This window comes from Apodemus sylvaticus, chromosome 5 (genome assembly GCF_947179515.1).
Source record: "Apodemus sylvaticus chromosome 5, mApoSyl1.1, whole genome shotgun sequence".
Taxonomy (NCBI): Eukaryota; Metazoa; Chordata; class Mammalia; order Rodentia; family Muridae; genus Apodemus; species Apodemus sylvaticus.
Window position 1 is genome coordinate 94,390,743 of NC_067476.1, and position 72,089 is coordinate 94,462,831.

Below are 72,089 nucleotides of genomic sequence, written 5' to 3' on the forward strand. Positions count from 1 at the left end.
TAATCTAATAAGTTGGTTATTTATAAATTGTAAAATGTATGGATAGATTCCTGAGTCCTATTACAAACTCGTTCCATTGATCCTCCTGCCTGTCACTGTACCAATACCATGCAGTTTTTAACACTATTGCTCTGTAGTATTGCTTGAGGTCAGGGATACTGATTCCCCCAGATTTTCTTTTGTTGCTGAGAATAGTTTTAGCTATCCTGGGTTTTTTGTTGTTCCAGATGAATTTGATAATTGCTCTTTCTAACTCTGTGAAGAATTGAGTTGGGATTTTGATGGGTATTGCATTGAATCTGTATAGTGCTTTAGGCAAAATGGCCATTTTAACTATATTGATTCTACCGATCCATGAGCATGGGAGGTTTTCCCATTTTTTGAGGTCTTCTTCCATTTCCTTCTTCAGAGTCTTGAAGTTCTTGCCATACAGATCTTTCGCATGTTTGGTAAGAGTCACCCCAAGATACTTTATACTGTTTGTGGCTATTGTGAAGGGGGTCATTTCCCTAATTTCTTTCTCAGCCTGCTTATCCTTTGAGTATAGGAAGGCCACTGATTTGCTTGAGTTGATTTTGTAACCTGCCACTTTGCTGAAGTTGTTTATCAGCTGTAGGAGCTCTCTAGTGGAGTTCTTTGGGTCACTTAGGTAGACGATCATGTCGTCTGCAAATAATGATAGTTTGACTTCCTCCTTTCCAATTTGTATCCCTTTGACCTCCTTATGTTGTCGAATTGCAAATGAACCCACACACCTATGGCCACTTGATCCTCGACAAAGAGGCTGAAAACATCCAATGGAAAAAAAGATAGCCTTTTCAACAAATGGTGCTGGTTCAACTGGAGGTCAGCATGCAGAAGAATGCGAATTGATCCATCCTTGTCTCCTTGTACTAAGCTCAAATCCAAATGGATCAAGGACCTCCACATAAAGCCAGACACTCTGAAGCTAATAGAAAAGAAACTGGGGAAGACCCTTGAGGACATCGGTACAGGGAGAAAGTTTCTGAACAGAACACCAATAGCGTATGCTCTAAGAGCAAGAATTGACAAATGGGACCTCATAAGGTTACAGAGTTTCTGTAAGGCAAAGGACACCATCAAGAGGACAGATCGGCAACCAACAAATTGGGAAAAGATCTTCACCAATCCTACATCAGATAGAGGGCTAATATCCAATATATATAAAGAACTCAAGAAGTTAGACTCCAGAAAACCGAACAACCCTATTAAAAAATGGGGTACAGAGTTAAACAAAGAATTCTCACCTGAAGAACTTCGGATGGCGGAGAAGCATCTTAAAAAATGCTCCACTTCATTAGTCATTAGGGAAATGCAAATCAAAACAACCCTAAGATTTCATCTTACACCAGTCAGAATGGCTAAGATTAAAAATTCAGGAGACAGCAGGTGTTGGAGAGGGTGCGGAGAAAGAGGAACACTCCTCCACTGCTGGTGGGGTTGCAAATTGGTACAACCACTCTGGAAAGCAGTCTGGCGGTTCCTCCGAAAACTGGGCACCTCACTTCCAGAAGATCCTGCTATACCACTCCTGGGCATATACCCAGAGGATTCCCCACCATGTAATAAGGATACATGCTCTACTATGTTCATAGCAGCCCTATTTATAATTGCCAGATGCTGGAAAGAACCCAGGTATCCCTCAACAGAAGAGTGGATACAAAAAATGTGGTATATCTACACAATGGAGTACTATTCAGCCATTAGAAACAATGAATTCATGAAATTCTTAGGCAAATGGATGGAGCTAGAGAACATCATACTAAGTGAGGTAACCCAGACTCAAAAGGTGAATCATGGTATGCACTCACTAATAAGTGGTTATTAACCTAGAAAACTGGAATACCCAAAACATAATCCACACATCAAATGAGATACAAGAAGAAAGCAGGAGTGGTCCCTGGTTCTGGAAAGACTCAGTGAAACAGTATTTGGCAAAACCAGAACGGGGAACTGGGAAGGGGTGGGAGGGAGGACAAGGGAAGAGAAGGGGGCTTACGGGACTTTCGGGGAGTGGGGGGGGGCTAGAAAAGGGGAAATCATTTGAAATGTAAATAATTTATATCAAATAAAAAAAAAAAGAAAATGGAAAAAAAAAAAAAAAAAAAAAAAAAAAAAAAAAAAACAAACTCGTTTTCACACTTCATTTGCTGTGAACTTGGTGCCCAAAGCAAATAATATGATTCACATACATATGAATTAAAAAGGCATTTTCTAAATACATAAGTGAATAGAATGGAAAGTAAGATGATTCTGTATACTCATGGATTCATGAGAGATGTATTTGGTAAACTACTCTAAATAGCATACAATAAGAAATTACTTGATGGAATTAGAATTTATGAAATCTGAGTGCTATTAAGAAAGTCAGGGCTTCCCAGTCTGTCTGGGCTGGGGCCCTGAGCAGACCTTGGCCACACAATGCACAGTCAGTTCACAACACACAGAAGAAGCTCCATTGCCAGGCATTCTAATTTTCCCGGGATCACAGACTCACAGAAGCTTAGACACACCGGGATCTCAGGGTCCCAGAGGCAGCTTGACTCTCAGGAGCTCAGACACACCCAGGATCTCAGGATCACAAAATTCCAGAATCCCAGGATCACAGCAACAGCATGACTCTGAGGAATTCCTAACCTAAAGAAAGATGTAACCGGGATCACAGGAAGGACAGGCTCCAGTTAGATATAGTGAGGAAAGATAGCACTAGAGATAAGCAGACGGCAGAAGGCAAATGTAAGAACATAAACAACAGAAACCAAGGTTCTGGCATCATTAGAACCCACTACTTCCACATTGCAAGTCCCGGATACACCATTACACAGAAAAAGCAAAATCCAGGCCTAAATTCACTACTCATGATAATGATAGAGAACTTTAAGAAGGATATAAATAACTCCCTTAAAGAAATACAGGAAAACACAGGTAAACAGCTAGAAGCCCTTAAAGAGGAAACACAAAAATTCCTTAAAGAATTTCAGGAAAACACAAACAAACAAGTGAAGGAGATGAACAAAACCATCCAGGATCTAAAAATGGAACTAGAAACAATAAACAACAAAGGAGGACAATACTGGAGATGGAAAATCTAGGAAAGAGATCAGGAGTCACAGATACAAGCATCACCAACAGAATACATGAGACAGAAGAGAGAATCTCAGGGGCTGAAGATACAATAGAAAACATTGACCTAACCATCAAAGAAAACACAAAAAGCAAAAAGCTCCTAACCCAAATCATCCAGAAAATCCAGGACACCATGAGAAGAACAAACCTAAGATAATAGGTATAGAAGAGAGTGAAGATTCCCAACTTAAAGGGCCAGTAAATATCTTCAACAAAATTACAGAAGAAAACTTCCCTAACCTAAAGAAAGAGATGCCCATGAATAAAACCAAAGCCTACAGAACATGAACATACAAGAAGCCTATAGAACTACAAAAAGACTGGATCAGAACAGAAATTCCTCCCATCACATAATAATCAAAACACCAAATGCACTAAACAAAGAAAGAATATTAAAAGCAGTAAGAGAAAAAGGTCAAGTAACATATAAAGGCAGGCCTATCAGAATTATACTAGACTTCTCACCAGAGACTATGAAAGCTAGAAGATCCTGGGCTGATGTCATACAGACCCTAAGAGAGCACAAATGCCAGCCCAGGCTACTAAAACCAGCAAAATTCTCAATTACCATAGATGGAGAAACCAAGATATTCCATGTCCAAACCAAATTTACACAATATCTTTCCACAAATCCAGTCCTACAAAAGATAATAGATGGAAAACACCAACACAAGCAGGGAAACTATACCCTAGAAAAAACAAGAAAGTAATCTTTCAACAAACCCACAAAAATACAATTCTACCTCTAACAACAAAAATAACAGGAAATAACAGTTTTCCTTAATATCTCTTAATATGAAAATTAATATTACCAACATATCTTTATTGATTGAAATTCAAAAATATGAGTAATTAGAAATTTGTTGGTTGCCACCCAGTGGTCTCTATAATTTGGTAGTTGGAGAGATATGTCCAATATTATACAATCCATATTTACTTTCCATTTGTTTGTATCTGACAATGTCTTGCTGTGTTCCATATAATGGTCTTGAAATCATGCTTCTCCTATTTCAGCCTATTTATTAGTAGGATTGTTTATTTATGTTTTACTTTATACTCTGGTTTTCAGAACAAATTACATATTTCAAAATTACTTATACAGCCAAAAGAAGCATAGACAATTAATTTGGGAGGTGGCTTGTAAGAGAACAACAAAGAGTGAGACTAAGTATTTTGTTGATATTTATAATTATTGTATCAATTTTGAAAATGACCTTATAAGTTACTCTTTTTCTGAGATGAATGCTTTTCAAATTTGTTATGGCTAATGAACCAGAATCTTACCTTTAACTAATGTCTGTGCCACCCTACAATCAGAACCATTGTTCATTGAAACAGTTGATGAATGACTTCATGGATAGACCATCTTAATACATACACCATTTCTTTTTTAATTAGGTCTATGCTTTATTTACACTTCAAATGTTGTCCCCTTACCTGGTTCTCCCTTCCCCAAAAATCCAGGAAGCCATCTCCCCTTCCCCAATATCCTACCCCCTGCTTCCCTGTCCTGGTATTCCTCTACACTATGGCATCAAGTCTTTCCAGGACTAAGGGCCTCTTGAAAGTAATCTGTTCCCTGTGGGCTGAGAATGATGGCAATCACTCAAGTTAAATATCTTTGACCATGGCAGGAAATTTGTATCCAAATAATTGTGCCTACAATTCACTACTTACTACTGCACTGCATAGTAAGGTAAAATCCTTTGGGGATGTGAAGCACATTGAAGTACAGCCTTATTACAATGAACTCCAATGTTCATTACAATGAATTACAATTTCTAAAAATTGTTCTTAATTTGGGTTTGTACCACAGTAAGAGCCAGGAATGTAAGCTCTACTAAAAACAAAACAAAACAAAACAAACAAAAAGACTTCATTTTTTATGTTCATTTAATAACATGTCCATCATTTTTATGATTGGTATAAAAATATAAATTGTGTTAAATATAATAAAAAATTTAAATTAAATTTAAATTTTTAAATGTCAGGTATATATGTTATTACTGAATATCACTCTGGACCTGAAACTTTTGATCCAAAATTATGAGAGAGGAAAGGAACATGAAGCAGAAACCAGGAGGACTGTGTCTGCCTGTGTTTCCAACTTAAGCAATACCTGTGATTTTTAAACTATTATGATACAATTGCAACTGACTTGGGACATGTGGGAACTAAAGATAGACTGAAGACCAGGAGATGAACTTTGAAAATATTAATGGTCCCATAAATTTGTAGAGCACCAGCATGCTACTAGAGATGCATATTAAGTTTTTTGCTTCTGACACTACATTAACCAATAAAACAAGAGTATTTGACCATCCAAATGAAAACCATCTTTTGGAGTGATATGGGAAGACAAAAGAAAGAAAAGAAGAGGAAAGTAGAAGAAAAGGCAAAGGGTATTGAATGTCTTTGAGTAGTCTACATAATCAGCAGAAAAAACTCACAATGTTTTCTTGGCACCTTCCTGCGCTTCCAAACATAGATCACACAATTTCTACAAAGCAAATGTATATGTAAGACTTTGATGTACACTCAAAACTTCTAACCTCCTTCCTTAGCAGGAAAAATTCAAAAGGGAGAGAATGTGCAAGGTAGATACATGGGGAGAAATGATCCAGTTAAATATTCTTGTATAAATTCTCTGTAAAATGTAGCAAAAAGCCTCTTCTTATCATAAACAGTTCTATTCAAAAATAGAGACAGAGTCTGGAGAGATGGCTCATCTTTTAAGGGTATGTACTATCATTTCAGAAGACCCAAGATTGGTTCCCAGCATCTAAGACAGATGGTTCAAATCAACCTGTAACTCTATCTTCAGTATATCCAGTGCCCCCTCCAAATTTGCAGAGAGACCTGCACTTACATATGCAAAGACACATATATACAAAAATAATCTTAAAATAGAAATATTTTTTCTATTTAAGGAGAGAGGTGTTTTCTATTCTGAATTTCTTAAAGTAAACATTCATATTCCTTAAGTCTAAGATTTTACTTCATGTAGGTATTATTCCTTAGGCATTGAGTTTTATTATATTTTGAAATAAGTGCAAATTTGTACTTGCTTTCATAAGATAATATCCTTTCTTAGTAAGTATAAGACAAAAAAAGCATATATATATATATGCTTTTATTTATTATATATTTATATAATTATATACATAATATTGCATATTATATATTAATTATATATTTAGTATAATATATTGAATATATAATATATTATATTTTTATTTATTATATATATAATAAGGATCAAAATACACAAAAAATATTTTTCTCATAAATTGGTTAACCATAGACTTCTATGCTCATTTAAGGCTGTTCAAAGTTCAAGTGTTTAAGAATTTGCCTATAACCCATTAGCTTGCTGAATACTCTCATCATTGCCATTTTCATTTCTTGATTCCTCAATGTATAGATCACTGGGTTCAGAAAGGGTGTGATGATTGCATCAAATATGGCCAGAAACTTATCCAGGTGTGTATAAGAAGAAGGCCATGTATAGAAAAACATCACAGGACCAAAGAATAAAACCACGACAGTAACATGAGCCGAAAGTGTAGACAGAGCCTTGGAGGAACCACTTGAGGAGTGTTTCTGAACAGTAAAAATGATGACAATATAGGAAATGATCAGTATGAAGAAGGAGCCCACAGACATGAACCCACTATTGATTGAGACCAGTAATTCTAGTCTGTATGTATCTGAGCAAGCAAGTTTGATGAACCGGGGAAAGTCACAGTAGAAGCTGTCCAACACATTTGGTCCACAGAATGGTAAATTTACTACAAACGCCAGTTGAACCAGAGAATGCATAAGGCCAACTACCCAGGAGGCCACTGAAAACAAGATGCACATCCTTGGGTTCATAATGGTCAGGTAATGGAGAGGCTTACATATGGCCACATATCTGTCAAAGGCCATGGCTATGAGAAGCACCATCTCCACACCACCAATGACATGGATGAAGAAGATTTGAGTGACACAGCCTCTAAAAGAGATGACTTTATGCTTTTTGAATAGGTCACAAATCATCTTGGGAGAAGTAACAGAAGAAATACCCAAGTCAATAAAAGAGAGGTTAGCCAACAGAAAGTACATTGGAGAGTGTAAGTGAGGGTCTGAAGCCACAGTGAACACAATTAGTGAGTTTCCCATCATGCTTGCCACATAAAATATGGAGGAGAACACAAAAAGAAATAGTTGGATGTCCCAAGAGTTGGTGAGTCCCAGGAACACAAACTCTGACACCACAGACTGATTCATGCCTTCCATTGGCTTTGTGGCCAGTACTACCTGAAGGAGGAAATGAAAGAAATTATACATTTCACTTGTGTTAGTAGAATAGGAGATTGAAAAGCCTATTTTTACTTCAACATAAGCAATCATATGATGGTTATAGATTAAAACAATACTGAACTAGAACACAACGTGAAAAGATATTTGTAAACATAAAATAAAAAGATAACAAGGTTGAGTTTCTCTAAAGAGACTCTATTAGGGACCAGAAACATGGTTCAGCTATTAAGAGTTTTCACTGTCTTCCACTGGACCCAGGTTTGGTTGCCAGCATGTATTTTGAGCAGCTTACAGCTACCTGTAATTCCAGGTTCAGAGGATCTGAAACTTTTGTCTGGCTTCCTCAGGCACCTGTCCACACTTGACATATACATATAAATAGGCAAAAAAATCTTTAGAAATAAATCTTTTTAAAGACAGTATCATTATAAACTATTGGTGAGAATATCAACACATTCATTACAAAATAATGGAGTATTTCCAAATGTTTAAGTACAGACTGGATTTATAACACAATGAATCTCTATTTTTCTACCTTATATAAAACCATGAGCTTAATCAAAACAAACAAAACAAAAAGAGAAGTACAGAGTGCAAGAAGGAATAGAGGAGAGGAGACAAGATGAAAGGAGAGGAGAGGAGACAAAAGAAGAGGGGAAGGGAGGAGAAAAGGACAAGGGGGAGATGGGGGAGAGGAGAGTAGAGGGAGAAGAAAAGGGATATCAGGGGAGAAGGGGGAAAGAATGGGAGAGGAAAGAAGAGAGGAGAGGAGAGGAGATCAGGAAGAGGAGGGGAAAAGGAAGAAGAAGAGGAAGAAGGGAGGGGATATGGGCAAGAGGAGTAGAGGGAGGAAAGGAAGAAGAAGGGATAGTAGGGCAAAGGAGGGAAAAGAAGGGGAGAGGAGAAAAGAGAGAAGAGATTCAGAAGATTAAAGAACTATTATTTGATAGAGAAATTCCTACCTACAGGGTATATATTCAGAAGAAATGGCATTATCAAGTAAAAATTATCTTGTTGTCTTATTATTGTAGCATTATCCAAAAAAATTACATGTGAGTAATCTGCCTTCTTTGATAGATACATGTAGAGCATAGTCACACACCATCATTTTCACCCTTAAAAGAAAAAGATCTAAATTTTGTAATTACATAAACAAACCTGAAAGTTACCATGGTAAGTAAAAATCAAGTCATGGAAACTGTTATGGAAAGATCGCAAAGGAAATGGAACCTAAAGAAGCCAGGAAGAGAAGTTAGAAATATGGTTAGATCTAGTAGTGATATATGCCCCAAGAACAGACACAACAGAGTTTATACCATGCACATATGAACTCACATAGATTATCATAGCATGCACAAATTCAAGCCAGACAAATTCCTAACACTGAGAAGAAGAAATAGGCACAAGGTACTGCACATAATCAAGAAGCTGTTTTAAATTCATACTTGCTGGGAGAGGCTTAGTTTTGTCCAGTGGAGTAACACTGGTGAGATTAGCAGTACTGCAAGGTAAGCTCCCTGCTCAGAAGTCAGCATAAAATGCACTCATATTTTTGTGTGCTTTGATTGGTTGGTTGGTTGGTTGGTTGGTTGGTTGGTTGGTTGGTTGGTTGGTTAGTTGGTTGGTTGGTTGATTGTTGGTTTGATTTTCTTTGTTGCATTCTAGTATTTTTGTCTTTTGACTTTGTTTAATTTTCAGATTTTTATTTAGAGAAAGAGAGAGAGAACACTAAGTTGGGTAAGTAGTATATTGAGAAGGGTCTGGGAATAATGGTTAGGAGTAAGGTGTATGATCAAAATATACCATATGGAAAATATTAAGTAAAGAAATACCAAAAACGCTATACTCATAGAAGAACATATGATGATGCATCACATGCCCCTTTTCTTGGAATGTATTTGTCAAAGGAGAAAAATAGTGAATTAAACAAGATGGGGTGTTCCTGGAGATTTTGAGCAGCATGGTGGCTATGGTAAAAATTGGCACTATGTCATAAATGTGAATATTGAAGTCGATTTTCAATGCTCTTATCCTGAACATTAGTTTCCTTTAGTCAAACAATAATGTTCACATGTTTTTAAACAGCTCGTTAACACCATGATTATGTCCATAAAGTGCTTTTATTCTCATACTTTCAGATTGTGATCAAACATAGAAGATAATAGGAGTCATGGTGTAATGTTATGTTCCATAGATATTTCTAAATAGCTTTCACAGTTCTTAGTTCAATAAAAAGATATTTCTTATGTGATAGATCAGCCAACATGAAAAGTACATGAACTTAAGTTCTTTCAGTTTTCTTTAAAGATTGATATATAATCTGGTTCTATTAAAAACAAAAAAGTTTGACTTCTTCCTTTCCAATTTGTATCCCTTTGACTTCCTTATGTTGTCTAATTGCTCTAGCTATGACTTCAAGAAGGGGGCTTACGGGACTTTCAGGGAATGGGGGGGGGGCTAGAAAAGGGGAAATCATTTGAAATGTAAATAAATTATATCGAATAAAAAATTAAAAAAAAAGAACTACATTGAAAAGATATGGAGAGAGGGGGCAGCCATGTCTAGTCCCTGATTTTAGTGGGATTGCTTCAAGTTTCTCTCCATTTAGTTTGATGTTGGCTACTGGTTTGCTGTATATTGCTTTTACTATGTTTAGATATGGGCCTTGAATTCCTGTCCTTTCCAAGACTTTTAGCATGAAAGGATTTGCAGATGATATGATCGTATACTTAAGTGACCCCACTCTACTAGAGAACTCCTACAGCTGATAAACAACTTCAGTAAAGTGGCTGGCTACAAACTCAACGCAAGCAAATCAGTAGCCTTTATATATTCAAAGGATAAGCAGACTGAGAAAGAAATTAGGGAAATGACCCCATTCACAATAGCTACAAACAGCATAAAGTATCTTGGGGTGACTCTAACCAAACAAGTGAAAGACCTATATGACAAGAACTTCAGATCTCTGAAGAAGGAAATCTAAGAAGATCTCAGAAAATGGAAAAATCTTCCATGCTCCTGGATTGGCAGGATTAATATAGTTAAAATGGCCATCTTGCCAAAGGCAATCTACAGATTCAATGCTATTCCCATAAAAATCCCAACCCAGTTCTTCATAGAGCTAGAAAGAGCAATTCTCAAATTCGTCTGGAATAACAAAAAACCCAGGATAGCTAAAACTATTCTCAACAATAAAAGAACTTCAGGGGGATTCAGTATCCCAGACTTTAAACTACTACAGAGCAATAGTGATAAAAACTGCATGGTATTGGTACAATATCAGGCAAGCGGATCAATGGAATAGGATTGAAGTCCCAGAAATGAACCAACACACCTATGGTCACTTGGTCTTCGACAAAGGAGCTGAAAGCATCCAGGGGAAAAAACATAGTCTTTTCAACAAATGGTGCTGGTTCAATTGGAGGTCAGCATGCAGAAGAATGCGCATCGATCCATTCTTATCTCCTTGTACCAAGCTCAACTCCAAATGGATCAAGGACCTCCACATAAAACCTGACATACTGAAACTAATCGAAAAGAAACTGGGGAAGACCCTGGAGGACATGGGCACAGGGGGAAAGTTCCTGAATAGAACACCAATAGTTTATGCTCTAAGATCAAGAATTGACAAATAGGATCTCATAAAACTACAAAGTTTCTGTAAGGCAAAGAACACTGTCAAAAGGACAAAACGTCAACCAACAGACTGGGAAAGGATATTCACCAACCCTAAATCCGACAGAGGGCTAATATCTAATATATACAAAGAACTCAAGAAAGTAGAACCCAGAGAACCAAATAACCCCATTAAAAAGTGGGGTACGGAGCTAAACAAAGAATTTTCACATGAAGAACTTCGGAGGGTTGAGAAACACCTTAAGAAATGTTCAACATCATTAAACATTAGGGAAATGAAAATCAAAACAACCCTGAGATTTCACCTCACACCAGTCAGAATGGCTAAGGAGACAGCAGGTGTTGGCAAGGATGTGGAGAAAGAGGAACACTCCTCCACTGCTGGTGGGATTGCAAGATGGTGCAACCACTTTGGAAATAAGTCTGGCGGTTCCTCAGAAAACTGGATATGACACTTCCTGAGGACCCTTTTATACCACTCCTGGGCATATATCCAGAGGATTCTTCAGCATGCAATACGGACACATGCTCCACTATGTTCATAGCAGCCCTATTTATAGTAGCCAGAAGTTGGAAAGAACCTAGGTGTCCTTCAACGGAGGAATGGATACAAAAAATTTGGTATATTTACACAATGGAGTACTATTCAGCCATTAGAAACAATGAATTCATGAAATTCTTAGACAAATGGATAGAGCTGGAGAACATCATAGTAAGTGAGGTAACCCAGTCTCAAAAAGATCAATCATGGTATGCACTCACTGATAAGTGGATATTAGCCTAGAAACTTTAAATACCCAGGACATAATCCACAAATTAAATGATGTCCAAAAAGAATGGAGGAGTGGCCCCTGGTTCTGGAAAGACTCAGTGCAAGAGTATAGGGGAATTCCAGAACAGGGAAGTGGGAAGGGGTGGATGGAAAAACAGGGGGACGGAAGAGCGCTTATGGGACTTGTGGGGAGTGTGGACCCAGAAAAGGGGAAATCATTTGAAATGTAAATAAAAAATATATCAATAAAAAAAGAAAAAAAGAGTTATCTGAAATAATTAGGTTACACTAGAATACTGTAAGATGACATTTGAACCTTAAATTCCATGTGCTTAACTTGAATAAAGTAAAATACTAAATTATTCTAAGAATGTACTTCGAATTTAAAATCATATAAAGTTACGTGTCAATAATTCATTATGTAGTCAAATATATTTTTAAATAGATAAAATATATTCTAATTTTTTTTACCTGACTGATAGTCAATCCAAACATTTGAAAAATAAAACTATATTAAGTTTAAAAAAAACAACAAAAAAGTTTATGTTTTTCAATACTGTATTCATGCTGAAATTGGAGAGCTTATTCTAACATATAAGCACTTAGTTCTTATCTCAAAAAAAGTTTAACTTCACGGTTTATCAAATGTTAACCATAACTATAACATTTTCCTTTATATGATTTATATCATCATTATGTTTTATTAATGCTTTAGTTAAGTTAACTAGATTCAAAATTCATGCTCCAAATATAGGTGTATCCATATATGTTTCCTTTCTCTAAGACAATGAAAAGAAGGCCCATAGATAAAGATAAGTCTATGAAATGTCAGATACTGGTGTGCAATGTGTTAAGTACAAAAATTGTAGGTATTGAGAAATGTCTAGCAATCTGAAATTACAAGAAAACTCAAATATCAAAATTTACATTTTCAGGCTATCAGTACATTAAGCCTGGGGATAAATATAATTATTGTCATAGAATGTATTCCATATGATTTAGATGCTTAAATCACTCAAATACAGAATCACATGACAGCATTTTGTCCATATGTCTATGAAAAGATGTATCATATTATATTGTAGTTTTAGTTTTATTTAAAGAAGATACAACACAGAAGACAAAATCTAGGCTTTGGATTCATGATTAAGCTCAAAGTTCATCCAGGAACTGTCTCCTATCAGAAAGGAACTGAAAGCCCTGACCATATGTTTTAATTCTCTAATAAACAAATTAAAATGTTTGTTTCAATTAACTTGAAAAAATGAAACAAATATCACAACCATGTGTTCAACAAAGATTGGTCAGCATAAGCATGGGATGGCCATAGACATAATTATGATCTCAATAGATAGGTGCTCCATTTGTGGATGTTCAAAAAATGCTAATAATATCAATGCTTTTCTTCCTTTCTCTTGCTCATAATAGTGACAAGCTCATGAGATAAATTTCTCAAAAACATTAATAAATATGAATAGACAGAGGACATCACACTGCCATGTCTAAAATGTTTCTATCTGCCAGTCAGTAACACATTACATTAGTCACATCATTTTAGTGACCAAATAATGAAAATACAAATGTAAACAGCATAGCTGCTCTCATAGAACTCATATCTATGTTTAGTTTTCAATACAAATTTAATTCATTGATTAATTTCTCAATAAGACAATAGCCCCTATAGGGTTCAACATTCTTAGCCATCAGGGAAATCAGAACAACACTACAATGAAATTCCACCTTTAACTTGTCAGAAGGGCTAAAATCAAAAACATAAGTGACATGCTGGTGAGGATATGGAGCAAGGGGAACACTCCTCCATTGCTTGTGGGAGTGCAAACTTATACAGCTACTATGCAGATCAATATAGTGGTTCCTTGGAAGATTGGAAATCAATCTACTTCAAGACCCTGCTATAACACTCATGAACATATATCCAAAAACTCCTCCATCTACTAGACACTTGCCCATTCATGTTCATTTTGGCTTTATTCATAATAGCCAAAAACTGGAAACAACCTAGATGTCCCTCAACCAAAAATGGATTTTAAAATTGTGTTACATTTGTACAATGGAGCATTGCTAGCTGTTAAAAGCAATGGCATCATTTACAGGCAAATGGATGGCACTAGAAATGATCATTATGAGTGAGGTAGTGCAGATTCAAAAAGACAAACATGGCATTTATTCACTTATAAGAGGATTTTAATTGTTAAGTAAAGGCTAAACATGCTACAATCCACACACAGAGAGAGGTTAAATAACAAAGAGAGCTCAAGAAGAGATGCATACATCTCCCTGGAAAGGAGAAATAGAAAAAAATTTGAAAACAAAATAGATTTTGCAAGTGAACTGGGTTTTCAGATGGGTATGGGAACAAGGAACAGGAAAGATCAAGCAAGGGTAGAGCGTGAGAGACACTAGAAAGAAAGTGCTGGGAAAAATGACTGGAATTGGGATACGGGCACTTAGGGGTGATGTAGAAACCTAGTACAGTGGAAACTCTGGAATCTACAAGAGTAACCCTAGTGAGGACTTATAGTAATAGAGGGTTTGGTGGTCATCTATGATAATCAGGCAAGACTCCCAGCACTGGGGCTGGGATATCAACCCAGCCACAAAACCTAGACATATGGTTTGTCTTACCTGGAAGAAGTCTGTGGCAATTGTGGCTTAGAATTTTAGAAAGTGACCAATCCATGACTAGTCCAACTTGAGGCCCATTCAGGTTGAAGGAACCCACACCTGACACTACCTGGAAAGCCAGGAGTCAGGGGCAGCACAGCCCTGTGACATGAGATAAAGTCAGACATGATTGGCAAATAAAAAAGTCAATGAAATCATTCCTAACAATATTCTACAGTATTCATAGATCTGTGCATAACCCAATTGTCATCAGAGGAGCATTGTCCAGCAACAAATGGGAGCAGATCCAGGAACCCACAGACAAATAATAAACAGAGCCAGGGAAACCCCACAGAAGAGTTAGAGGAAGAATTGTAGGAGCCAGAGAGATTGAGGACACCACAAGAACAGGGCCCACAGAATTGACTAAGTGAGAATCATAGGGGCTCACAGACAATGAAACAATGAACATGGGCCCTATATGGGTCTGTAGTAAGTCCTCTGCATATACCTCATGGTTATCTGGTGTGGTGTTCTTGTGGAACTCCCAACAATGGGAGTAGGGGCTATCTCTGACTTTTTTCCTGTGCTTAGGAACCTTTTCTTCCTACTGAGTTGGCACTTCCAGGCAAGATATCATGTATAAGAATTAAAGCCCACTCTTTTATTAAACAATGTTCAATGGAGGCCTGCTTTTTTTCCTTAAGGGAAACAGAGGTCTGGGGAGAGGGATATTAGGGAAGGGATTGGGGGGAGTGGATGGGGGAGGCTGAGGACAGAATGTAATGCATAAGAATTACAATTTTTAAAAAAAGAAAGGTAATGGGAAACATTTTTCATTGTTAAAAGGCACATTAAATATATATGGTTGAGTAATATGAAAATATAGTCAAAGGAATTGCATAAACTTATGAAGTGATGAATTAAATGAATTGTAGCATTTGCTTTTAACCTTTCTCCTTAAGCATGATCTAAGCATGCTTTCTCGGGTTCTTTGGTCTTATTTACTTTCTTTTTTTGAATTTTTTATTGGCTATTTAATTTATTTACATTTCAAATGTTATCCCCTTTCCTGGTTTTCCCTCAGAAAACTCCCTATCCCGTCCCCTCTCCCCCTGTTTCTATGAGTGTGCTCCCCTATCTTTAAAGATCTTCTAGTCACCACCTATCTGACCTCCATGCTAGCTTGAGTCAAGCAGTCCCTCTCCCTCTTCCTCTCCCTCTCCCTCTCCCTCTCCCTCTCCCTCTCCCTCTCCCTCTCCCTCTCCCTCTCCCTCTCCCTCTCCCTCTCCTTCTCCCTCTTCCGCTTTCTCTCTCTCCTCTTTCTTGTATCCCATACTGCTGAGATTTACACCTTGTCTTCTCTGGGGTATTTTTTTTCTAAACTCTAATAAAATTATTCTCAATTTTCCAAAAAGTAAAAATAAAATAAACAAGTAAACAGTAAAACCAGAATCTAAAGTGAACTAAAGAACTTGAAATGATGCTATATAATTGGGAAGAAAAATGGCAAAGCTTGCAAAAATCAGGCAAAATATATTTGTGAATTAGGAATTCAGCTCCCTTAGTTGAGTTTGTATGTATTATTGTTTTGCATATTGATTCAAGGCCACTCTTAAACCCAAAGAAATTTAGACCCTCCTAATTTAAGAAAATCTCCATATTTATTTAAGTGGCCCTGTATTCTTTTCAGATATTTATGTGAATATTGCCTCATACCACTTTAAATCCTTCAAGATCAGATCCCTGATAAGATTCAAATGAATATAAAAATTTCATCTATAAGTGGAAGATGAAAACAAGAAAATAAATTAAAGTAGTATGTTTAATTACTATTTTGTTTTGAAATTTAAAAGTGGCATTCTATCAGAATATCTGTTTTTAGACTGGGACTTTGGGTCACATGATAAAGTTGACTTCTCATCTAGTATTTATAACATATTTCTCATAATCTATTTTTTAAAGTGAAGAAAAATACAAATTTTCTCTTTTTATTATATGTATTATTGATATTTTCTTAGTTATCACGTCATAGGATATTAAATCATTTATCCAATCAGTAATCAGTGAACATAGAATGGTTAATTATTAGAAACTTAGAAGAAAATAACATAAAGTTGTTTGATTTCTCAAGGCCTTTACAAGTGGTTCTAGCTCAAAGGCTATCAGATACTTAGCCCTTTCCAATAATTCAATTGATGTTTAATCACTATTCCTCTGTGCTGTTCAATTCCTTGTTCTGATTGCTCTCTGCTTTGCTCTAGGCTTCTGCAAACACTTTAGGATGAGACTCGTGTCCAGAGCAGTTCCAAGCACAGACTCACATCTCACAATAAGCTATGCAAGCATTAAGTTTATTACCACCTATTTATTTACCTGAATGAGAACAAGAGCATCTTGGAAGAGTCAGGTTTCCCTGTGTCCTTTCACATAAAGTACCACATGGAATCTTCCATTAAGGAGAGGAGCTAATTATATACATATCAAGAGGTCACTAACCAAGAGGTACTGTAAAAACATGGTAATTTAGAAGGATCACATGGATACAGAATTCTTGTCTCAGGAGACTTGCTTATTTTGGCCTAGGTGACCAAAGAATTTTACAACTCACAGTATAATAATTAGTAGAAAGATAATAAAAAAAACTGGGGTCATTTTGGTATTATTATCCTACATAGATATACAAGTTACAATTATGGAAGGGCATGGTGGTGTATGCCTTTAATGTCAACAATTCTGAAAACAGAAGCAGGCAGACCTCTGAGACTGAGAATATCTAGGACTACATAGTGAGATGCTGTCTCAAAAATTTTAAATTAATCATTGCAATTATTCTTGAATTATCTCATCTTAATCTTAAATATTATCTCAAACTATCATTACTTAGTTACATCAAACTAATGTGTAATTATAGTGTAATTTAGTAAGTAGAATATAAAGTCCTAGAATACCAGAAAAAGAAAGAAATGAAGAAAGCCTAGATCAATTGGACAATGAAAACATTCTATATTTACACATGGAATAATGGGTTATTATACATATAATAAAGATGAAGTTATAAAATTCAGATAAATTGATGAAACTTGAAATGGCTTATTCTGAATAAGATAACACAGAACCAGAAAAATACAATATGAGACCCCCAACACATATATACCAGAGGACTGCCAGGTCTGGATTCAGTCAGATAACATGCATCTAACCCTCAAGAGACTAGAAGCCCCAGGGGGTGGGGAGGTCTGGTGTAGGAGAGACATACTCTTGGCGGAGGTGTGGGATGTGGAAGAGTAGGAGGGTGGACTGGGATGGGGATAAAGTCTGGACTATAAAATATTTAAGAAATTTTTTGTTGGATATTTTCTTTATTTACATTTCAAATGTTATCCCCTACCTGGTTCCCACTCCAAAATCATCCTATCCCATCCTTCCTCCCCCTGCCCACCAACTTACCCACTCCCACTTACCTGTCCAGGTATTCCCCTATACTGGGGCATCGATCCTTCTCAGGACCAAGGGCCTCTCCTCCTTTTCATGTCCTACAAGGCCATCCTCTCCTACATATGCAGCTGGAATCATGGGTCCCACCATGTGAACTCTTTGGTTGGTAGTTTAGACCCTGGGAACTCTGGGGGCACTAGTTGGTTCATGTTGTTGTTCCTCCTATGGGGCTCCAAGTTCCTTCAGCTCCTTGGGTCTCTTCTATAGGTCCTCCATTGGGGACCTTGCGCTCAGTTCAATGGATAGCTGAGAGCACCCACCTCTGTTTTTGTCAGATACTGGAAGAGCCTCTTAGGAGACAGCTATATCAGGCTCCTGTTAGCAGTCACTTGTTGGCATCCACATTACTTTCTGAGTTTGCTGACAATATATGGGATGGAACCCCAGGTGGGCCAGTCCCTGGATGGTCTTTTCCTTCAGTCTCTGGTCCACAAATTGTCTCTATATCTCTTCCTCTGGGTATTTTGTTCCACCTTCTAAGAAGAATCAAAGTATCCAAATTTCCTTCTTCATCAGCTTCATTTGGTCTGTGAATATTATCTTGGGAATTCCAAGCTTCTGGGCTTATATTCACTTATCAGTGAGTGCATACCTAGTGTGTGTTCTTTTGTACATGGTATTGGGACAATGACAGGAAAGTAGATCAATGGAATAGAATTGAAGACCCAGAAATGAATCCACACACCTATGGTCAATTGATCTTTGACAAAGAAGCTAAAACCATCCAATGGAAAAAGGATGGCATTTTTAATAAATGGTGCTGGTTCAACTTGTCGTTAATATGTAGAAGAATGCAAACCGATCCATTCTTATCCCCTTGTACAAAGCTCAAGTCCAAGTGGATCAAATACCTCCACATAAAAACAGATACCCTGAAACTAATAGAAAAGAAGGTGGGGAAGACCCTCGAGCACATGGGCACAGGGGAAAATTTTCCTGAACAGAACAAGAGTTTATGTTCTAAGATCAAGAATTGACAAATGGGACCTCAAAAATTGCAAAGCTTCTGTAAGGCATAGAACACTGTCAATAGGACAAAATGGCAACCAACAGACTGAGAAAAGATCTTTACCAATCCTACATCCAATAGATGACTAATATTCAATATATACAAAGAATTCAAGAAGTTAGACTCCAGAGGAGCAAATAACCCTATTAAAATATGGGGTACAGAACTTAACAAAGAATTCTCAACTGTTTTTATTTTCTACCAAACATCTTCCACTCAGTATTCCCAGAAAGTTATTCCTCCCAGATCTAAATTGAGTGAATGATTTTTAATCTTTTTAATCCAAGGACATATTGTGTATTTCATCAGCATAATGGCTTTATTTGACCTTCTTGGTACTAAAAATTGTCAATTTACTCAATATCACTTTGGGGGAGAAGAAAGCAATCACAGGACAGGGTAATAAAGGGGACAGGGATGGGAAGAGGGAAATATGGTCTTGGTGGGGGAAGCAAGACTGAAGCCCTGAGGGCCAGCAGAAAGAATGAAAATAGGCAACCTCCAGAGTTAGAGGGAGGAGAGACCCTCTAGAATGTTCCAGAGACCTGGGAGAGACTCTAGGGACTCAAAGGGAGGAACCATAGATGAAATGCACTACAGTGGGGAGAAGGAACTTATAGAGTCCACCTCCAGCAGAAAGACAGGGCATCAAGTGAGGGATGGGGTTGCCATCCCACAGTCAAAAACTCTAACCCAGAATTGTTACTGTCTGAAAGAACTGCAGGGAAAAAATGGAGAAGGGCCTTGGGAAAAGGAGTTCCAGCATCAAGTCCAAAGTCGGATCCATCTCAAGAGGAGGCACCAATATCTGACACTATTACTGACTCACAAAAAGGGACCCACCATGAATGCACTCTGAAAGATCCAACAAGCACCTGAAAGAGTCAAATGCAGATATCTACAACCAACCAATCACAGAGCTGGTAACCCCTGTGTGTGTATGAATTCAGGAAATGCTGGAAGAAGCTGAGGAGGAGGGTGACCCTATAGGAAGACCAGTAGTTTCAACTAACCTGAACTTCCAGGATCTTTCAGAAAATGAGCCACCAATGAAGCAGCATTCACCAGCTGATATGAGGCCCCCAACACAAAGGACTGCCAGGACTGAACTCAGCCAAATAGCATGCACCTAACCCTCAAGAGACTGGGAGCCCCAGGGAGTGGGAAGGTCTGGTATGGGGGGACATCCTCTTGGAGGAGGTGTGGGATATGGAACAGTACAAGGGTGGACTAGGAAGGTGGTAAAGTCTGGACTATAAAAAAATTAAATAATTTTAAAAAAGAAAGTTATTAGCCCAAAAGCTCATAATACCCACAATACAACCTACAAACCATATAAAGCTTTAGAAGAAGGAAATCCAAAGTATGAATGCTTAAATCCTATATAGAAGGGATAACAAAACAATCACAGTATGTAGAGGGAAGGAGGGAACTGGGAGGGAGAGCGGAGCAGGAGTGAAAATGGGAGGCAGGATCAGGTATTGGAAAGGGCAGGAGAGAAGTACAGAGGGTCAAAAAATTGAATAGAAATATGTAGCAGTGAAGGCTGGAAAACTGTGGGTAGACACTAGAAAGTCCCATATGTCAAGAAATCAAGTGGCTCCCAGGACCAAATAGGGAAAACTTAACCAAAATACCCAACAAAGGGGAGATAGAAACTGTAGAGACTACCTCCAGTAGATAGACACACACCCCCAGTTGAGGGAGGGAGCCACCCATCCATCTCAAAACCGTTAACCCAGAAATGCTCCTGTCCAAAGAAAAGACAGAAACACAAAATGGAACTAAGTCTGAAGGAAAGACCATCCAGAGACCACCCCACCTAAGGATCCATCCCATCTGCAGACACAAAACCCAGACACTATTGCTGATGCCAAGAAGTACCTGCTGATGGAAGTGTGGTATGACTGTCTCTTGAGAGGTACTGCCAGCACCTGACTAATACAGATGCAGATACTCACTGCCAACCATTGGACTGCGTGTGGGTACCCCAATGGAAGAGCTAGGGGAAGGACTGAAGAAGCTGAAGGGGATTGCAACCCCATAGAAAGAACAATATCAACTAATTGGGTGGACCACTCAGAGCTCCCAGGGACTAAACCACTAGCCAAAGAGTATACTTGGAGGGATCCATGGATCCAGATACATTTGTAGCAGAGGATGGCCTTATCTCACATGAATGGAAGGGGAGACCCTTGGTACTTTGGAGGCTTGAAGTCCCAGTGTAGGTGGATGGTAGAGTGGAGAGGTAGGAGTGGATGAGTGGGTGGAGGATGTAAAGAGAGGAGGTATAGAAGGGGTTTTGGAGGAGAACTGGGAAGGAAATATCATTTGAAAGGTAAGTGATTAAAATGATTAATTAAAAAATGAAGCCCAGAGACTGAGGGACTGGCTAGCCAATAACTGACGCAACTTGAAACATAACACATGGTCAAGCACCAACCCCTGACACTACCAATGATACTCTGTTGTGCTTGTAGACAGGAGCCTATCAAAACTGTGTTCTGAGAGGCTCCACCCAGTAGCTGACCCAGATGCAGCCACCCACAGCCATACACTATATACTCTGGAAGTCTTATGGAAGAGGTGGGGGAAAGATTGAGGAACACAGAGGGGATAGGAACTCCACAAGAATCCCAACAGAGTCAACTGACCTGGACCTTTGTGGGCTCTAAGAGACTGAACACCAACCAAAGAACATACAAGGACTTGAACTAGGCCCCACACATATGCATTAGATGTGCAATTAGTCTTCATATGTGTCCCCCAACAACTGGAGCAAAACCTTAACCTGACTCTGTTATCTCCTTGTGGATCCTGTCCCTCTTACTGGGCTATCTTGGCTGACCATAGTGGAAGATAATGTACTTACTGCTGCAGTGACTTGAGATGTGAGGGTTGGTTGGTACCCAGAGTGGAATCTCACCCTTCTCAGAGAATAAGAAAACGGAAGAATAGGGGAAAGGGCTTTGTGAGGGGGATGGAAAAAAGGGGGACTTGGATGGGAATGTAAAGTGAATAAATGAATTAATTAATGAGAAAAAAGAAAAGTCATCTCAAACCATCTCCCCATTTATTACAGGATTATGAGTATGTTTGGTGGTTAATTTTTTTACTCTTTATATGTGAAAAATAAGAATTTGATTTTTAAATGGATAGCTGGCAAAGACTGCTTCCCATGTTGTAGGTTCAGAAAGTTTGGGCAATGATTAAACATTGCGATCATTTCGCTATGCTCTCTATTTCTGAGATTAGCACCTCCTATTGAGATCTTTGATCAATTTCAAGTTTTGTTTTGCTTTGTTTTTACAAGATGAGAGTTGAAAGTCAACTTTAACTATTCTACATGAACATATCTAATTTTGCCCAACTTATTAATGTGACTGCTATTTTTCAATGTCATCTTTGTTAAGTCTTTATTGGCTGTCATGAGAGAAGCTTTCTCCTGCAGCACATGGGAACAAATACAGATACCAACAGACATGACACTGAAGATCCTGAAAGACCATGAAACACTCTGATTCTTGAGATAAGATCATATTGGATTTAGGACCTGCCCCAGGTTGACTGACTTATCCCTCTCAGAAGAAAGGGCAAAGCAAATATGGGAGGAGGCAAGCAGAACAAGAGGGAAGGAGTGGCACCAAGAAAACAAGGCCCTCTAAATCAACATTGCCAGATCTCATATGAACACTGAGACTGAGGAGAATGCACAGAGCCTGCCCTGGTCTGAACCAGATGGGTCCTAGAGCTGGAAGAAGAAGGGAACACAGCCCCTGTCTGTGACCCAGATGCTGTCTTCAATTGATAACCACTTGCAAATGAAAATTTATTTTTGTCTAAGTGAGTCTTACTGGAGAACAGCAGTAGATGGCCAACAGAAAATGGACTCAGTGGCATCACTGGAGGTTTCTTGTCTCATAATGCCATGTCAGGGCTTCTTTTACATTATTTTTTCTCTTATTTTATTCTATAGGCCTTCTGCATATTATGACTTCCACTTAGTAGTTTTATAGAATTTCTATTTCTTGAGTGTGAAAATGAGTAGACCTTTGTATCTATATCTAGTTCATGTACTTTTCTTGTGTTCTTTTCCTTCTGCTTTTTTTGTTCTTTTTTAAAACTTTCCCATTAATTTATTGATTTGATCACTTTACCAGATCACTAACCCCTCCTCCTGGTCTCCCACCCAGCTTCCCCATCCTCCCTCCCCTTCTCCTTGAGAGGATTGGGCCCCACCCTAGGTATCCACCTACCCTGGCATATCAAGTATCTGCAGGACTAGACACATCCTATCTTACTGAGCCATGACAAGGCAGACAAAATAGGGGAGTGGCATCCACAGACTGGCAACAGCTTTGTTTACAGCCCCTGTTCCAGTTGTTGAAAGACCCACAAGAAGACTGAGATGCATGTCTGCTACATATGTGTGGGAAGGCTAAGGTCCAGCCCATGTATGATCTCTGGTTAGCAACTCAGACTCTAAGAGCTTCTAAGGGTCCAGGTTAGTTGACTCTATTTGTCTTTCTGTGGAGGTCCTCTCCCCTCTGAGACTGTCAATCTTTCCCCAGAGTCTTCCATAAGAGTCTCAGAGCAACTTCCAGTATTTGGCTGTGGGTCTCTACATCTGTTTCAGCCAGCTTCTGGGCAAAGCCTCTCAGAGGACAGTTATGCTAGGCTCCTGTTTGCAAGCATAACAAAGTATCAATAATGTCCATTCCTCACACTTATGCATCTAATAGATTGTCCACTAAGCCATATCACTATGATCATTCATATTTCTACATTTTTTAAATTGATATATTTTATTTATATAAAAATATGATCTCAATTTTGGTGGTATCAATGTAGGAACACACAGAAGGATGAAAGTCAACATTTGCAGCTATATGTCTGGGATGTGACACTCATAATGACATTATCATTGTGACAATAAGCAGGGATAGCATTACCCCCTCTCTCTGTTGCTTTAAGTAATGATATCTCCTCTCTATCTCTATTCAGTTATTCCATAATATCTGAAGCTGCTATTCAAGCTTCAAAAGAGAAGAACAATGAATAATGTTACCCAGCTCTAAAGTCTATGAACTATTACAATGACTAACCTGTTAAGATAAACTCAATAGTCCTAGAATGGTATTTCCACCTGAAAAATAGCTAATAGCTGTCTAACTGGACCCAACATGAGGAAATCACTGGCTGATACTATAAACCTAGAAAACTACCTATAGCTGTAGACTTTATTAGATTCTAGAAGAGAGCCTATTACAGCCATTCTACTACAGGAAATCAATGTATTCTGGGGAAAGTATGAATCAGTTTTCACAAGGAATGACATCTCTAATAGGTTGTCCAATCTCATGTGGTTAGGCATAAACACATGTGCATATTTGTAATACTAAATGGACTCAGAAAGCTATTTGTATGTGTGTGTGTGTGTGCGTGAGTGTGTGTGTGTGTGTGTGTGTGTGTGTGTGTGTGTGTGTAAACAGCAGTAATAATTAAAGAAGCAGGGGCTGGGAGAGATGGCTCAATGATTAAGAGCACTGACTCTTAATAGGTCTTTCAGTGACTTCTTTCAGAGGTCTTGTGTTCAATTCCCAACAACCACATGGTGGCTAACAACCATCTGTAAAGGGATCTGAGGCCCTCTTCTGGTGTGTCTGAGGACAGCTAAAGTGTATTCATATATATACAATAAATAACTAAAATAAAAATCTTAAAAAAAATAAAATAAATACACAGTCTTGAATTTGAGACAGACTGGGAAAGGACATCAGAGGAGTTAAAATGGCAAGAGGGAAATATAAAAATGATATAAATACTATAGTCATGTATGAAATCCTCAAAAAATAAATTATTTTTATAGTAACAGAAAGTATATATACAAGACGAATGAAAATTGAATGGCTTTGAGTAGCAAATTGTTCTGTAAGCAAAAAATATCAGTACATTTTGTTGGCTTATTCTTGCTCTTCCACACATAGTTCACAAAACATCTACTTGTACACTTTATACTCCCATGGGTTTTCCGAAAAAAAACCTTCTTGAAATACCAGAAAAGTCCTCAAAATTGGAAAAGAGTGTATGCAATTTTACATACATGAAAATCATTTAGTTCAATGTTCCAAGATAAATGTTCCATAAAATACAGTCAGAAATTACAGCTCATGAAAGTATTTTCTATTAAAATTGAGAATTTTCCATGTTCTGAAAGTCTTAAAGAAACATTTCCTTTTCCATATGTCTGAGAGTTTGTTTCAAACTAATGCTAATCCTTAAGAATTAAAGCTCCTGATTAATATAGCCTTTGCACTATAAATACATGAAACTTTTGTCAGCATTTGGAAGCATTATCCTTTTCTTATAAGTACCATACAAAATGGTAGTAGATATGTACGTATATGTGTATTATATATATATGTGTGTGTGTGTGTGTGTGTGTGTATACATATATACATGCAAACACAGGTTTTCTTCAGAAATTGGCCAACCATTAATTTCCATGCTTAATTAATACTCTTCACAATGCAGTTATTCAAGAGATTTGTCTATAGCCCATTAGATGCCTTAATACTCTCCTCATTGCCACCTTCATTTCTTGATTCCTCAATGTGTAGACCACAGGGTTCAAAAAAGGAGTAACAACTGCATCAAATAGGGCCAGAAACTTATCCAGGTGTGTAGAGGAAAAAGGCCATGTATAGAAAAATATGGCAGGACCAAAGAATAAGACCACTACAGTCACGTGAGCTGAAAGTGTAGACAGAGCTTTGTGGGAACCACTTGAAGAGTGTTTAAGAACAGTAAATAAGATGACAATATAAGAAATGATCAATATGAAGAAGGAACCCACAGACATGAATCCACTACTGATTGAGACGAGTAGTTCCAGTCTGTATGTGTTCATGCAAGCTAGTTTAATGAATTGAGGAAGGTCACAGTAGAAGCTGTCCAATAGCTGACCACAGAGAGGTAAATTTACTATGAAAACCAGTTGTATCACAGAATGTATAAGACCAACTACCCAGGCAGTAATTAAAAAGAAGATGCACATCTGGGGGCTCATCATGGTCAGATAATGAAGTGGCTTACATATGGCCACATATCTCTCAAAGGCCATGGCTATGAGCAGCACCATCTCCACACCCCCAACTGCATGGATGAAGAAGATTTGAATAATACAACCTCTAAAGGAGATGACTTTGTGCTTTTTGAATAAGTCAAAAATCATCTTGGGTGAAGTGGCAGAAGAAATACCTATATCAATGAAGGAGAGGTTGGACAGAAGAAAGTACATAGGGGAGTGTAGATGAGGATCAGAAGCTACAGTGAAAATTATGAGACAGTTTCCCATCATGCTTGCCACATACAACATTGAGGATACCAGACAGAGCAGCAGTTGGGTGTCCCAGGAGTTTGTGAGTCCCAGGAACACAAACTCTGATGTCACAGAATTATTCATTCTCTTCATTGGCTTTGTTATCAGTAATCCCTAAAGGAGAATCAGGGGAAGCTGTAAAGTATGATAACCATATTAATAGAATGGAAGAAGAAAATCTGAGATGTATGAAATCCCATTTGTACTTTGATGTCCCAACCAACCTAAAGACCAACAGATATCTGAACAAGTTCTGGACATGACTAATTAACAGAAAATTATAAATTTCACTAATGCACTTCATACTTCTTGAAAGTAGAATTATCAAGAACTCTAAATAGAACAAGGTTTATGACTGTTTTTCTCATTGAGTAGTATGCATAGCACCTTCCAGGATTATGAAAGTTAACCAATAAGAGGGAAACTTCCATAAGAATATTAGGTTGAATTTTCTAAGTTGAAACGGGGCCAAGAAATGGTGATGACAAAGGTCACAATTTGAGGGGATAATCAACTACTATTACTCTGTTAAATTGACACAGTATTAAAAAAGACTCCTAATGACTTGTTATACTCATAGATTGATGAATCTCTCAATCCTCATCATGGAAGCTAAGTTTTACGGTAAATGTCAATTAAGAAAGAGATCCACAACTGACGATGGTAACGGCAATAAAAGATTGGAGAATGTTCAGCCTTAAAAGTAGGTGTATGTATCACTCTCCTCCCCTTATGGCTCTAGAATTATTGTAGAATAGGGGCAGAAAGATTTTTAAAGCTAGAGATGATAAATAAGTACAAGGAAATGGTGTTTTCCAGACACAGAGTGGCAGTTGCACATGTGCATTCACACTCATAAAGGGGGTTACACATGCACAAGACCTGCAAAAGTTCGAGTCATACTAAACCTCACCATAGAAAGAAGTGTTCATGAAGTCTCCTCCCTAGCTGAGTGAGGAGCTATGGGCTATTGACAGGTGTTGGAAGAAGGAAATAATATACAAAAACAAAATCAAAAAGAAAAAGAAATTAAAATCTAGGAGGATCTAGCATTATTTTGGTATATTTATATGGGAGAAATGAAATAATTATATTGAATAATTATCTCTCAATTTTTATTTCAACATAATTTGCAAGAAACCAATGTATAAAAGCAACCTGTGTGCACTAATGAAATCATAATGACACACACACACAAACCTTGAAATGTTACTCAATATTTAAAAAGGGAATTCTGCATATTGTAATAATGTTAATAAGTTTGGAATCAAAGAACACATTGGTAGACCATAAAATAAAAGAAATGGATTGTGAAGACAGAATGAGAAGATGTTGGTCAAAATATACATACAGAAAGATGGGATCATTAGTTTTGAAGGATTTATTTTACATTATTTTCAGTATAGTTAATAATAGCACATTGCACCCTGGAAAAAAAACGGGTAGAAATTCAAATTATTTTACAGTAAATAAGCATGCAAGGTTATGTATATGTCAACCCTGATTTAATTATTTCATTTTGTAAATGTTTACTGAAATATCACATAATATATAATATTTGTTAATTATAACATACTAAAATAAAAAGAGAAAAAAAATGCCCATAGATTTTTTTATAAAATGACCACACAGAAAAGTAAGTGGTTATATCTGATGGTTCTAGTCTATGCAATGTTTCTGAATTTAATATCTCACTGATTTCTACATATGATACAGTGATGCTCCTTATGAAATAGAAAATAGGCCACAGAGTGATGTGAGTCAGTGAACTGTCAGATTGGAATTTTTATCATGCTAGACACAGAAATAGCAGGTATTTCAAAATTTATCCAGATATTTCTACTATAGAAAATTTAAATGTCTGCATATACATTCTAACACAGTGTCAGTGCACTAGGATTCAGTGAGAACCACTGCCCTGGATTATCCAGTTCATAATCTTCCAGATCAAACCTCTGAAAAGTACAATGATGTCACAGAAAGTATTTTTGCTCAATTCCCTGATACAAAGATTATCACACTATATTGCAGATCTACTTGTATTCTTGTATCTAGTGAAGCAACATGACAGAATAAACAGAATATGGTCATTAGGTTCAAATTACAAAGATTACTTAGACCTATCAGCTTCAGATTACATGTCAAAAACTCTTAAAATAGTTTGCTTTTCTCTTAAGATTTATGGCGAGGCAACTAAAATTGTAATAATGTATTTGTTGTATATATATTCTATGCATAAATATTAAATAAATATTAATATTTCTTTAATTTACCTTTGATAGCATCCAAAAGATTTTAAAAATTAATAAATAAAAGAGAAATATTATCAGTAAGAATAGGACATCAAAACTGTAAATCATATATATATATATAATATATTTTTTAAAATTTATTTCAATCTTTTTAGCCAATAATAGGTTATACTATTCATATTTTTAGTGGCAAAATTATAAACTTTCAAAAATAAGTTTTATATATACATATATACTTAATAGTGCCTACTATTGATGTAATTCACTGATAAAGTTTCCCTAAATTAGACAACAACTCTATAAAGGGAAGGACTGAGTGTGTATTCTTATCAAACTCTCAAAATACAGAATTACAGCAGACCTAAAACAGGAACAAATTAATCCTTGCTGAAGAACAGAAAATGGACTTGAATTATTAAAAGCCACATTAAAATATTTATGAATGTAAAACCAAAGACAGGTAAAAGAGATTATTGAAATTCAGAAGTTACAGGAAATATGAGTGAGAAATGGAAGGAAAATTGGGGAAAAGGGGAAGAATAGAAAAATGACAAAAAGAAAGCAAAAAAAATTAAGAGCTGTCTAATTGCGAAATGTATATTGAAATGTATATAACCATGAAAAGGGGAAAGTATTATGCTTACACTATGTAAAATAATTTATGAAAGGTGATTTGAAATGCTTTTGGCCCAAATCTTCAGAAATAACAAATTATACTACATCCTGGGTTCTTCACAAATGCTAAAGTTCTTGGAACTAATTCTGACTGAGTCTCAGTTGGAAATTTATCTGTGTATAGGTGGCCAATTCACATCATTCAAACAAGAATTGAGATTTTTTTAATTTTTACTTTTTGGACCATCCGATTTTGTATTTATTGTTTAGATATTTTTAATGACATTGAAATTTGAATAAGTTGTAACTCTAAACATATTCAAATATCAAAAATAGAACCTGATACAGTTTGACAGTAAATATTTTAAAACATTACACAAAACATCAAATTCCAATTAGAATCAGGAGGAACAGTCTTTCAAAGGTTTCTAGAGGAGATGCCAAGGTGCAATGTTAATAAAGCCTTTACCTTGATTTACACAGAATTCAGGAATCTTCCTAAACATATTTCTAGACTTTCAATCATCATAAAGAGCAAATTTTATACTTATTTTAAAATAAAGATTTGGGTTAAGTGGATAGAAACTAACAAAGACTGAATACAGTGAAGAATGATCTCTACCCTTCATTTCCCTTCTCTATCTGAAAGCACAGCAAGTTCATTGATCTACACAGCTCAAACATTTTGTAGTTTTTAGCTTCCAATTTTTCAGAAACCTTCTTTAAGCAGAAGTAAAACCAAAGTCTCTCTTATCATTTCCAAAACACCTTTATTTTTACTTTTACGCTAAGCATAAATAATTCTATATCATTTAAAGTACTTAAGTATGTACATAAAATAAAGTCATCCAGTAGTGTGAAGAAGCTCAGTCATGTTGATTATTTTGATTCCCATGTCAACTTTTATTTCTGCTCAGGTGTCTTATGCTTCCATAGAGTACACTTAACAAGTAAGTCCCTGGGGAATTTTATTCTATTTTATAAGATCACCGGTTTGTACCTATCACTTCTGAATGCTAATGAATTAAAAACATACAATATTTGTGACTTATATTATATATCATCAAATGTTTGCTTATTTACCTAGTGGTAAAAGTTAAGATAATTTATGAAATTACCAGAATATTTAACTGCAATATCTTATTAATCTAGGCATTATAAAGTTATTTCCAATGTCTTCATTCCCCATATACAAAGTACTTCTATCTCAAAAAGCCTGCCAGACTTTCCCAATATGACATTAACTGTATTTTTACAATGACTCTTCTATGACACTCAATTCTTTTTCTTGGATGCTATCTTCTCTGCTACACTCCCTTGTGAACTTTATAATATGATCATGTTCATAGCAATTCCACCAAAAGCACCATGTGCATAAATAAAGCCACTCTTCTATGTCTAAAGTTCTACATATCCAAACATTTTTACCTGAATGAAAAGAACAGTATCTTTACAGACTCAGGTATCCTGTGCTCTCTAACATAAAGTATCAAATATCTTGCCATAGGCAAATAAGAAACCAGTTATACTTACCTCAATAGACTAATGACCAAGAGATACTGAAAGCATGTAGTTTAGAAGGAACTTATGGTTCAGGGACATTTTCTCAAGAGAACTATTTGCTTTGGCCCTTAAAGAAATGATCAAAGTCCTTAGTCATCAGGGATATGCAAATCAAAACAACTGTGAGATTCTATTTTATACTCATCAGAATGACTAATATCAAAAACTGAAGACATAGCACATGCTGAAGGAGGAGGTACAAAAGAAAAACACCTCCACTGTTGATGGGAGTGCAAACTTGGACAAACACTTTGGAAATAAATTTGGCATTTTTCCAGAAAACTGGGAATAGTTCTACCTCAAGACCCAGCTATACCAATCCTGGACATATACTGAAAATATGCTCTAACATCTCGCGAAGACACTTGCTCAACAATATTCATAGCAGCTTTATTTATAATAGCCAAAAACTGGAAACAACCTAGATGTCCCTCAACTGAAGAATAAATAAAGAAAATGTGGTGTATATATATACAATATAATACTATTCAGTTATTAAAAACAAAAATAACCTTAAAATTTTCAGGCAAATATATGGAATATGGGAATAGCATCCCTAGTGAGGTAGCCCAGTCCCAAAACTGGTATGTACTCAGTTATAAGTAGATAATAGCCATAAAATGCAGGTACCATGATCTACTTACATGCCTAATAAAGCTAAAAAAAAAAAAGGAAGGCCCAATCAAGCTTAAATCTCACTTGGAAGAGAGAATAAAATAGTTATAAGAGGAAGATTGAGGGAGAGATCTGAGGGGGGGGTGGGGAGGTGAATGGGGAGCACAGGATGAAGTGCGAGGAAGGGCCGAAGAAATGGCTAGCTGGCCATGAAAATGAATGGAAATCTGTAGCAGACAGGAGTGAGGAGGTGGGGGTCATCCCAGGATGAGAAAGAGACCTGGGATAAGGGAGGTGCCCAAGAATCAAAGGGGGTGAACTTAGCTATGACTCACTACATTGGGGATATAGAACCTCTAAAGGTCACCCCTATAGCTAGGCAGAAACTCCAGTGAAACAATAGAGACAGCAACCTCCCCACAAAACATTCAACCAAAATTTATCATATCTACAAGAAATGCAGGCACGGGGAAGGGAGAAGAAACTAAGGAAATAATCAACCAATAACTGGCCCAACTGGACACCCATTCCATGGGCAAACTCCAGTCCCTAACACAATTAATGATACTCTTTTATACGTGCAGACAGGAACATGGTGAGACAGCAGCTGACCCAGACAGATAAGGACACCCATGGCTAGTCAATAGATGGAGCTTGGGGACTCTTATGGAAGAATAGGAGGAAGGAGGAGGACTCTAGAGGAAGATCAACAGAGTAAAATAACCTGGACCCTTGGGCTCTCAGGGTCTGAACCACCAACCAAATAATATACATAGGCTGTACCTAGAACTTCCCACACATATGTAGCAGATGTGCAGCCTGGTCTTCATGTAGATCCTGAACAACTGGACAGATGGTATCCCTGTAAGTGGGATATAGTCTAGGTAGTAATGCCTTGTATGGCCTCAGTGGGAGAGGAAGCACCTAGCCTCAAAGAGACTTGAAGTGCCAGGGTGGAGGGATACCTAAGGGGAGCCCACTCACTCAGAGGAGAAGGGAAGGGGGAATGGGGAAATGATTGTAGGAGAGAGTTACAGGGAGAGGCCAGTGAGCAGGATGTAAACAAGTGAAAAAATATGTTAGTGCATGTTTTGGCCAGGTGTGGTATAGCTGGGTCCTCAGGTAACACTATGTCCAATTTTCTGAGACACTGCCAGACTGATTTCTCTGAGTGATTGTACCAGCCTACAATCCCACCAACAATGGAGAAGTGTTCCTCTTTCTCCACATCCTCACCAGCGTCTGCTGTCACCTGAGTTTTTTATCTTAGCCACTCTGACTGATGTGAGGTGGAATCTCAGAGTTGTTTTGATAACAAGGACACATGCACCACTATGTTCATAGCAGTCTTATTTAAAATAGCCAGAAGCTGGAAAGAACCAAAATGTCCTTCAACAGAAGAATGAATACAGAAAATGTGGTATATTTACACTATGGAATACTATTCAGCTATTAAAAATGATGAGGTCATGAAATTCTTAGGCAAGTGGGTGGAACTGGAGAATGTCTTCCTGAGTGAGGTGACTCAATCACACACATGGTATGTACTCACTGAGAGGAGGATATTAGCCCAGAAGCTCAGAATATCTAAGAAACAATTCACATATCAAATGATGCCCAAGAAAAAAGAAGGAGAGGCCCCTGGTCCTGGAAAGGCTCAGTGCAGCAGTGTGGGAGAACACCACATTTTCTGTATTCATTCCTCCATTGAGGGATATCTGGGTTCTTTCTATCTTCTGGCTATTATAAATAGGACTGCTATGAACATAGTGGAGCGTGTGTCCGTATTACATGCTGGGGAATCCTCTGGGTATATGCCCAGGAGTTGTATAACAGGGTCCTTGGGTAGTGTCATGCCCAGTTTTCTGAGGAACCACCAGACTGATTTCCAGAGTGGTTGTACCAGCTTGTAATCCCACCAGCAGTGGAAGAGTGTTCCTCTTTCTCCACATCCTCGCTAGCACCCGCTGTCTCCTGAGTATTTAATCTTAGCCATTCTGACCTGTGTGAGGTGAAATCTCAGGGTTGTTTTTATTTGCATTTCCCTGATGACTAAGGATGTTGAACATTTCTTTAGGTGCTTCTCAGCCATTTGATATTCATTAGGTGAAACAGAAATCTTTCAACTGAGGAACACTCCTCCATTGCTGGTGGGATTACAAGCTAGTACAATCACTCTGGAAATCTGGCAGTCCTCAGAAAATTTCACATAGTGTTACCTGAGGACCAAGCTATACCACTCCTGGCCATATATCCAGAAGATGCTTTAACATGTAACAAGGATACATGATGTTACTTGTTCATAGCATACTTATACTATGTTCATAGCAGCCTTATTTATAATAGCAAGAAGCTAGAAAGAACCCACATGTCATTCAAAAGAGGAATGGATACAGAAAATGTAGTACCTTTACATAATGGAATACTACTCAGCTATTAAAAACAATGAATTCATGAAATTCTTAGTCAAATGGATGGAACTAGAAAAGATCATCCTGAATGAGTCAACCCAATCACAAAAGAACACAAATGTTATGCACTCACTGATAAAGAGATATTATCCCAAAAGTTCAGAATACCCAAGACATAATTCATAGACCAAATGAAGTTCAAGAAGAAGGAAGACCTAGTGTGGGGCGGCGGCGGCGGCGGCGGCAGTGCAGCAGTGGCTGGTCCAGCTGAAGGGCCATCAGCAATGGAACCAAGGCGACACAGGGTCCAGTTAGGCCCTGCGCCCACGACCACTGACCTTCGCTGACCAGCCGGGCGGCAAGCAGCTGCAGTTGTGCGGCGCCTTTCCTGCACGGAAGCCACTTCAGAACTAGGCCTCCCACCAGTCAGGAGAGGTGCATCCATCTTGGTTCCGGACTCCAGGGACTCCAAAACTACTATATCCAGCAAAACTCTCAATCACCATAGATGGAGAAACTAAGATATTTCATGACAAAACCAAGTTTACCCAATATCTATCCACAAACCCGGCCCTAAAAAGGATAATAGGAGGACAACACCAATACAAGGAGGGAAACTTCACCCTGGAAAAAGCAAGATAGTAACCTTTCATCAAACCCAAAAGAAGTTAAGCATTCAAATTTAAAAAATAACGTCAAAAATGATAGGAAGTAACAATCACTATTCCTTAATATCTCTTAACATCAATGGACTTAATGCCCCAATAAAAAGACACAGACTAACTGAATGGATACGTAAACAGGACCCTACATTTTGCTGCTTACAGGAAACACACCTCAGGGTCAAAGACAAACACTACCTTAGAGTAAAAGGCTGGAAGACAATTTTACAAGCAAATGGTCTCAGGAAACAAGCTGGAGTAGCCATTTTAATATCAGATAAAATTGACTTTCAACCCAAAGTCATCAAAAGAGACCCTGAGGGACACTTCTTGCTGGTCAAAGGAAAAATACAAAAAGAAGAACTGTCAATCCTGAACATCTATGCCCCAAATGCAAGGGCACCCACTTTCATAAAAGAAACTTTATTAAAACTAAAAGCACACATTGAACCTAACACAATAATTGTGGGTGACTTCAACACTGCACTTTCCTCAATGGACCGATCAGGAAAACAGAAACTAAACAGGGACACAATGAAACTAATTGAAGCTTTGGACCAGTTAGATTTAACAGATATATAGAGAACATTCTATCCTAAAACAAAAGAATATACCTTTTTCTCAGCACCTCATGGTATCTTCTCCAAAATCGACCATATAATTGGTCACAAGACAGACCTCAACAAATATAAGAAGATAGAACTAATCCCATGCCTCCTATCTGATCACTATGGAGTAAAAGTGGTCTTCAATAGCAACAGAAACAACAGAAAACCCACATACACGTGGAAACTGAACAATACTCTACTCAATGATACCTTGGTCAAGGAAGAAATAAAGAAAGAAATTAAAGACTTTTTAGAACACAATGAAAATGAAAACACAACATACCCAAATCTATGGGACACAATGAAAGCAGTGCTAAGAGGAAAACTCATAGCCCTGAGTGCCTCCAAAAAGAAAATGGAGAGAAAATACATTACCAGCTTAATGACATACCTGAAAGCCCTAGAACAAAAAGAAGCTATTTCGCCCAGGAGGAGTAGAAGGCAGGAAATCATCAAACTCAGGGCCGAAATCAATCAAGTAGAAACAAAGAGAACCATACAAAAAATCAACAATACCAGGAGCTGGTTCTTTGAGAAAATCAACAAGATAGATAAACCCTTAGCCAGACTGACCAAAGGGCACAGAGAAAGTATCCAAATTAACAAACTTAGAAATGAAAAGGGAGATATAACAACGGAAACTGAGGAAATCCAAAAAATCATCAGATCCTACTACAAGAGCCTATACTCAACACAACTGGAGAATCTGGAGGAAATGGACAATTTCCTTGACAGATACCAAATACCAAAATTAAATCAGGACCAACTAGACCATCTAAACAGTCCCATAATGCCTAAAGAAATAGAAGGAGTCATAGAAAGTCTTCCAACTAAAAAAAGCACAGGACCAGATGGCTTCAGTGCAGAATTCTACCAGACCTTCAAAGAAGAGTTAACACCAATACTCTTCAAACTATTCCACAAAATAGAAGCAGAAGGAACACTACCCAATTCCTTCTACGAAGCCACAATTACGCTGATACCAAAGCCACAAAAAGATCCAACAAAGAAAGAGAACTTCAGACCAATTTCCCTTATGAACATCGATGCAAAAATACTCAATAAAATTCTTGCCAACCAAATCTAAGAACACATCAAAACGATCATGCACCATGATCAAGTAGGCTTTATCCCGGGAATGCAGGGTTGGTTCAATATACGGAAATCCATCAATACAATCCACTACATAAACAAACTCAAAGAACAAAACCACATGGTCATTTCATTGGATGCTGAAAAAGCATTTGACAAAATTCAGCATCCTTTCATGCTTAAAGTCTTGGAGAGAACAGGAATTCAAGGCCCATACCTAAACATAGTAAAAGCAATATACAGCAAACCGGTAGCCAGCATCAAACTAAATGGAGAGAAACTTGAAGCAATCCCACTGAAATCAGGGACCAGACAAGGCTGCCCCCTTTCTCCTTATCTTTTCAATATTGTACTTGAGGTACTAGCTCATGCAATTCGACAACATAAGGAGGTCAAAGGGATACAAATTGGAAAGGAAGAAGTCAAACTATCATTATTTGCAGACGACATGATCGTCTACCTAAGTGACCCAAAGAACTCCACTAGAGAGCTCCTACAGCTGATAAACAACTTCAGCAAAGTGGCAGGTTATAAAATCAACTCAAGCAAATCAGTGGCCTTCCTAAACTCAAAGGATAAGCAGGCTGAGAAAGAAATTAGGGAAATGACCCCCTTCACAATAGCCACAAACAGTATAAAGTATCTTGGGGTGACTCTTACCAAACATGTGAAAGATCTGTATGACAAGAACTTCAAGACTCTGAAGAAGGAAATGGAAGAAGACCTCAAAAAATGGGAAAACCTCCCATGCTCATGGATCAGTAGAATCAATATAGTTAAAATGACCATTTTGCCTAAAGCACTATACAGATTCAATGCAATACCCATCAAAATCCCAACTCAATTCTTCACAGAGTTAGAAAGAGCAATTATCAAATTCATCTGGAACAACAAAAAATCCAGGATAGCTAAAACTATTCTCAGCAACAAAAGAAAATCTGGGGGAATCAGTATCCCTGACCTCAAGCAATACTACAGAGCAATAGTGTTAAAAACTGCATGGTATTGGTACAGTGACAGGCAGGAGGATCAATGGAACAGGATTGAAGATCCAGAAATGAACCCACACACCTATGGCCACTTGATCCTTGACAAAGAGGCTGAAAACATCCAATGGAAAAAAGATAGCCTTTTCAACAAATGGTGCTGGTTCAACTGGAGGTCAGCATGCAGAAGAATGTGAATTGATCCATCCTTGTCTCCTTGTACTAAGCTCAAATCCAAATGGATCAAGGACCTCCACATAAAGCCAGACACTCTGAAGCTAATAGAAAAGAAACTGGGGAAGACCCTTGAGGAAATCGGTACAGGGAGAAAGTTTCTGAACAGAACACCAATAGCGTATGCTCTAAGAGCAAGAATTAACAAATGGGACCTCATAAAATTACAAAGTTTCTGTAAGGCAAAGGACACCATCAAGAGGACAAATCGGCAACCAACAAATTGGGAAAAGATCTTCACCAATCCTACATCAGATAGAGGGCTAATATCCAATATATATAAAGAACTTAAGAAGTTAGACTCCAGAAAACAAAACAACCCTATTAAAAATGGGGTACAGAGTTAAACAAAGAATTCTCACCTGAAGAACTTCGGGTGGCGGAGAAGCATCTTAAAAAATGCTCAACTTCATTAGTCATTAGGGAAATGCAAATCAAAACAACCCTAAGATTTCATCTTACACCAGTCAGAATGGCTAAGATTAAAAATTCAGGAGACAGCAGGTGTTGGAGAGGGTGTGGAGAAAGAGGAACACTCCTCCACTGCTGGTGGGGTTGCAAATTGGTACAACCACTCTGGAAATCAGTCTGGCGGTTCCTCCGAAAACTGGGCACCTCACTTCCAGAAGATCCTGCTATACCACTCCTGGGCATATACCCAGAAGACTCCCCACCATGTAGTAAGGATACATGTTCTACTATGTTCATAGCAGCCCTATTTATAATTGCCAGATGCTGGAAAGAACCCAGGTATCCCTCAACAGAAGAGTGGATGCAAAAAATGTGGTATATCTACACAATGGAGTACTATTCAGCCATTAGAAACAATGAATTCATGAAATTCTTAGGCAAATGGATGGAGCTAGAGAATATCATACTAAGTGAGGTAACCCAGACTCAAAAGGTGAATCATGGTATGCACTCACTAATAAGTGGATATTAACCTAGAAAACTGGAATACCCAAAACATAATCCACACATCAAATGAGGTACAAGAAGAAAGGAGGAGTGGCCCCTGGTTCTGGAAAGACTCAGTGAAACAGTATTCAGCAAAACCAGAACGGGGAAGTGGGAAGGGGTGGGTGGGAGGACAGGGGAAGAGAAGGGGGCTTACGGGACTTTCGGGGAGTGGGGGGGGGCTAGAAAAGGGAAATCATTTGAAATGTAAATAAATTATATCGAATTAAAAAAAAAAGAAGAAGGAAGACCAAAATGTGGATACTCCGGTCTGTCTTATAAGGGGTAACAAAATACCCAACGGAGGAGACAAAGCATGTAGCAAAGACTTAAGGAAAGGCCAGCCAGAGACTGCCCCACCTGGGGATCCATCCCATATATATTCACCAAACCCAGACACTATTGTGGATGCCAAGAAGTGCTTGCTGACAATAGCCTGGTATAGATGTCTTCTGAGAGGCTCTGCCAGAGCCTGAAAAATACAGAGAGGCAGATGCTTAGAGGCAACCAATAGACTGAGCATGGAATCCCCAATGGAGGAGCTAGAGAAAGGACTGAAGGAGCTGAAAGGGTTTGTAACCCCATAGGAGGAACAACAGTATCAACCAATCAGACACCCCAGAGCTACCATGGACTAAACCACCAACCAAAGAGTACACATGGAAGGACCCACGGCTCCAGCTGCATATGTAGCAGAGGATGGCTTGATGGGCATCAATGGGGGAAGATGCTCTTGGCCCTCTGAAGGGTCGATGCCCAGTGTAAGAGAATGCTGGGACAGGAAGGCAAGAGTTGGTGGGTGGGTGAGGGAACAGCCTCACTGAAACACTGGGGGGGGGGTGGATGGTGTAGGGGCTTTCCAGGGGGAAACCTGGAAAGGGGACGACATTTGAAATGTAAATAAAGAAAATATCCAATAAAAAATAAAAAATAAATTTAAAAACATTCTCATTTTTAAGATTAGTGATACTCTGAAGATTTATGATCCTCCATACTATGATTACTTACAGCATACTTGATAGCAACATGATCATTCAGAAATATTTTACAGTTTTAAAATATTTTCTAAAAATGCACAATGTATCAGGAATTTATTCTCTTTTTAATTTATATGAAAATATTTTTCCATACAATATATTCTCATTACAATTTTACCTTCCCCAAATCCTCTTAAATCTTCCCCAGTTCCCAATACACCAGATCCATACATATTCCCTCTCTCATTAGAACAGAACAGAAACAAGTACGTAATGATGCTATGTAAAATAAAAACAAAGAAGAAACAAGCAGAAAATAGCCAATACATATATATATACATATATATATATACACATATTCATTTATACATAATTCCCATAGAAACACAAAACCAGAAATTACTATGTATACACACACACATACATACATACATACGTACATACATACACACACACACACACACACACACACACAGGACCTATAAGGTTTTATTTAAAAGCAGACAATCAAAAAAGCTTTGAAAAACATTATGAGACAAAGAAAAATCAAAAATGCCATTGAATTCATTTTGCATTGGCAATTTACTGCTGAACATGAGATCTGACCTTACCTATGGCTTATATACCCAGTGAGACTCACTTAGAAAAAATTAACTTTTCATTTGGGAGTTGTTATCAACTGGAGATAGCTTCTAGATTAGGGATGAGTGCTGTGTCCATTTCCCCTCTCAGTGCTGGGATTCATCTGGCCCACACCTGTGATAGGCACTGTGCATGCTACCGGTCTTTGTAAGTTCATATGTGTATCGGTCCTACTGTGCTTAGAAGGCCTTGTTTTCTTGATCTCCTGTTCTCATTTTAAAACTTCATCACAAATAAAGATAAACACCTTTTCATTGTGGCCCTCAATTTGAAGCCTCTCCCTATATTCCTTCAGACAGCTTCATGTAGTGTTTCTTTTCTAAGTCTTTCTTAGACTTCGCATTTGTAATATGTTCATTTGACTTTATAAATGTATATGAACTTATTTTCTATTCACTGTTCTATAAGTATTCTAAGAATTTACTGAAGGTCCAAGCAAGAAGACAAAGCGCTCTAATGAGTAAAACAAGACAATATACTGATGAAATTATGTCATAGTTTGTGAAGATTTATGAGGACGCAAGAAAATTATAAAGAAAGCCAGGACCAACACGAGTGTTCTTATACCTATGGTGTTTTGAGGCTTTCTATAATCGACATCGAAATCTATAATTCCTTAAAAGGATGAGACAATAGGAGGTGTAAATAGGAACTATTTCTACAAGTTATCATGGACTTTATTTATCTTCAATTGGAGAGCACATAACCCTTGGTGGTGCTATAATTCCCATTGTAACTGAGTAAAATATGTCACAAAACCTATAAAGTCAGTTGCATGTCATGGCACACATTTGTAGACTGATGAATTTTCTGTTATGTTCATTTGGTATAAAATGTGTCCCCTGGTCAAACAAGACTTTGTGCAAGTTCTTATGTGTGGCTTGGATGAAGCATTCTATGAATCCACATATAATTAAGCTAGCAGACATGTAGTCTATCTTACTCATAGGTGAATCTATGAAGTAGAAAAGTATGAATCATATACAATAAATGATTTCTCATAGGAACTAGATTTACCTAATTTTCAACACACAAAACTGTCCCAAGGAGGTTGTAACCTCATTCAAGATGCAAAGCTAGGGGCACTAGAATCCGGTAAGGAAAAATAGACATGAGATGGAGACCAAGGATAGTTAATACTGAGTTTCTCAATGCCTCGAATTTCAATGATGCATTTGATTGCTAGCCTGGTGACTATAGTCATAATGATACACTTGCAACTTTTGTGAAACATGGAAGAATTAAAAGGGGATGTGGAAAAGAAAGAACTACAGCACTACTTCTGCTCCATAGTGTCAGGATGAGTCAGCATATATGTGCCTATGAGGTACCTAAGTGCATACACTGTACCAACTGATAAAAAATGCTATAGCTTCACTTGCATCTCAATAATATTATGCAAATTATATGTGCTGAAATTGAACATAGAAATATAAAGAAAAAATATAATATGGAAAAACAGTAAAAAATAAAAATATAAATAAATTTGACTGTTATAATGTTAACTGGAGAGTATCAAGTGTGTATGTTTGCAGATTCTGAATACTTTGAATAACCACACAGAAAATCAAAAGAGTGACTAGATTGTACACAATGAAAATATGACCCCTATGCATGTCAACTTGAATATTTTCCATGAAGTGCTGCCAGTATGTGCTGCATGTGAGAAATTTATGCTCACACAGAGAGAGAGACAAACAGACATAAAAAGGAAAAATGTTTCTCTTTCTTTTAGGATTTAAACAACTTTTCCATCTTCCATACAATTAAAAGTTTACTTCACAAAAAATTATTCTTTATTCATTGAAATCTGCAATATTGTAATCTTTGTTTCATAAATATAAACTTCATTCCTCATTGTTAGGACAAATTTAAATCTCTCCTCAAAGAAGACAAAAGTCACTGAAATATCAGTATAAGTAAATAAATCCTATAAGGGAAAGAAATTGTCACTGAATTTGATCAGCAATGCACTGTGCTCAATGATGAATGTTCACTCTGTAATTACTTAGGAGATCTTCCAATATTTTAATAGCTGTCTGCACACTCTTTTCATAGATGTCTTCATATCTTGATTTCTCAATGTGTAGATCATAGGGTTCAGAAAAGGAGTACCAACTGCATCAAATATAGCAAGATACTTATCCAGGTGTGTGGAGTGGGAAGGCCATGTATATATAAATATCAAAGGACCAAAGAACACAACCACAACAGAAATGTGAGCAGAAAGTGTGGACAAAGCTTTGGAGGAACCACTTGAGGAATGTTTTTGAACAGTCACTATTATGACAACATAAGATATGACCAGTATAAAGAAGGAGCCTACAGAGATGAAGCCACTGTTGGCTGAAACCATTAATTGTATTTGGTTGGTATCTACACAAGCAAGTCTGATGAACCGAGGAAAGTCACAGTAAAAGCTATCCAAAATATTTGGTCCACAGAATGGTAAATTTACTATATAAACAAATTGAACCAGGGAATGCATAAGACCAACCACCCAGGCAGCCACTAAGATGAAAATGCACATTTTTGCATTCATAATGGTCAGATAATGGAGAGGCTTACATATGGCTACATAGCGATCATATGCCATGCCTATGAGCAGCACTACCTCCACACCACCGATGACATGGATGAAAAAGATTTGAGTGATGCAACCCCTAAAAGAGATGACTTTGTGCTTTCTGAACAGGTCATAAATCATCTTGGGACAAGTGACACATGAAACACCTAAATCAATGAAGGAGAGATTGGCCAACAGAAAGTACATGGGAGAATGTAAGTGAGGGTCAGAAGCCACTGTGAAAATGATGAGGGAGTTTCCCATCATGCTAGCCATATAAAACACTGAAGCAAACACAAAAAGAAGTACTTGCATCTTCCAGGAGTTGGTGATTCCCACGAATATAAACTCTGATACAACGGAGTGATTTGTTCCTTCCATTGCTGCTGTTTTCAGCGCTACCAGAAGGACAGCAGTACAAGAAACTGAACGTTATCATAGATATATTAATATACCACAAAACATTACAACTCAAGCTTATAAAATACATTTTTGATTTATCAATAAATCTTTATCATAAGGATGAACAAATATATGAACAAGTGCTTACATGGCTACTTATCAGGGGATGGCACTCTGCACGAGCGTTTTAAATTTGTTAAAAGAGATTTCATTAAAGGTTCAAAAATAGAACATTTGAGTTGCATCTTTTAAAAGAGGAAACTTGAACAGTGTTGAGAATATAAATGAGTATATTTGTTTGAGAAAGCATATAGCCACCTCCATAATAATTTTAAAATAATACCTTGGTATGTAACATCTGTCATCCAATATATAGGGCCCTGGATATTGTCCCTGTCAAAAAATAAAAGAGGAAGAAAGGAAAGAAGGAAAAAAGAAAGGAATGAAGTAGGGGAATTAAGAAAGGAAGGAAGGAAGGAAGGAAGGAAGGAAGGAAGGAAGGAAGGAAGGAAGGGAAAGGAAGGAAGAAACAAACAAACAAACAAAAATAGAGAAATAGAAATGATTATAAAGAGAAAAGAAAGATGGAATACTAGAGTGAGGGAATGGGAGAAAGATACAGAAAAGATAGATACATAGAAAGAGACAACTTAGAAAGAGAATTGTTAACCAATATCATTTTTGGAGTTAATCATCTAGAAGAAATGGCCCTGCATTGGTCCATGATCATTGAAACATCATTTATAGTTACCAATATAAAATTATCCTAAGTGTTCCTTTATGGATAACTAAGCAGTTAATGGATAACTAAACACAAATGCACAGACAGACAGACAGACAGACACAGACACACACACACACACACACAAATACACATAGAATAGACTATTTCATAGCCTTTAAAGGAAGGGAATTTTGTCTCATAATAACATTAATTAACCTGGGAGTCATTGTGCCAAATGAAACAGAGACGCATGAAGATAAATGAGGAAAGATTTTCTGTATATGTAAAATCTAAAGAATTCAGCAAAGAATGTGGTGACAAAACAGGCAAAAATGATGTGGGGAGTGGGCATGAAGCAAGATGCTCATGGCTTAAAAAAAAATCCAAAATCTCCATTGACATGATGGTTGCTTTCTGAAGATCTATGATATCATGGTGATTATGGACAATGATAATAATGAGTTGCATACCTGGAAATTGCTGAGAGGCTATTATCAATATTCTCACAAATAATAAGTATGTGAGGTAAGCATGTTCATTAGTTTAATATATATGTAATACATATAATGTAACTTCATATACATTGCTATGTATTATATATAAAACTTAATATATTACATATTCATGCTGTGAACCAAAAATATACACAATACTTATTTGTTAATTGATCCTATATGAAATAAAAACGGGAGAAATTTCCAATTTTATCTATAGAATTTAGAAATGTAGACCACACAGTGAAGCTTGTGGAAGTCATATAGTGTTCCAGCCCATGTAATATTTCTGGATTACAGTGAAAGCCTTCAATATAGAAAACAATTCAATTTCTTACTTCACATTCTAGTTAAGTATTTGCCTATAAAATATGATGCATAGGTAAGAAACACTGCCTTGGAGAACTCACCTCATGAACAGAAAATTAAGTCTTCTGAAGGTAACCATGATGTACTAGAAAGCATTTTTTTAAATCTGAAATAAAGAATTTTCACATTATGTTTTAGGTTACTTCTCACTAGAGAATAAACAGCACCATGGACACAAGATGGACTTTCAATTCAGAAAAACAAAATGCATACCATTGCTCGTCCACTAGCAATTTATTATAGAGAGAGAGTTTATTAATCTATTTTAGATATTTAAAAGCTGAAGTTTATGGTACAGATTAAGTAAAACAAGTGGTCAAAACCATGTGTTCAGTATATAGATATTCTATATGAGATAATTAACAAGTATTGATACTAATGTTTTTTTTCAGCTTTTCCATGATACGGTGAATACTTGAAATAAATGAATGAATGAAAAAGATAAACAATGAACATGAAATTCTATTTCTGAAAGACTTTTCAGTATATTTTAACTCTCCCCTTCTAATAAAAGATTTTTAAAATATATTAGCTACCTCCTATTCAATAAGTTATATTGTTCAACTTACTTAGTAATCAGTGTTTTCTCAATGTCATTTAAATTTATTTTTCTTTTGCTTTTTTTTAAATTACCTTTAATCTTTTTTTACAGTCCAGTCATTATCACCATCCTGGTCTGCCATCCAACAGTTCCTTATCCAATTCCCCCTCCCTCCAGAACACTGTGTCCCCTTAGTGCTTATAATTAAGTATACTTACTAAATGTTCCTTCTCAACTAGATTCAACTCCAATCAAATTAAGGACTAACATCTGTATCTTGTGTAATCCATCTTAAAACCAAGAATCATACCATAATGTATGTAAATATTCACTGAAATATAGAAAAAAATGTGTTTTAGTTATTTCAAATACACATGAATGTGCATGTTTAGAGTTTTAAAGACAAGAAAGGAAATAGTGCAGAGTTCTACAGTAATAGAGAAAGTAGATGTCAAATGACCATGAAAGTAAAGGAAAAGGCATGGATGGTAAATGGAAAATTTAAAAACAAGAACATTTGAAAAGTATGTGTGTCCTGGAGGGGAAACGTTTAAGAAAAAGATAATATATTTAATTTTCTTTGCCTTTTGACAATTCTTTTAAAACTGCATAGTTATAACCAATCACAGTTATAAAACTGCATAGTTACAACCAATCACAGAGAGTTGCTTAACAATTAAGCAACTCTCGAGTGCTAAAGCTATAGAAGTCATTGTCAATGAACCTGTATCCACTGTGAATTTGTCTTCTGGACAGCCAATCTTCCTCACCATCATAAAACTCCATGAATGTTTTTGAATTTAGAACAGAATGATTTGTAAAACATAGGAAAATATTATAGAATTTAGAAGCACAGAAAATTTAAAACATGATAGGCTTATATTCACTTGGCACAGTGTAGTATCTGAAAATTAGTCCAAAAACTGACATAGTCATCTGTAAATGGAGAATGAAGGACATGATGTTGATTTGCCTATAAGCCACAAACACCCATAGTGGAATACCCACAGAAGAAGATACTTTAAATCATCTTCTCTTATACTTGGTTAAAATCATTCTCATTCTTCATATAGTGTACATTCATTTACACCTATAAGAATACCCACAATGCAAAGGTCCAGACTTAAGTCTTTGACTTGTATGAGTTTTCCCCCTCATTTGTACCTTTATGTAGTTTTAAGTCTGTCCTATGAGAATCCTCCAAGACAGATTTCTAATACCTACTTCTTAAAGGAAATATTTGTTAATTTGGTTCCTTATACAGAGTCATAAGTTTAGTACCCTACAGTCATCTGCTTGGTTTGAGCAAAGCACCCATCAGAACCATCACCTATACATATTTTCTCCTGTTTCAATTAATATTATAAGTCCATTATTCCTTCAAGAAAAACTCTGGACTTTTACTTCTCAGTAAAAGTTATACCCAGAATAACTCAAACTCTTCTAATTTAATTAAAACTCCTGTTTCTATTGATTATTGAGGAAAATATAAGTAACTTTACATCCTTTATAAATAATCACTTATGAGCATGAAAGGAACTTATAGATTTTTGAAATAGTTTTTCAAAAGCATTTAATTACTCTAATTTTCTTTCTCATGTTCTGCCATACTAGAAAAATAATATTTCCATTTATTAAAACTCTTTAACTGGTTACTTATAATTCAGGAATAAAATTAGTGATGTACTTATTATAAACTACAGGAGATGGAGTTGGAGGGACAGCTCAGTGACTAAGAGCACTTATTGCTCTTGCAGAGAAAAGAAACTTAGCTTATCAGCACCCTTGTGACAGCTCACATCTTTCTATAATTCCAGTTCCAGAGGATCCAATGCAGTCTTCTGGACTTCTCAGCAACAACTTACAAGAAGTGTACATACATACATGCAAGGAAAAAATCATATTTACAAAATAAAAATAAATCAATTTTTTTGAAACAGGAGAAAATGTGATAAATAAATCTAATTTTTGATTTGTAAGTATTACTGTGTTTCTCTACATCATATTGCAAAATAGCTAAGTATTGAAAAATTACACCTAGAATATATTCAAAATATTACAAAGTTGTTTGATGTTTACCAGTGTCTTTCATATTTTCTGGATACAATGTCATTCTAGCTCAAATCCAAATCCAATTAACTTCTTCCTATATATCAGAAATTTTTCATAGTTTTTCTGTACTTTTCAATTACTTTTTCAGCATGATATCTCCTATTGCTTTAGGCAAAAACCAACATTTAGGGTATAATGCATTAGCATAACATTTTTAAAACAAGAATATCTACATATAAAGCCATAATTCTCATTGTTTAAACATCTCTGTACATTTTACCTTCATAAAGAGAATGCATCTTCACAGACTGGTTTTTCTGATTTCTTTAGTTTAAAATACCTAATAATAACCTAACATAAAATATATGAAGCTAATTACTCAAACCTCAAGAGAGAAGTGAGCAAAAGATTCTGAACACACTAGATAGTTTTCAATGTGCTCATAGTTCAGACTTTCTCCCTGGAGAACTGTTTGTTTTGTCCAGTGCGACTAGAAGTCATCAGGTTTCGTGAAACAACATTAAAATGGAAAAATGAAAATTTTATATCATTTTAATATTGTGTTGTAAATATTAATAACTAGTCATTGCGATTAGTACCTAAAATAGATAATTAGCTCAAATCCTGACTATAAACGGTTATTTAATCACTTTAGTATATTGGAAGAAGAAATATTTAAGAAGCTTCCTCTTTTATATGTTATATAATTGTGACTTTGTATATACATTTAGATGTATAGAAGTTCCCAGAAAATAAGAAATTTAAATGTAAATAGAATAATTAAAACACCTGTCATAAAAGAGGTGAAGAGCAGAAACAAGACAAGAGGGCCGGCCTATTCTCTCCACTCCAATTCAGTATAAATCCTGAAGTCTTAGCTAGTTCAATAGCACAAAAGAAAAGAAAACAAAAAAGAAGGGAAGGAGGGCATGAGAGAGGAAAGAAGGAAGAAAGGAAGGAATATAATAGAAAAAGGAATCAAAGTATTAAGGTAGCTGTACTTGTAAATAACATGATACATAAAAGACCTTAAGGACTCCACTAAAAAATTCTTAGAACTGATAAGTACTTTCAGCAAAGTTGTAGCATACAAAATTGACATGAAAAAAATCAGAGGCCAATAACAAAAAGGCTGCAAAGGAAATCCAGAAAAATAATTATACTAGTAGCAGAAGAAAGGAAGGAAGGAAGGAAGGAAGGAAGGAAGGAAGGAAGGAAGGAAGGAAGGAAGGAAGGAAGGAAGGAAGGAAGGAAGGAAGGAAGAAGAAAAAGAAAAATATCTGGCAATGGATGTGAAGGACCAAGGAAATGAAGAACTTCTACAACAAAAATTATTGAAGAAAAAATTGAGGAATATATGAGACGATAGAAAGAGTACTCTTCCCCACAGTTCAAAAGGATCAATGTGAAAATGAATAACCTGCCAAAATTAATCTACAGATTTGATGAAATCCCCAGTAAACACTAGATCATTCTTTACAAACAGAAAAAAACAATTGCAAATTTTATATGAAGGCACAAAAGATCTAGGATAGCCAAATTAAATACTGAATAAAAAGAATCAGACAGATTTCAAATTGTGAATGGTGTTGTTTTGCTAATTTCTTTCTCAGCCTATTTATTGTTTGTATAATAAAGAGCTACTGCTTTTTATTAATTAATTAATTAATTTTTTACATTCTATATTTTATTACCCCACCACCACCCCTCCATCCACCCTCTGTTTCACATCCTGGACTTCCTCCCTACCCTCTGTCTACACGTGGATGTCCCCACTCCCACACTCCCCAACCTCTAAATTCCCTAGGGCCTCAAGTCTTTTGAGGGTTAGGTGCATCATCTCTGAATGAACACAGACCCAGCAGGCCTCTACTGTATGAGTATTCTGGGTCTCATATCAGCTGGTGTATGCTGACTGTTTGGTGGTGCAGTGTTTGAGATATCTCAAGGGTCTTTATTAAATGAGACTGCTGGTCTTCGTACAGGATTGTCCTCATCAGCTTCATTCAGCCTTCCCCTTTCCAACAGCAGGGGTCAGCTGTCCATTGGTGCAAATACCTGCATCTGACTCTTTCAGCTGCTTATTGCAGTTTCTGTAGTGCGGTCATGCTTGGTCCATTTTTATGAGTGCTCCATAACATCAGTAATAGTGTGAGGACTTGAGACCTGATCTGACTTTAGGATTGTCTATGGACCTTCTTTTCCTCAGGCTCCTTTCCATTTCCATCCCTGTAATCCTTTCAGAGAGACACAATTATAGGTCAGAGTTGTGACTGTGAATGCCCCCTCTCACTCATTTGATGCCCTGTCTTCCTGTTGGAGGTGGACTCTATAAGTGCCCTCTCCCTACTGTTGGTCATTTCATATAAAGTCCCTCCCTTTGAGTCTGGAGAGTCTCTCACCTCCCAGGTCTCTGGTGCATTCTGGAGGTTACCCCCAACCTCTTATCTCCAGAGGTTGCCTGTTTCCATTCTTTCTGCTGGCCCTCAGGGCTTCAGTCCTTTTCCCTCAGCCAATACCAGATAATGTTCCCCTTTCCCAATTACCTCCCAACTCTTTCCACTTTCCCTGAGGTCTCTTCCTCCCTCCACATTTGTGATTGCTTTGTTCTCCCTCCCAAGTGGAACTGAAGCATGCTCAATTGGGCACTTCAGTTCTGTGAACTGTATCTTGGGTACTCTGTGCTTTTTAAAATCCACTTATTAGTAAGAGCATACTATGCTTGTCCTTTTGTGTCTGAGTTACCTCACTCAGGATATTTTCTAGTTCCATCCATTTGCCTGCAAAACTCCAGATGTTTTCGTTCTTAATAGCTGAGTAGTATTCTATTGTGTAAATGAACCACATTTTCTGTATCCATTCTTCTGTTGTGGAACATCTGGGCTGTTTCCAGCTTCTGGCTATCACAAATAAGGCCATATGAACACAGTGGAACACATGACCCTATGGCATAGTAGGGCATCTTTTGAGTATATACCCAAGAGTGATACAGCTGGGCCTTCAGATAGATCTATTTCCAATTTTCTGAGGAATCTCCAGATTGATTTCCAGAGTGGTTGTACCAGTTTGCAATCCCACCAGCAATGGAGGATTGTTCCTCTTTCTCCACACCCTCTCCAACATGAGTTGTCACCTGTGGTTTTGATCTTAGCCATTCTGATTGGTTAAGGTGGAATCTCACCACAATTTCTCTGATACCTAAACCACACAAGGACCTAACAAAAAGAGAACTTCAGACCAATCTTGCTTATGAATATCGATGCAAAAATACTTAATAAAATTCTAAAATTCTTGCAAACGGAATCCAAGAACACATCAAAACTATCATTTACCACAATCAAGTAGGCTTCATCCCAGGGATGCAAGGTTGTCTCAATATACAAAAATTATAACCTACTACATAAACAAACTCAAAGAAAAAAATCACATGATCATCTCCTTAGATGCAGAAAAAGCATTTGGCAAAAATACAACACCCCTCCATGTTAAAAGTATTGAAGTGATCAAGGAATTCATACCTAAACATAATGAAAGCAATTTATCAAAAATCAAATTAAATGAAGACATACTTGAAGCAATCCCACTAAGATCAGGAACAAGACAAGGATGCCCACTCTCCCCGTATCTATTCAATATAGTACCTGAAGTGCTAACTAGACCAAAAAAGAGATCAAGGGGATACAAATTGGCAAAGAAAAAATCAAGGTACCATTATTTGCAGATGATATGATAGTATGCATAAACGATCCCAAAAATTCTACCAGAGAACTTCTACAGCTGATAAACAACTTCAGCAAAGTGGCCAGATATAAAATTAATTCAAATAAATCAGTAGCCTTCCTTTATACAAATGATAAACAAGGCTGAGAAAGAAATTATGGAAACAACTCCCTTCGCAATAGCCACAAATAATATAAAATATCTTGCGGTAACTCTAACCAAACAAGTGAAAGGCCTGTATGACAATAATTTCAAGTCTCCAAAGAAAGAAATTGGAGAAGTTCTCAGAAAAATGGAGATTTCTCCCATGCTCATGGATCCGCGGGGTTAACATAGTAACAATGGCTATCCTACCAAAGGCAATCTACAGATTCAATGCAATCCCCATTAAAATCCCAACACAATCCTTCAAAATCATAGAAAGAGTAATTCTCAAATTCATCTGGAAAAGCAAAAAACACAGAATAGCCAAAACAAGTCTTAAAAATAAAAGAATTACAGGGGGGAATCACCATTCCTGGCCTCAAGCTTTACTACAGAGCAATAGTGATAAAAACTGGATGGTATTGGGACAGAGACAGACACATTAATCAATGGTATAGAATTGAAGACCCAGAAATAAAACCACTTAAAGACACTTGATCTTTGACAAAGATGCCAAAAATATGCATTGGAAAAAAGAAAGCATCTTCAACAAATGGTACTGATCTAACTGACTGTCTGTATATAGAAAAATGAAAATAGACCCATATTTGTCACCTTGCACAAAGCTCAAGTCGAAGTGGATCAAGTACCTCAACATAAAACCAGATACACTGAATCTGATAGAAGAGAAAGTGGAAAAGAGCCTTGAACTCACTGACACAGAGGGGAAATTTCCTGAAGAGAACTCCAATGGCTCAGGTTCTAAGATCAAGAATTGATAAATGGGACTTCATGAAACTGGGAAGTTTCTGAAGGCAAGGGACATAGTCAATAAGACAAATCAGCAACCTACAGACTGGAAAAAAAATTTCACTAACCCCATATCTGATAAAGGGCTAATATCCAAAATATATAGAGAACTCAAGAAACTAATCACCAAAAAAAAAACAAACAATGCAATCAAAAGTGGGGTATAGAATTAAACTGAGATTTCACAAATGAGGAATCTCGAATGGCTGAGAAGCACCTAAAAGAAATGTTCAAAGTCCGTAGTGATCAGAAAAATGCAAATCAAAATGACCCTGAGCTAGTAATATTTTTAAATTGGTATCCAGCTACTTTGATAAAGATTTTTATCATCTGTAGGAGCCCTCTAATAGAATATTGTAGCTCACTTATGTATAATATATCATCTGTGAATAGTGATACTTTGACTTCTTCCTTTCTACTTTGTATTCCCTTAATCTCTTTTAGTTGTTATATTGTCTGGCTAAAATTTCAACTATATTGAATAGGTATGGATGTCTTTGTTGTATTCTTGATTTTAGTGAAATTCCTTTAAGTTTCTCTCCATTTAATTTGATGTTGACTATTAGCTTTCAGTATATCACTATTAATGTGTTTAGGTATGCACCTTGAATCCCTGATTTATCCAAGACTTTTAACATAAAAGTGTGTTAGATTTTTTTCTTTCTCACTTTTTTATTTGATATATTTTTATTTACATTTCACATGATTTCTCCTTTCCTGCATCGCCCCTTCCCAAAAGTCCCATAAGCCCTCTTCCTTTCTCCTGGTCCCCAATCCACCCCTTCGTGCTTCCCTGTCCTGGTATTCCCCTATACTGCTGCACTGAGTCTTTCCAGGACCAGGGGCCTCTCCTTCCTTCTTCTTGGGTTTATTTGATATGTGAATTGTGTCTTGGGTATTCCAAGGTTCTAAGCTAATATGCACTTATCAGTGAGTGCATACCATGACTATTCTTTTGTGATTGGGTTACCTCACTTAGGATGATATTCTCCAGTTCCATCCATTTGTCTAAGAATTGCATGAATTCTTTGTTTTTAATAGCTGAATAGTACTCCATTGTGTATATATACCACATTTTCTGAATCAATTCCTCCGTTGAGGGACATCTGGGTTCTTTCCAGCTTCTGGCTATTATAAATAGGGCTGCTATGAACATAGTGGAGCATGTACCCTTATTACATGCTGGGGAACCCTCTGGGTATATGCCCAGGAGTGGTATAGTGGGGTCCTCCGGAAATACCATTCACAGTTTTCTGAGAAACTGCCAGACTTATTTCCAGAGTAGTTGCAACCCCACCAGCAGTGGAGAAGGGGTGTTCCTCTTTCTCCACATCCTCGCCAGCACATGTTTTCTCCTGAGCCATTTCTCCTGTTTTGATTTTAGCCATTCTGACTGGTGTGAAGTGAGATCTCAGGGTTGTTTTGATTTGCATTTCCCTGATGACTAAGGATGCTGAACATCTCTTTAGGTGCTTCTCCACCATTCGATATTCCTCAGGTAAAAATTCATTGTTTAGCCCTGGATCCCATTTTTTAATGGGGTTCTTGGGTTCTCTGGAATCTACCTTCTTGAGTTCTTTGTATGTCTTGGATATAAGCCCTCTGTCAGATGTAGGGTTGGTAAAGATCTTTACACAATTTGTTGGTTGCTGTTTTGTTCTTTTGACAAAGTCCTTTGCCTTACAAAAACTCTGCATCTAAGGAGATGATCATGTGATTTTTTTATTGTGTGAGGTGCAATGTGTGCTTTAAGCTTTGGTAAAGTTTCCTTTACGAATGAGGGTGCCCTTGTATTTTCAAAATTGAGAGTTCTTCTTGGCAGATTTTTCCTTTGATGAGTATAGAGTGTTCTTCTGTGTATTTTTTGATGACTTTTGGTTGAAAGTCTATTTTATTGGATATTGGCTACTCCAGCTTTTTTCCTGGGACCATTTGCTTGGAAAACTGTTTTCCAGCCTTTTACTCTGAGGTGGTGTTTGTCTTTGACACTGAGATGCATTTCCTGTATGCAGCAAAATGTTGGGTCTTGTTTGCATATCCAGTCTGTTAGTCTATGTGTTTTTATTGGGGAATTGAGTCCATTGATGTTAAGAGATATTAAGAAATAGTTATTGCTGCTTCCTGCTATTTTTTATGTAATTTTTTATGTTTGTATGGTTATCTTTTTGGGGGGTTGTTGAAAGAATATTAATTTCTTGCTTTTTCTATTGTGTACTTTCCCTCCTTTTGTTGGTGTTTGTCCTTTGAAGGGCTGGATTTGTGGAAAGATACTGTGTAAATTTTTTTTGTCATGAAATACCTTAGTTTCTCCATCTATGGTAATTGAGAGATTTGCTGGATATAGCAGTGTTGGTTGGCATTTGTATTCTCTTAGGACCTGCATGACATCAGCCCAGGCTCTTCTGGCTTTCATAGTCTCTGGTGAGAAGTCCAGTGTAATTCTGCTAGGTCTACTTTTATATGTTACTTGACCTTTTTCCCTTACTGCTTTTAATATTCTTTTTTTTGTTTAGTACATTTTGTATTTTAATTATTATGTGACAGGAGAAATTTCTTTTCTGGTCAAATCTATTTGGAGATCTATAGGCTTCTTGTATGTTCATAGGCATTTCTTTCTTTAGGTTAGGGAAGTTTTCTTCTATAATTTTGTTAAAAACATTTACTAGCTCTTTAAGTTGGAAATCTTCACTCTCTTCTATACCTTTAATTCTTAGGTTTGGTCTTCTTATTTTTGTGCTGGATTTCCTGGATGTTTTGGGTCAGGAACTTTTTGCATTTTGCATTTTGTTTGACTGTTGTATCAATGCTTTCTATGGTATCTTCTGCATCTGAGATTCTCTCTTCTATCTCTTGTATTCTGTTGATGATGCTTGTATCCATGACTCCTGACTTCTTTCCTAGGTTTTCTTTGTCCAGAGTTGTTTCCCTTTGTGATTTCATTATTGTTTCTACCTCCTTCTTTAGATCCTGGATGTCTGTGTTTAATTCCTTCACCTGTTTTGTTGTATTTTCCCTTAGCTCTTCAAGGGCTTATCCCTGTTTATTTGTGTTCTTCTGTATTTCTTTAAGGGAGTTATTTATGTCCTTGAAGCCTCCATCAGCATCTTGACCTGTGATTTTAAATCCAAATCTTGCTTTTGTGGTGTTTTGGGGTATCCAGGACTTGCTGTTGTGGGAGAATTGGGTGCCATATTGTCTTGATTACTGTTACTGTTCCTACATTTGCCTTTTGCCATGTGGTTATCTCTGGTGTTAGTTCGTCCTGCTGTCACTGGCTGGTGCTTGTCCCTCCTGTGTGCCTGCAGGTCTATCTCAGCAATCCTGGGTGACCTGCTTTCCCCTGACACAAATTGCTGTGGTGCTGCCGAGTTCCTGGGTGCAGGTGGAGTCCTGGTGGGGTGTGTCCCAAGCGATCCTCTACTCTGGTGATGCCTGCCTACCAATCTGTTACACAGTCACAGGCACAGAGATGGTGGCCAAGACCCACTCTCTTGTAGTTGTATTTGGGTATGTAGCTCTGTGGCCCTGATCAACTCCGGATGCAAGCTGTGCTGGTGTGTTGCATTTTTTCAAAGGCTTTTTCAGCATCTAAGGAGATGATGATGTGGGGTTTATTTTTTATTTATATGGTGGATCATATTGATTTATATGATGGATTTTTGATTGAACCATCCCTACAACCCAGGATGAAGCCTACTTAATCATGGTGGATGGTATTTTGATGTGTTCTTGGATTCTGTTTGCTAGTATATAATTGAGCATTTTTGTATCTATGTTCAAAAGGGAAATTGGTCTACAATTCTCTTTCTTTGGTGAGTCTTGTGTGGTTATTAATGTGACTGATGTCTCACAAAATGAGTTTGGCAATGTTCTTCTGTATCTATTTTGAAGAATAATTTGAGGTTTATTGGCATTACCTCTTCTTTGAACATCTGGTAGAATTCTGTGTTAAAATATTCTGGCCCTGGGCTTTGGGAGGGTGTGGACTTTTAATGATTGCTTCTATATCCTAAAGGGTTATGGAATTATTTAGATTGTTTACTTGATCCTTAATTAATTTTGGTAAGTAGTATCTGTTAATAAAATCATCTGATTCTATTTTGAAGAATAATTTGAGGATTATTGGTATTACCTCTTCTTTAAACATCTGGTAGAATTCTGTGTTAAAACCTTCTGGCCCTGGGTTTGGGAGGGTGTGGACTTTTAATGACTGCTTCTATTTCCTAAGGGGTTATGGAACTATTTAAATTGTTTACTTGATCCTGAATTAATTTTGGTAAGTGGTACCTATCAATAAAATCATCCATTTTGTTTAGATTTTTTAATTTGGGAGAGTACAGACTTTTTTTTGTTTGTTTGTTTGTTTGTTTTTTTGTTTTTTTTTATTCGATATAATTTATTTACATTTCAAATGATTTCCCCTTTTCTAGCCCCCCGACTCCCCGAAAGTCCCGCAAACCCCCTTCTCTTCCCCTGTCCTCCCACCCACCCCTTCCCACTTCCCCGTTCTGGTTTTGCTGAATACTGTTTCACTGAGTCTTTCCAGAACCAGGGGCCACTCCTCCTTTCTTCTTGTACCTCATTTGATGTGTGGATTATGTTTTGGGTATTCCAGTTTTCTAGGTTAATATCCACTTATTAGTGAGTGCATACCATGATTCACCTTTTGAGTCTGGGTTACCTCACTTAGTATGATATTCTCTAGCTCCATCCATTTGCCTAAGAATTTCATAAATTCATTGTTTCTAATGGCTGAATAGTACTCCATTGTGTAGATATACCACATTTTTTGCATCCACTCTTCTGTTGAGGGATACCTGGGTTCTTTCCAGCATCTGGCAATTACAAATAGGGCTGCTATGAACATAGTAGAACATGTATCCTTATTACATGGTGGGGAGTCTTCTGGGTATATGCCCAGAAGTGGTATAGCAGGATCTTCTGGAAGTAAGGTACCCAGTTTTCAGAGGAACCACCAGACTGATTTCCAGAGTGGTTGTACCAATTTGCAACCCCACCAGCAGTGGAGGAGTGTTCCTCTTTCTCCACACCCTCTCCAACACCTGCTGTCTCCTGAATTTTTAATCTTAGCCATTCTGACTGCTGTAAGATGAAATCTTAGGGTTGTTTTGATTTGCATTTCCCTAATGACTAATGAAGTTGAGCATTTTTTAAGATGTTTCTCCGCCATCCGAAGTTCTTCAGGTGAGAATTCTTTGTTTAACTCTGTACCCCATTTTTTAATAGGGTTGTTTGGTTTTCTGGAGTCTAACTTCTTGAGTTCTTTATATATATTGGATATTAGCCCTCTATCTGATGTAGGATTGGTGAAGATCTTTTCCCAATTTGTTGGTTGCCGATTTGTCCTCTTGATGGTGTCCTTTGCCTTACAGAAACTTTGTAATTTTATGAGGTCCCATTTGTCAATTCTTGCTCTTAGAGCATACGCTATTGGTGTTCTGTTCAGAAACTTTCTCCCTGTACCGATGTCCTCAAGGGTCTTCCCCAATTTCTTTTCTATTAGCTTCAGAGTGTCTGGCTTTATGTGGAGGTCCTTGATCCATTTGGATTTGAGCTTAGTACAAGGAGACAAGGATGGATCAATTCGCATTCTTCTGCATGCTGACCTCCAGTTGAACCAGCACCATTTGTTGAAAAGGCTATCTTTTTTCCATTGGATGTTTTCAGCCTCTTTGTTGAGGATCAAGTGGCCATAGGTGTGTGGGTTCATTTCTGGATCTTCAATCCTGTTCCATTGATCCTCCTGCCTGTCACTGTACCAATACCATGCAGTTTTTAACACTATTGCTCTGTAGTATTGCTTGAGGTCAGGGATACTGATTCCCCCAGATTTTCTTTTGTTGCTGAGAATAGTTTTAGCTATCCTGGGTTTTTTGTTGTTCCAGATGAATTTGATAATTGCTCTTTCTAACTCTGTGAAGAATTGAGTTGGGATTTTGATGGGTATTGCATTGAATCTGTAGATTGCTTTAGGCAAAATGGCCATTTTAACTATATTGATTCTACCGATCCATGAGCATGGGAGGTTTTCCCATTTTTTGAGGTCTTCTTCCATTTCCTTCTTCAGAGTCTTAAAGTTCTTGTCATACAGATCTTTCACATGTTTGGTAAGAGTCACCCCAAGATACTTTATACTGTTTGTGGCTATTGTGAAGGGGGTCATTTCCCTAATTTCTTTCTCAGCCTGCTTATCCTTTGAGTATAGGAAGGCCACTGATTTGCTTGAGTTGATTTTATAACCTGCCACTTTGCTGAAGTTGTTTATCAGCTGTAGGAGCTCTCTAGTGGAGTTCTTTGGGTCACTTAGGTAGACGATCATGTCGTCTGCAAATAATGATAGTTTGACTTCTTCCTTTCCAATTTGTATCCCTTTGACCTCCTTATGTTGTCGAATTGCCCGAGCTAGTACCTCAAGTACAATATTGAAAAGATAAGGAGAAAGGGGGCAGCCTTGTCTGGTCCCTGATTTCAGTGGGATTGCTTCAAGTTTCTCTCGATTTAGTTTGATGCTGGCTACCGGTTTGCTGTATATTGCTTTTACTATGTTTAGGTATGGGCCTTGAATTCCTGTTCTCTCCAAGACTTTAAGCATGAAGGGATGCTGAATTTTGTCAAATGCTTTTTCAGCATCCAATGAAATGACCATGTGGTTTTGTTCTTTGAGTTTGTTTATATAGTGGATTGTATTGATGGATTTCCGTATATTGAACCAACCCTGCATTCCCGGGATAAAGCCTACTTGATCATGGTGGATGATCGTTTTGATGTGTTCTTGGATTCGGTTGGCAAGAATTTTATTGAGTATTTTTTCATCGATGTTCATAAGGGAAATTGGTCTGAAGTTCTCTTTCTTTGTTGGATCTTTGTGTGGCTTTGGTATCAGCGTAATTGTGGCTTCGTAGAAGGAATTGGGTAGTGTTCCTTCTGTTTCTATTTTGTGGAATAGTTTGAAGAGTATTGGTGTTAACTCTTCTTTGAAGGTCTGGTAGAATTCTGCACTGAAGCCATCTGGTCCTGTGCTTTTTTTGGTTGGAAGACTTTCTATGACTCCTTCTATTTCTTTAGGCATTATGGGACTGTTTAGATGGTCTAGTTGGTCCTGATTTAATTTTGGTATTTGGTATCTGTCAAGGAAATTGTCCATTTCCTCCAGATTCTCCAGTTGTGTTGAGTATAGGCTCTTGTAGGAGGATCTGATGATTTTTTGGATTTCCCCAGTTTCCGTTGTTATATCTCCCTTTTCATTTCTAAGTTTGTTAATTTGGATACTTTCTCTGTGCCCTTTGGTCATTCTGGCTAAAGGTTTATCTATCTTGTTGATTTTCTCAAAGAACCAGCTCCTGGTATTGTTGATTTTTTGTATGGTTCTCTTTGTTTCTACTTGATTGATTTCGGCCCTGAGTTTGATGATTTCCTGCCTTCTACTCCTCCTGGGCGAAATAGCTTCTTTTTGTTCTAAGGCTTTCAGGTGTGTCATTAAGCTGGTAATGTATGCTCTCTCCATTTTCTTTTTGGAGGCACTCAGGGCTATGAGTTTTCCTCTTAGCATTGCTTTCATTGTGTCCCATAGATTTGGGTATGTTGTGTTTTCATTTTCATTGTGTTCTAAAAAGTCTTTAATTTCTTTCTTTATTTCTTCCTTGACCAAGGTATCATTGAGTAGAATATTGTTCAGTTTCCATGTGTATGTGGGCTTTCTGTTGTTTCTGTTGCTATTGAAGACCACTTTTACTCCATAGTGATCAGATAGGAGGCATGGGATTAGTTCGATCTTCTTATATTTGTTGAGGTCTGTCTTGTGACCAATTATATGGTCGATTTTGGAGAAGGTACCATGAGGTGCTGAGAAAAAGGTATATTCTTTTGTTTTAGGATAGAATGTTCTATATATATCTGTTAAATCTAATTGGTCCAAAGCTTCAATTAGTTTCATTGTGTCCCTGTTTAGTTTCTGTTTTCCTGATCGGTCCATTGAGGAAAGTGCAGTGTTGAAGTCACCCACAATTATTGTGTTAGGTGCAATGTGTGCTTTTAGTTTTAATAAAGTTTCTTTTACGAAAGAGGGTGCCCTTGCATTTGGTGCATAGATGTTCAGGATTGACAGTTCTTCTTTTTGTATTTTTCCTTTGACCAGCAAGAAGTGTCCCTCAGGGTCTCTTTTGATGACTTTAGGTTGAAAGTCAATTTTATCTGATATTAAAATGGCTACTCCAGCTTGTTTCCTGAGACCATTTGCTTGTAAAATTGTCTTCCAGCCTTTTACTCTAAGGTAGTGTTTGTCTTTGACCCTGAGGTGTGTTTCCTGTAAGCAGCAAAATGTAGGGTCCTGTTTACGTATCCATTCAGTTAGTCTGTGTCTTTTTATTGGGGCATTAACTCCATCGATGTTAAGAGATATTAAGGAATAATGATTGTTACTTCCTATCATTTTTGACGTTATTTTTTAAATTTGAATGCTTAACTTCTTTTGGGTTTGATGAAAGGTTACTATCTTGCTTTTTCCAGGGTGAAGTTTCCCTCCTTGTATTGGTGTTGTCCTCCTATTATCCTTTTTAGGGCCGGGTTTGTGGATAGATATTGGGTAAACTTGGTTTTGTCATGAAATATCTTAGTTTCTCCATCTATGGTGATTGAGAGTTTTGCTGGATATAGTAGTTTTGGTTGGCATTTGTGTTCTCTTAGAGTCTGCATGAGATCTGCCCAGGACCTTCTAGCCTTCATAGTCTCAGGTGAAAAGTCTGCTGTGATTCTGATAGGTCTTCCTTTATATGTTACTTGGCCTTTTTCTCTTACTGCCTTTAGTATTCTTTCTTTGTTTAGAACATTTGGTGTTTTGATTATTATGTGACGGGAAGTATTTCTGTTCTGGTCCAGTCTGTTTGGAGTTCTGTAGGCTTCTTGTATATTCATGGGCATCTCTCTCTTTAGGTTAGGGAAGTTTTCTTCCATAATTTTATTGAAGATGTTTGCTGGCCCTTTAAGTTGTAAATCTTCACTCTCATCTATGCCTATAATCCTTAGGTTTGGTCTTCTCATTGTGTCCTGGATTTCCTGGATATTTTGGGTTACAAGCTTTTTGCATTTTGCATTTTCTTTAACTGTTGAGTCCATGGTTTCTATGGAATCTTCAGCATCTGAGATTCTTTCTTCTATCTCTTGTATTCTGTTGTTGATATTTGCATCTCTGTCCCCTGATTTCTTCCCAAGGCTTTCTATCTCCAAAGTTGTCTCCCTTTGAGTTTTCTTAGTTGTTTCTACTTCTGATTTTAGATCCTGGATGGTTTTGCTTAGCTCCTTCACTTGCATGTTTGTGTTTTCCTGTAATTCTTTAAGAGATTTTTGTGTTTCCTCTTTCATGAGCTCAGCCTGTTGACCAAAGTTCTCCTGTATTTCTTTAAGAGATTTTTGTGTTTCGTCTTTCATGACCTCAGCCTGTTGAGCAAAGTTCTCCTGTATTTCTTTAAGTGTTTTTTGCATTTCCTCCTTGTTGGCTTTTGTATTCTCCTGGATTTCTTTCAATGATTTTTGTGTTTCCCTTGCAAGGGCTTCTAACTTTTGATCCATTTTCTCCTGAATTTCTTTATGTATGACCTTCATGTGTTCCTGTACCAGCATCATGACCAGTGAATTTAAATCCAAATCTTGTTTTACTGGTGTGCTGGGGTATCCAGGACATGTTGGTAGAGGAGAATTGGGTTCAGATGTTGCCATATTGCCTTGATTTCTGTTAGTGACGTTCCTGCGTTTGCCTTTTGCCATCTAGTTCTCACTGGTGTTAGTTTATCTTGTCAGTGCTGGACTCACCAGTGCAAGCTGCCCCTTCCCAGTTGGCCTCTGGTGCACAGCTTACCTCCTGCACTGCTTGTAGACAGTGTGCTGCTGCCCAGGCTGTTCTGATCCCAAAGCAGGCACCCGAAGGCTCCCGCTGGGGCCCGCTGGATTCACTGGAGCACACTGACTTCTCCCAGCTGGCTGCCCGGAAGCCCAGCTAGCCACTTGCAGGACTTGGAGATGTAATGCTGCCGCCCAGACTGATCTGGATCCGGAAGCGGAGAGAGTAGAGCTAAGGGCTTCTGCCTGAGGCCTTGCCCCAGATTGTGTCTGTGGACCAGATGGAGCCCGTGTGCACTCCCAGGGAGTGCCGACGGTGTATGCTACTGTGACCTCCCCTGTGTTCCGCTCACTCCGCTGGGCAGCCGATCCGCCAACCGGGCTGTCGCACACAAGGTTAGCCTGGCCGCCCAGTCCCTGAGTCCAGGCAAAAGCCTGGGAGGCCAAGGTCCGAGCAAAGTTCCCCTAGGGCTATGACTGTTAATTGGGTCTGCCAGGTGACTAGGATGGCGGGCGTGCGCGCCCGCGCTCCCTGAAAGCGCCGGGAGAGTCTGCTTTGCTAACAATCACCTGGGCGGGTTGACTCACAGATGGCCCACCAAGCCGCCCAGTTCTTGGGGTCAGTCCTGTGCCTTTTGGGGCCTGGACCCCCGCTTTGTTAGCCTTAGGCTATGCCTGTTACAGGTCTGCCCGCCTGAGCTCTCTGTCGTCCTGCAGGCAAAATGGTGGCGGCGCGCTCGCAGGCCTGGGCAAAAAAACCTCCTGCCTGGGTTGGCACCCCGATGGCCCCCCGACCCGCCCAGGGCCTGGGTGCAGGCCAACGCCCGTCGGGCTCAGACCACCGCGGTGTTGGCCTCGGATTATGTTTGTGTACCTCAGTCCGATCCCTGGAGTACGGAACCAAGATGGATGCACCTCTCCTGACTGGTGGGAGGCCGAGTTCTGAGAGTACAGACTTTTGAAATAAGACCTGATGATTCATGGTAATCTGTTGGTGATGCTTGTCTCTGTACTCATTACCTGTTTAGTTTTAGACTGGACAAAAGCTGTGCCTAAATATGAGTGTTAAAGTCCTAATTTTAGCATGAGAAAATGCAACTAAATATTCAAAGTCTCAGAATACCTGATAGAAGCAAAGATCATTGATTATTATTGTTGGTTTTTAAAATAATTTCTAATTACACAGAGAGTTTGGATCTATTCACATTTTTAAAATCAAAACATGATTCATAAAGGCAAATATGTTTTTATCATAACCTGTAATCCATGTCCCCAATCTTTCTATAGTGAAAAGCATCCTGTGACATATACTCTTCTATACATTACTTGTGCTTTACATTTATATGTATTTGTCTTTTTAAATATAGGTGGCTGCACTTTCTTTCCACAGTTTTCAGATTGTACAAGAAATTTTTTGAAATCTGGGAAGAAGACATAACAGTCGGCTATACACAAGTATTCATGTAGGGCCATAAGAACTAATAAAGCTTTCGAAATGAATGAATACCAAAACAACATGGGCTAATGTCATTGCCTTTGGTCACCCTCCATGGCTACATGGGAAGAGCCTATTGTTGAAAACATCCCATAATTTGGCCACAGAGTATAGAAGAATCAATCTTGAACTGAAGAGGAAACTCTCCTGCCAGCTAGATTTTGCAATGCCAAAAGGTGCTATGTAGATAAAAAAAAAAAAAAATGGTTCAGCTTCTTACTCAGAGCTGAACCTAGCATTATTGTAATAATGATCTTCCAGGCACTGATGTCACGTTGGTACAACTCTTATATGAGTGACTAAAGGATGTCTGTCTGAAGCCTATTCCACAAAAGAAATTAACATGCATGCATGATAGCATAATCCTCATTAGAAACTCATGCCTGGAGATAATCCTCATTAGAAACTCATGCCTGGAGAACTTATGAGTTCTAGAGTACAGCTTGTTATTTTATTTTACTCCATGCTTCTGCTTTCACATTACCTTATAAATACTTATTTTTATATTCATAGGCATGGTTAGCGAAGCTTCTCTTTGCAGTGGACAAAATCAACTCTGAGATGCATAATTTGCCAAAGTAGTAGAATAAAAGACTAAGAGATAAGACCTACATGGAGAATCATTATCAATATTCACCACATTGCCCAGGCTCAAGGAAGATTGTAGAGGAAGAACCTGAAAATGTAAATCAGAAGAATAAGGAAAAGCACAATGGAATTCTGTCTTCTGAACATTGCAAAACTGTCATATTCATGCACTCTAACCAGCTGTAGTTACTTGTACATGTTATACACAAGAGTCAGCCAATCACACTTCAAAAGTAGGTGGAAGGGATATGTTTCAGGACTCATTCCTTGTTGTGAAGCTATTGGCAGTTGATAGCTCCTAGGGAAAGTGGAATTATCTTTTAGAGAATGATCCCATAAGCCGTTTTCTTATACTATAGTGAACGGCCCTATATCCATATACATGGGAAGAACTAACAAAATTTAGTAAATTATCAGAGAGAGAGAGAGAGAGAGAGAGAGAGAGAGAGAGAGATGAAGTTGGGAGGAAACCTGTTTGAAAGTTGAAGGAAAACAATTAAAGAATAGATAAGATAAAATTTCATTGAAAACATGTGTGAAATTCTTAAGAATAAAAAAAAGTTAAAAGACAAACAAGTATTCCCAGTAAGTACTACTAGAATTCCCATATGTGATTTTTTTTCATAAATATTTTTATTATTTTTATACACTCCATATTTTCTCCACCACGCCAACCCCTGCCCACCCTCCAACTGTTCCATATCCCATACCTCCTCGCCTCCCTCTGTCTCCATGTGGATGTCCCTACCTCCCAGCCTACCTGACCTCTATACTCCAGAAGACCCAACAAGCAACTGAAAGAGTCAGATGCAGATATTTGCACCCAACAAATGGACAGAAGCAGCTGACTTCTGCTGTTGAATTGGGGAAGGCTGAATGAAGCTGAGGGTGACCCTGTAAGAGGACCAGTGGTCTCAATCTGAACCCCTGAAATGTCTCAAACACTGGACCACCAAACAGGCAGCATGCACCAGCTGCTATGAGGCCCATAACACACATACAGTAGAGGACTGCAAGATCTGTATTCATTCAGAGATGATGCACCTATATTTGATTTTTTTTCATCTTATTTTCTCAGTTTTAAATGTCTTGTGTAGGCTTCTAGCTTCTTTATATCCAAAATATAGATGAAAAATATTCCTTGGGAATTGAGGCTCAGTATTATTATAATACTTACTTTGTAAATAACTATAATTTCTTGTCTATTTCAGAAAAGATTGTCTTGCCCTCCTAAGTAGTAGAAAATAGATGAAATATTAATGTATATAGACAGAGTGTAGAAAGGCAGTTTTTCTGCTGAGATTGGTGAAAATGCACTTTATACTCACAAGGCAAGCACTTAAGAGATCTTTCTATAACTCAGCAGCTGTTTGAACACTCTCTTCATTGCCATCTTCATTTCTTGATTCCTGAATGTATAGATCACAGGATTCAGGAAAGGAGTGATAACTGCATCAAATATGGCCAGAAATTTATCCAGGTGTATGGAGGGAGATGGCCATGTATAGACAAATATCAAAGGACCAAAGAATAAGACCACCACTGAGATATGAGCTGAAAGTGTGGACAGGGCTTTAGAGAAACCACCTGAAGAGTGTTTTTGTACAGAGATTATGATGAAAATATATGAAATTATCAATATGAAGAAAGATCCCACAGAGATGAATCCACTGTTGGCTGTGACCATGAATTCTAGTTTGTGAGTGTCTATGCAAGCAAGCTTGATGAACCGGGGAAGGTCACAGTAGAAGCTGTCCAACACATTTGGTCCACAAAAAGGTAAGTTTATGACAAAAACCAGCTGAACCAGAGAATGTATAAGGCCAACTAACCAAGCAATAACTACAAAGAAGAGACACATTCTTGGACTCAAAATGGTCAGGTAATGGAGAGGTTTACATATGGCTACATATCTATCAAAGGCCATGGCTATGAGTAAAACCATCTCCACACCACCAATAACATGGATGAAGAAGATCTGAATAACACAACCTCTAAAAGAGATGACTTTGTGCTTTCTGAACAGATCATAAATCATCTTGGGTGAAGTAACAGAAGAAACACCTAAGTCAATGAAGGAGAGGTTAGCCAACAGAAAGTACATTGGAGTGTGTAAGTGAGGATCTGAAGCCACAGTAAAAATGATGAGGGAGTTTCCCATCATGCTTGCCACATAAAACATAGAGGAGAACACAAAGAGCAGAAGCTGTATGTCCCAGGAGTTAGTGAGTCCAAGAAATACAAACTCGGATACCACAGAGAGATTTGTTCCTCCCATTAGCATGCATGTCAGTACTACCTAAAGAAGAAAACAGGAAAAATATAAATTATATAAATATAATATATAATAGCCTATATTAATAGAGTACATCAAGAAAATATGAAATTCTGTTTAAAATCTAACATTAAAGCCAAATTAAAGACAGATATATGAAAAATGAACACCACTTAATATTGAGGAATGAACTTTAAAATAAAAGTTAATATCACTTTATAGCTATTAAAGACTTTTTATCCAAATCTCAGTGGATATGAAACAATAGAGCTATCCTGGGTTTTTTGTTATTCCAGATGAATTTGAGAATTGCTCTTTCTAGATCTATGAAGAATTGATAGATTGGAAAAATTGGAATTTTGATGGGGATTGCATTGAATCTGTAGATTGCTTTCGGCAAGATGGGCATTTTTACTATATTGATCCTGCCAATCCATGAACATGGGAGATCTTTCCATCTTCTGAGACTTTGTTCGATTTCTTTCTTCAGAGGCTTAAAGTTCTTGTCATATAGACCCTTTACTTGCTTTGTCAGGGTCACACCTAGGTATGAAATATTATTTGGGACTATTGTGAAGGGTGTCATTTCCCTAATTTCTTTCTCATCTTGTTTATCCTTTGAGTAGAGGAAGGCTACTGATTTGCTTGAGTTAATTTTATAACCAGATACTTTGCTGAAGTTGTTTATCAGCTTCAGGAGTTCTCTGGTGGAAGTCTTGGGGTCGCTTAAGTATACTATCATATCATCTGCAAATAGTGATAGTTTGACTTCTTCCTTTTCAATTTGTATTCTTTTGACCTCTTTTTGCTGCCTGATTGCTCTGGCTAGGAAAAAGATATTCTGGAGGAATCACCATCCCTGACTTCAAGCTCTACTACAGCACGATAGTGATAAAAACTGTTTGGTATTGGTATGCAGACAGGCAAGAAGATCAATGGAATAGAATTGAAGACCCAGAAAAGAACCCACGTATGGTTACTTGATATTTGACAAAGGACCTAAAAAAGTCCAGTGGAAAAAAAACAGCATTTTTAACAAGTGATGCTGGATCAACTGGAGGTCTGCATGCAGAGAAATGCAAATTGATCCATTCTTATCTCCTTGTACAAAGCTCAAGCCCAAGTGGATCAAAGATCTATACATAAAATCAGACACACTGAAGTTTATAGAGGAGAAAGTGGGGACAAACCTTGAACACATGGGCACAGGGTGAAAGTTTCTGAGCAGAACACCAATGGCTTATGCTCTAAGAACAAGAATCGACAAATGGAATGTCATAAAACTGCAAAGCTTCTGTAAGGCAAAGGACATAGTCAATAGGACAAAAAAGCAACCAACAAATTGGGAAAGGATCTTTACTAACCCTACATCCGATAGAGGGCTAATATCCAATGTATACAAAGAACTCAAGAAGTTAGTCTCCAGAGAATCAAATAACCCTAATAAAAATGGGGTACAGAGCTAAACAGGGAATTCTCAACTGAGGAAACTCAAATGGCTCTAAAGCACCTAAAGAAATGTTCAGCATTCTTAGTTATCAGGGAAATGCAAATCAAAACAACACTGAGATTCCACCTTACACCAGTCAGAATGGCTAAGATGAAAAACTCAGGGGACAGCAGATGCTGGAGAGGATGTGGGGAAAGAGGAACACTTCTCCATTGTTAGTGGGATTGCAAGCTGGTAAAACCACTCTGGATATCAGTTTGGCAATTCCTCAGAAAATTAGACATAGTACTACCTGTGGACCCAGCTATACCACTCCTGGGCATATACCCAGAAAGTGCTCCTACATGTAATAAGGACACATGCTCCACTATGTTCATAGCTGCCTTATTTATAATAACCAGAAGCTGGAAAGAACCCAGATGTCCCTCAACAGAGGAATGGATAGAGAAACTGTGGTATATAAACACAATGGAGTACTATTCAGCTATTAAAAACAATGAATTCATGAAATTCTTAGGCAAATGGATGGAACTAGAAAGTGTCATCCTGAACGAGGCAACCCAGTCACAAAAGAATGTACATGATATGCACTCACTAATAAGCAGATGCTGGTCCAAAAGCTCAAAATAAACAGTGTACAATTCACCCAGCACAGGAAGCTCAAGAAGAAAGAGGACTTAAGTGAGGGTGCTATGGTTCCTCTGAGAAAGGGAACAAAATACTCACAGGAGCAACAAGAGAGACAATGTGTGGAGCAGAGTCTGAAGTAAAGACCACCCAGCAAATGCCCTACCTGGGGATTCATCCCATAAACAGTCACCAAAAAGATGAGAAGCGTGTACCAAAAAGAGCATGCCATGGCTATCTCTAGAAGGGCCCTGCCAGAGCCTTACAAATACAGAGGCAGAAACTAGCAACCAACTATTGGACTGAGCTTGGGGTCCCCAACAGAGGATCTAGAGGGTGTTTCAGAGGAGCTGAAGGGGTACATAGCCCCATGGGAAGAACAATGACTTTGGACACCCAGACACCCCAAGACTCCCAGGGACTGAACCATCAACCAAGGGGTACACATACTTCCAGCCAAAAATGTGGCAGAGGAATGCCTTGTTGGGCATCAGTGGAAGGAGTGGTCTTTGGTCAGGTAAAGGCTCAATAGAGGCCCCAACAAAGGGAAATGGACGGAGGAGGGGGGGTTGTTAGTGTGTCAGGTAGAGGGGCATATATATGGAGGCAGGAGGTAGGAGGAGGGGTAGGGAATCATTGGGAAGGGGGGCTTTTGGGAGGGGGGAAATTTGGAAAGGTTTTACCATTGGATATAAAATTTAATATTAAAAATGTTTAAGATTAAAAATAATAAAAAAAACAAAAAATAGATCTATCTTTAAATTGTTGATATGCATATAAAGTAAAGCACCATTACAAAAAAAAATTGTATGAGGTACACTTAATTTTCAAAATAAGGTTTTATGCAGCTTTGAAATAATGTACTCACCTATTAGGCATTGACCATGTTTTTGGAAGGGAAAGAGAAGGAAGGAGGGAGGAAGGGAAGGAGGAAGGGAGGGAGGGAGGGAAGGAGGGAAGGAGGGAAGGATTTTATTAAAGCTACCATGTGATTAAGCAATACACAATTTTGCACAATTCATGTAACCTGGGGAAATTACACCATCATATGCAAATAATTTCTTCCATTTTTCTTGCAGCATCACTTACAATAATCAATACAGAAATAATATCTAACTTCTTATTGACAATTGAGTGAATAGTATGCAAACACATGCTAACATATAGGCACAATGGAATATTCTTCTTTTTTTTAAAGAAGGGAATCCTGTTTTGTAATAATCTGCCTGATACTAGAATATACATGAAATTAAAGAGACACAAAATTCAATTCTGACAGTCTCACAAATACATAGAATCCACAGATGGCATGATCAAAAAAGTAGTGAATATATGTTGTATCATGTATGTCTTAGGGTTTTACTGCTGTGAACAGACACCATAACCAAGGCAACTATAATAAGGACAACATTTAATTGGGGCTGGCTTACAGGTTCAGAGATTCAATCCACTATCATCAAGGTAGGAGCAAGACATCATCCAGGCAGGCATTAGGTACCGGAAGAGCTGATAATTCTAGATCTTCATCTGATGGCCACTAAGAGAAGACCTCCTTCTAGGCAGCAAGAATGTGGGACTTAAAGTCCATGCCCACAGTAAAACACTTCTTCCAACAAGACCACACACCTCCTGCAACAAAGCCACATCTCCAAATAGAGTCACTCCCTGGGGCAAGCGTATGCAAACACTACAATATAAAAAGATTGGGTAGTGGAAAGAGAAGATGTTGGTCAGAAGATACAGATATTTTATAGGATGATCTGTTTCTGAAGATCCATCATTGAACATCATAACTGTGGCCGACAGTGTTTCAAACATGTAGTGCTGTACTGCATGTTTGAAATGAGATTCTCAATGTTCTCACAGGAAATAAATTTATGAGAAGTCTAAGTAGTTTGGTTTAATTGTTTCACAGTGCACATACACATCAAAACATCACACTGGATTCTATATAGAAATAAGAGTTATTCATTAGTTTGTTATACCTTAATAAAACTGTAGAGAGTAAACCACCTACAACAACTAGGAATTGAGAAAAAGTGGACAAACACAGGGAAGTGGGTGGCACTTGCGTAGTGTTACCATTTTCTCTCTGAATCTCATGTTCCTCTGCTTCCCTCACAATGGGTGCAGAAATGTTCCTTTTGAGATAGAAGACTGGCCAATATAGAAACAATTGATTTTGTTTCAAGATCAATTTGCAGCCTGGTCCACACATTAAAACAACCTCCTTTTGAAGTCCAATAATACAATCTTATGCTGGCAAATAAGCCCTTCTTCCCCCTACCTACTTTGGGAAAACACATACCACCAAGTTTTATTAAATGATTAACCAAACTATGAGTCTTTCTTCATATTATTAGCACTTATTTTATTACTTTTTTTATTTTTGAGATTATAATCTAGTTATATCACTTCTCTCCTTCCTTTTCTCCATCCAAGCCCTCCAATATACACCTTCTTGTTCTCTTTCTAGTTTATGGCTCTTTTTATTCACTTTTGCTTTAACTAAAGTTGACCTCATAAAATACTAACCAAATACTGATAAGTATACTGAATACAAATGTTATGACATATGTATATTTGTATTCTCTGAAGGAATTAACAAGCAAGGTGTAAGCCTTTCTATAACTGCCAGTTCCCAGTGTGCATTATGTCAGATACAGAAACAGTAGGTGCTTAGAAACATTTCTATCATAACAAAATTAAAATACCTCAACTTAAACTCAAAGTCTTGGTCCATGGACCAGTAGGGTTATGTTAGAATCACTACCCTGGAGTGTATAGTATGTGTTTTGAAAGCAACAATCTGAAAGGAACAATGTAGCAGACTACATTATATTCCAACACTGGTAACAAAATTCAATACATTTTATCATAGTTTTACTTAGTGAAGAAACATAATACAAAAAACATGATATGAGCTTTGAATTCTGATCAAAAAATTACCAAAATGGTTCATCCAGCATCAAATTAGTAGTAGGTATAAGCCCCTGACTCTCAGTCTATTTGTCTATTAAACACATTTTTTAAATCATAGATTTTATAATACAATTAGCAATAACATAATTAAAGAACATAATCACATATCTAGCATGTAGGTATTCCATATACAACTTTTGGTAAAAAAAAAAATTTCATGTTACTTTACATTTTCCATTTGCACGTGAATGATCTGGACTCATGATATAAAAGAATGAATAGAAACAAGCAAGCTGGAAGTGTCAAAAAACTTCACTGAAAGACACTCTAAAATATATCAACCCTTTTCTTTTAATATAAGATTTTTCAAAATATAAGTGGCTCCTATTTGACAATATACACTATCCATATTATCTTAGTGATTAAAATACAAACTTTAATCTGAAATGATTTGCTTCAAAGAACATTAGTGTCTCTTTAAGTGTTTACTACAAATCTAACTTATTAAAATCCCTTCCCAAATAGACCGTAATGTCCATAAACCTAAAGGCTACAACATTCTTCTAGCCAATGTGCCACAAAACTCATAATCACAGAACATGATGTGAGTTTTTGTTGAAACATAAAAAGGACATTTTAATACTTAATATTAAATGTGTTACTATATAGTCAAAGAAGACAAAAAAGAGACTGGCCATAATTACAAAGTGATAATTAGAAATTAATGGAATTATAGATGTAGACATTTGGGGGGGAAAAGTAGAAATAAATGATATTAAAAAGAAAATCTAAAAACATTACTAGGTAAATTGAGTAGCATGTTTACAACTAGGAGGAAAAAGAAACCAGGTCACTTTAGTAAAATAATGGATAATTTATGGGGAATGATAAGCACTGATTTTCAGAGCTATCCTTTAGAAACTATGTAATTATAACAATAATAATACAGCAACTTCAAGTATTTATTGGCATATATTCATTACACATAGTGATAGGTTTTATAAATACATTCTCCCTTTAATTTTTTTGAATTAGTATATAAGATAACAGTTATTATAATGGTATCTTCAA

At 37.4% G+C, this 72,089-nt stretch overlaps 4 protein-coding genes across 4 annotated transcripts; all 4 read right to left on the reverse strand.

Annotated features, from left to right (window-relative positions):
- Window positions 1-6,465: 6,465 nt before the first annotated feature.
- LOC127684520 (olfactory receptor 4F15-like) lies at window positions 6,466-7,443 on the reverse strand. Its single transcript, XM_052181432.1, has one exon. It carries the CDS (start codon window positions 7,426-7,428, stop codon window positions 6,466-6,468), a length of 963 nt encoding a protein of 320 aa, XP_052037392.1. The 5' UTR covers window positions 7,429-7,443.
- Window positions 7,444-25,530: 18,087 nt separating this feature from the next.
- LOC127684521 (olfactory receptor 4F3/4F16/4F29-like) lies at window positions 25,531-26,478 on the reverse strand. Its single transcript, XM_052181433.1, has one exon. It carries the CDS (start codon window positions 26,464-26,466, stop codon window positions 25,531-25,533), a length of 936 nt encoding a protein of 311 aa, XP_052037393.1. The 5' UTR covers window positions 26,467-26,478.
- Window positions 26,479-41,995: 15,517 nt separating this feature from the next.
- LOC127684522 (olfactory receptor 4F3/4F16/4F29-like) lies at window positions 41,996-42,952 on the reverse strand. The gene has a single exon (XM_052181434.1). The coding sequence runs from the start codon at window positions 42,932-42,934 to the stop codon at window positions 41,996-41,998; it is 939 nt and encodes a 312-aa protein (XP_052037394.1). The 5' UTR covers window positions 42,935-42,952.
- A 22,131-nt stretch (window positions 42,953-65,083) lies between these two features.
- LOC127684523 (olfactory receptor 4F3/4F16/4F29-like) lies at window positions 65,084-66,028 on the reverse strand. The gene has a single exon (XM_052181435.1). It carries the CDS (start codon window positions 66,026-66,028, stop codon window positions 65,084-65,086), a length of 945 nt encoding a protein of 314 aa, XP_052037395.1.
- Window positions 66,029-72,089: the final 6,061 nt, after the last annotated feature.

What these genes read in the sequence shown, in the direction of transcription:
- LOC127684521 (XM_052181433.1), bottom strand. Translation starts at nt 26,466, where the DNA reads ATGAAGAGAATGAATAATTCTGTGACATCAGAGTTTGTGTTCCTGGGA.
- LOC127684520 (XM_052181432.1), bottom strand. Translation starts at nt 7,428, where the DNA reads ATGGAAGGCATGAATCAGTCTGTGGTGTCAGAGTTTGTGTTCCTGGGA.
- LOC127684523 (XM_052181435.1), bottom strand. Translation starts at nt 66,028, where the DNA reads ATGCTAATGGGAGGAACAAATCTCTCTGTGGTATCCGAGTTTGTATTT.
- LOC127684522 (XM_052181434.1), bottom strand. Translation starts at nt 42,934, where the DNA reads ATGGAAGGAACAAATCACTCCGTTGTATCAGAGTTTATATTCGTGGGA.